This window comes from Sorghum bicolor, chromosome 10 (genome assembly GCF_000003195.3).
Source record: "Sorghum bicolor cultivar BTx623 chromosome 10, Sorghum_bicolor_NCBIv3, whole genome shotgun sequence".
In the NCBI taxonomy this organism is placed as follows: Eukaryota; Viridiplantae; Streptophyta; class Magnoliopsida; order Poales; family Poaceae; genus Sorghum; species Sorghum bicolor.
In genome coordinates this window covers 10980311-11051638 of record NC_012879.2, presented here as the reverse complement: position 1 = coordinate 11051638, position 71328 = coordinate 10980311, and the positions used below count along the sequence as shown (strand labels likewise).

General features: G+C 44.0%; 5 protein-coding genes and 1 long non-coding RNA gene across 11 annotated transcripts in view; 5 read left to right on the top strand and 1 right to left on the bottom strand.

Moving 5' to 3' along the window:
- Positions 1 to 1336, top strand: part of LOC110431334 — a 4621-nt gene extending 3285 nt beyond the window's left edge. For all 4 annotated transcript variants that reach the window (XR_002448828.1, XR_002448830.1, XR_002448829.1 and 1 more), the window contains 2 exons: positions 495 to 558; positions 647 to 1336. Coding sequence is in view for 1 of the 4 variants with exons in the window: in XM_021450366.1 (XP_021306041.1) it covers positions 495 to 558; positions 647 to 829 (247 nt within the window). In the remaining 3 variants the exon portion in view is untranslated. The remainder of the gene's footprint in view (positions 1 to 494; positions 559 to 646) is intronic.
- On the top strand, positions 1433 to 5429 carry LOC8065775. The gene is made up of 7 exons (XM_021449780.1): positions 1433 to 1727; positions 1814 to 1915; positions 2015 to 2083; positions 2163 to 2897; positions 3202 to 4292; positions 4371 to 4543; positions 4832 to 5429. Exons 1-7 carry the CDS (start codon positions 1433 to 1435, stop codon positions 5427 to 5429), a joined length of 3063 nt encoding a protein of 1020 aa, XP_021305455.1.
- Positions 5463 to 6570, top strand: LOC110431085. The gene is made up of 2 exons (XM_021449779.1): positions 5463 to 6138; positions 6308 to 6570. The coding sequence occupies exons 1-2, from the start codon at positions 5463 to 5465 to the stop codon at positions 6568 to 6570; spliced, it is 939 nt and encodes a 312-aa protein (XP_021305454.1).
- Positions 8583 to 11618, bottom strand: LOC8065774. Of its 3 annotated transcripts, XR_002448804.1 has the most exons (5): positions 11478 to 11618; positions 11190 to 11389; positions 10758 to 10882; positions 10439 to 10537; positions 8583 to 9540 (listed from the first exon to the last, which is right to left on the bottom strand). It is a non-coding gene; the product is annotated as an uncharacterized LOC8065774 (long non-coding RNA). The 3 variants fall into 3 exon arrangements; XR_002448803.1 differs by having other exon boundaries at positions 10758 to 11389; XR_002448805.1 differs by having other exon boundaries at positions 8583 to 9181; positions 10758 to 11389.
- LOC8065773 (transcription factor TGAL3) lies at positions 44037 to 47048 on the top strand. Its single transcript, XM_002438163.2, has 9 exons — positions 44037 to 44312; positions 44539 to 44621; positions 44765 to 44841; positions 44957 to 45166; positions 45259 to 45336; positions 45450 to 45509; positions 45809 to 45886; positions 45972 to 46023; positions 46137 to 47048. Exons 1-9 carry the CDS (start codon positions 44281 to 44283, stop codon positions 46817 to 46819), a joined length of 1353 nt encoding a protein of 450 aa, XP_002438208.2. The 5' UTR covers positions 44037 to 44280; the 3' UTR covers positions 46820 to 47048.
- Positions 50021 to 56323, top strand: LOC8065772 (asparagine synthetase [glutamine-hydrolyzing] 2). Its single transcript, XM_002438162.2, has 14 exons — positions 50021 to 50253; positions 51591 to 51729; positions 52051 to 52146; positions 52284 to 52425; positions 53344 to 53439; positions 53528 to 53622; positions 54054 to 54215; positions 54391 to 54471; positions 54555 to 54776; positions 54922 to 55056; positions 55170 to 55250; positions 55348 to 55434; positions 55516 to 55623; positions 55806 to 56323. The coding sequence occupies exons 1-14, from the start codon at positions 50174 to 50176 to the stop codon at positions 56055 to 56057; spliced, it is 1776 nt and encodes a 591-aa protein (XP_002438207.1). The 5' UTR covers positions 50021 to 50173; the 3' UTR covers positions 56058 to 56323.

The following is a 71328-nucleotide window of genomic DNA, read 5'->3' as shown; positions in this document are numbered from 1 at the left end:
AATAGCCATCAAATTGTTTATCCTTTATATTTCTATTTCAAGGTTTTTCTGCTTTAGTTCTTTAATTTGGTTTAGCAAACTGGTATTGCCCACTCCTTAATTAATTTGGTTTATGGCCATCAACATGTTACTGCCTTCATTTGAAGGTTCACACTTAGTATTCAAATAAGAAAATTCGCTGCACATAGCAGTAGATCAGTATTTGGAATCTGAAAGATAAAATGGTTAATATAAGGAGTGCATAGGCTGCTGAGATTATGTTGTGTATCCCTAAAACTCAAAGTCCACAGCAAGAACAGACAACACACTCCACATAGTAAACCAATTCAAAGTAATGACACCAAGGAGATCTTATCGCAATGGAGTTATATAGATAAAAAAATCACAGTGTGGTGCTTCTTGCATGCAATCGCTTGATTCCAATACTGATTTGAAATACATGCTTTAACTTCTTATTGGAATTTATATGAACTATGGGTCTATTTCTATTATAGATTCATACAATGGAAAATAATTGTTCTCGTGTTCCATTGGCAGACAAGACTAACATCGCCAAAGGTAAGTTAATGAAACACCATATCAAATACTATTACATTGTATGTGCTATGTAAATGCCAAACTTATATTATTTCAAAAATAATTGCAGCTGATGCTAAAGAACGTAAGAGGGAAAGGGATAGAGCTCGATGGCATGCAATGTCTCAAGAACAGAAGGATGCAATTAATAAGAGACAACGTGAATCCTATCATCAAAGAAAAAAGATACATGGATTTGGAACTACTAATTGTAATGCATGCTAACATTTTGACATTGCCATGTAGGAATTAATTAGCATATCTTTTGTTATATATATATATGAAAATATTTTTGTAGATGATGACGCTGCATCAAATAAAGAAAATGTGGATCAAGTAGAAACGGAAGATTGGCTCCATAGGAATAATTCCTACCAGATCAACAATATTGTTGATGAGAACAAATCGACTCAGTTACCATGTAATTAAAGTTTCTTAAATATTTTAGGTCTTATGAAATTATAATGTTACAAAACTCGATAAAGCTAATGATTGTATTTATATGATTACATTGATAGATGAACTAGAAATGGAGCCTATAGAGAAGAGCACTGTCGATTTCACCAGTACCCTTACTCCAAATGCTCATAAAACATGTGTGCAAAGTTTGTCAAAAAGTAACTACTACAGTGAGAGGTACAAAAATATGACGCCTGATCAGAGGGATGCAAGGCGTGAACGGCAAAGGTTGTATAATACTAAACCTAAGCGTAAGGAGGCAATGAAATTATCTCTCAAAAAATTCAAAGAGGTGAGAAAGCACACCCTACACCCGCAATCTATTTCCATGGAGAACCCGTTATTTGTTCCTAAGCTTGTGTGGCCCACTGCGGGTGTATCTGGAGGTCATGGATCCATGGCGAAATCCAGTAGTTGGGATATCCCAGAGTCCAGTGCATCACCTCTTTATATTCCTCCACCTCGTGAGGAGACTGATGATGAAGGATGCCATGAGTTATTGTCTGGCCATTTGACACCAAGATCACATGTTTTGTCTGGACAAAGACATGCATTGTTGATGCGTCGTAACACGATGTTTGAGTGTCGCATTGGTTCGAACACAAAGTCATCTAAGAAAGATGGTGACTACATGTCTGAAGACCGAGTAAATACTAACACGCCCTTGCCTCAATCATCCATGAACAACAATGGTAAATATTGCTTCCTCATTGTCCTATTTAGGTGACCTATATACCATATTATATAACATCGATCTAAGATCAGTTGTGATTAACAGAAAAGGTAGGACCATACATTCAGGCTCCATCAACCACACCAATGGCACCACTGTTTGATGATTATGAATGCATGACTAAAGAACACCTAACTGACAACAGTGGTAATTTACACTATCTTCTAACATTCTACAAACTATTTGAACTCCTTTGTTTATTTTTACCCGTAGTTCTACTAACCCACATATCTTTGACGACCATAGATGATGACGAGGGAGGTATATTTGAAGAGGACGAGGAAGAGGATGAGGGATACATGTTTGTCGGGCAAGGTATTTGTGCGAAAGACCGAATAGAAATCAAAACTTCCACTGCTTTGTCTAAACTATTGTGTCTTAAATGTTATTCTAGATGAGGAAGATGATGACAATATCCAAGACAATGACCTTGAGGAAGATATGACTTCTATCCCTGAAGTACCTGACCAATATGATGAGGTGTATAGTAACATGCCTACTGATACCCATATGCTAAAACCTGTCACAAATTGCAACCACTGCGATGCAAAAAGGTTTGAGCATGAATCACCTGGGTTCTGTTGTCGCAGCGGAAAGGTTGAGCTCAATGATCCGAACGTACCTGATGAGCTTATGAGGCTTTGGTCAAGTAACGATGCAGATGCTAGGCACTTTCATAATAGCATTAGATTTTTCAATGGCCATTTCTCTTTCACTTCTCTATATTGTCGCCTCGATAGTGCTACTGCAAGCATGAAAAATAGTGGCATATACACCTTCCGTGCACACGGACAGATCTATCACAACATAAGGTCATTTGGTAGAGAAGATGGTAAGGAGCCAAGACATCTTGAGCTTTACTTCTACGATGATGATCCAAACCTTGAGCATCGCTATCGACGATGTCGTGAAGAGAAGTGCCAAAAAGATAAGGAAGTTATTGAGAGGCTGGTGGCCATCCTTCGTGACAATCCATACTCACAACATCTTAGAAGTGTGGGCCAGGCTGAAGACCTCGAGGACTACCATGTCATGCTAAACCTTGACCAGAGGCTGGACCAGAGAACATACAATGTGCCATCAACTTCAGAGGTGGCTGCTGTTTGGATTGAGGGAAGCGAACTCCTTGGTCAGTTCCAAAATAGTGTTGTCCTACATGGGAAAGATAGAAGTAGACATGGCATCCGCTCATATCATGGATGTTATGATGCTCTTTCATACCCTCTATTCTTTCCTAAGGGTGAGCTTGGCACATGGATATTCCAAAGAAAGGAGTTAGTATGGAAGAAGTCATCAAGTACCGTGCCCTACACAAGGCTTGTAGTGGGTTAGGAGAAGAAACAGGTATGTTATTCTTCTTATTTACATACTTTGCATACATGTACATTAGTGGTTATTCTACAAACTACTTTAATTCATGGCTATTTTTGTAGACTCCCCTGGTAGATTATGTGTGTCTGTGCGTGACTACTACTGCTACAAGTTTCAGATGCGCCCAGGAATATTTAATCCCATACTGTATGGTAGGCGTCTATTCCAGCAGTTTGCAGTTGACACGTACATCAAGATCGAGAGTTCTCGATTAGATTATATACGAAACCATCAAGATGATATTAGAGCAGACCTCTACCAAGGATTGGTTGATAGCCTACATGCTGGTGAAGGTAGAGCAGAAGCTATTGGAAAGCGAACAGTAATGCCTTCATCGTTTATTGGAGGTCCACGTGACATGAGGCGTCGATACATGGATGCCATGGCTCTGGTACGGAGGTTTGGTAAACCAGACATCTTCCTCACTATGACTTGTAACCCGAACTGGGATGAGATCAAGCGTGAACTCTACCCTGGCCAGACACCACAAGATCGTCCAGATCTTGTTGTTCGGGTCTTTAGAGCAAAACTACAAGAGCTAAAGGATAGACTACTAAAAAAGGATATCCTTGGAAAGGTGCGGGCACATGTTTATGTTGTGGAGTTCCAGAAAAGAGGTTTGCCGCATGCACATTTTTTACTAATCATGGATAGGAAGTATAAGATCACGTGCCCGGAGCAGTATGATCGCCTCATCTCAGCTGAGCTCCCAAATAAGAAGAAGTACCCAGTCTTGTATAAGATGGTTACCAAACATATGATGCATGGCCCTTGCGGAGTGCTTAATCACAATTGTCCATGCACAAAGGGGCGTGATTCTTGCAAGAACCGATATCCTAGACCTTTCTGTGATGTCACAGTACAAGGCAAGGACTCATATCCAGTTTATAGACGACGTGAAGATGGCCGAAAAGAAAAAGTTCGTGGACACGAGCTTGACAATAGATGGGTCGTGCCTTACAACCCATATCTCCTTCGTCTGTTCAACTGCCACATCAATGTTGAGGCATGTGGGAGCATCAAGGCAGTCAAGTATCTGTTTAATTACATTTACAAGGGTCATGATCGAGCGTCCGTGGCTATAAAAGAAGCTGACAAGGAGGATAGTGAAGCTAACGTTGATGAGATCAAGCAGTATAGAGATGCTAGATGGGTAACCCCTCCAGAAGCCTTGTGGAGGATATACGGGTTTGATTTGAGTGATAGATACCCTTCTGTTTTGTCCCTACAGCTACATCTTCCAGACATGCACATGGTGTCATTTCACCGACGCCAGGGGATTCGACGAGTGCTTGATCGTCCAGGTGCTGACAAGTCAATGCTTACAGCATACTTTGAGAAGAATAGAACAGATGAAACAGCTCGAGGTGTATTGTATCGGGATTTCCCCGAGTTCTATACATGGCAAGCACAGGGCAAAGTTTGGCAAAATAGGGTACGACGTGATACATTACGACAAATTGGAAGAATCGTGTCTGCCAATCCAGCCGAGGGGGAGCGTTACTATCTTAGAGTTCTCCTGAATCACGTGGCAGGTGCTACCTCCTTTGAGTGTCTAAGGACCATGGATGGTAAAATCCTACCGACCTTCCGTGAAGCTGCAGAAAGAAGGGGCCTAATCGAAGAGGACAACACACTAAATGAGAGTCTCATTGAGGCAACTGGGTGGATGATGCCATATGCGTTGTGAAGGCTCTTTGCAACAATATTGGTATTTTGTGAGCCCAGTGATGTGTTTGGACTATGGGAGAAACATAAGGAGGCAATGTCAGAGGACTATAAGCGCAATAATCAATCCACCTTCATGGTAGAGCAGAAGGTCCTCAAAGATATTCAAAAATCGCTACAATCAATGCAGAAAGATATTAAGATATACCCACTTCCTGATATCGACAACACATATGACGCCTCTTGTGATATTCCCAGAGAGATTTTTGAGGAGGCTAGCATTGAGGCTAACGAGGATGATGTGGCTCTCTCAGACACCCTTAATGAGGAGCAGCGAGCAGCATACAATGAGATTATGTCCTCGGTTGATACTGAGGATGGGGGTCTCTTCTTTGTGGATGGTCCTGGAGGAACCGGAAAGACTTATTTGTACAGAGCACTTCTAGCTACTGTACGCAGTCAGAAAAAGATTGCTGTGGCAACAGCTACATCTGGTGCCGCAGCCTCAATAATGCCTGGTGGTAGAACCGCCCACTCACGCTTCAAGATTCCCCTCACCATTGATAATGGGGCCTTTTGCACCTTCACAAAACAACAAAGTGGTACTGCCAAGCTGCTTTGAGCATCATCTCTCATTATTTGGGATGAGGCTAGCATGACAAAGAGGCTGTCTGTCAAGGCACTAGACAATAGTCTTCGTGATATAATGGATCGAGCAGAGCTACCATTTGGAGGGAAGACCGTGGTGTTCGGTGGAGATTTTAGACAGGTTCTTCCTGTTGTTCGGAGAGGATCAAGGGCTCAAATTGTCGGTGCCTCGCTGCGGATGTCGTACCTTTGGGATTCTATGCGACATCTAAAATTGGTGCGTAACATGAGGGCAAAGAGCGACCGGTGGTTTGCGGAATACTTGTTGCGTGTCGGTGGAGGGTCTGAGGAGGCGTCTATTGATGATAAAATTCGCCTTCCTCATGATATATGCATACCGCACACTGGGGAAGATAGTGATCTTGATACTCTAATTGATTGCATATTCCCTAACCTCAATGCAAATATGTCAAGCAAAGATTATATCACCTCTCGAGCGATCTTATCTACGCGGAACGACTGGGTTGATATGATTAATATGAAGATGATAGGTCGTTTTCATGGAGATGAGATGGTGTACCATAGTTTTGACTGTGCGGTGGATGATCCACATAACTACTATCCTGAAGAATTCCTTAACACTTTGACACCCAATGGTCTACCTCCACATGTGTTGAAGTTGAAGATTGGTTGTCCAGTCATATTGCTTAGGAACATTGACCCTGCGAATGGACTTTGTAATGGTACTAGGCTTATCATACGAGGGTTCCAAAAGAATACCATAGACGCAGAAATTGTGTTGGGACAACATGCTGGAAAGCGGGTTTTTCTGCCTCGCATACCCTTATGCCCGTCGGACGATGAGATGTTCCCTTTTCAATTTAAGCGAAAGCAGTTCCCTATTCGGCTTAGCTTCGATGACCGTTAACAAGGCACAAGGACAGACTATCCCCAACGTCGGGGTATACTTGCCGGAACCAGTGTTCTCGCATGGCCAATTGTATGTGGCGCTATCAAGAGCTACGTCAAGATCGAACATTAGGATCTTAGCCGTGCCGGTTGTTGAGAAGGACATGAACAAGGAAAAGGGGAAAGGGAAGGGGAAGGGGAAGAAGAAACCGACAAAGGATATATTCACAAAGAATATCGTATATAAAGAGGTTCTAACTCCATGAAAGAGGTAATACATCACTTGGTTTATAGTACTTTAACTTTAAAAATTAACAAATAACTTATATACATGATACTTCTAATTACAACTTGAGTCATCTGCATGCTTCAGCTACAAGAAGTCAGACACCGCACCTTGGACTTCAAAATCTTCTGGATTATCTTTTATTGGTGACCAGCTGTAGCTTGGTGTCCATTGAAAGCACGTACTCAACGTCGAACTATTGAGAGATTAGATTATTAATTGTACAACATATTGTAAAACATGTATTGACAAACATATATTGATTGGAACATATCTCGATTGCAATATCTATTTTAGGTAATAGTATAACACACTCGTATATATGTTATTATGGTATTATGTATTCCCGTTGCAACGCACGGGCATTTACCTAGTTACCATAAACAAACAAAAGTGCTACAGTGTCGCGAAATTTTTTCTTTCAGAAACTAAACAAGGCCTGAGCGAGTAAAGAGAGAAAATTTTAGATTAAATCTGGATAGTTCGTTTTAATATTGTTATTTTTCTAGATATACTTTATTGGGTGGGTGGAGAAGGGACTTTTCAGTGGGGTGCGTTTTTGGTGTAGATGTAGGAAAGAAAATGTTGGTGTATTAGTAGGGTAGAATCAAGACATCGCGGGACCACTACGCCAGGGCGGTGCTGGACTAAGCACAAGATTCAAAAACCTAAAAATTTACAAGATTCCACGTCAAATCAAATCTTATGACTAATGTATGGAACATTAAATATAAATAAAAAATAATTAATAATTACACAGCCTATAAATCGTGAACGAAAGTATCAAAATAAAAAAAAAGTTTAGATCTAAACACATCCTAAGCTCCTCGGCTTCGCACTCGACACCGTCACGGTGGCCGGCGGCACCAGGATCGTCGTGGGGGACTTCGAGCCGCCGAACCGATTCCTCTCCGCGCACACGGTCACTTCCTTCGTCGCATGTCGGGCCGCGGCATCCGACCCTAATCCATCTTGTCGCAACCGCGCGCGAACCCCCACACAGTCGCTGCAGGCTGCAGCGCGCCGCGCCTCCATGAACACCATCCATTGTCTCCTCCAAATCGCCTCTATGGTGCTCTGTTGCTGGTGAATCGACGCCGTCGTAGTTGCCAGGTAGCCGCCGTGGCGCTGTGCCGAACGCCGGCCGAGCAGGGTCGTCGTATACCTGATTTTTTTCATGGAAAACAAAAATCAGAAATACACTAGGGATACTACAAGGCAATGCACAGGAGTCGTTCGTCTCTAGATCAGCTACCTGAGATTAAGGCCTTGTTTAGTTCCCAAAAGTTTTGCAAAAAAATTAGATTTTTTGTAACATCGAATCTTGTGACACATGCATAGAGTATTAAATATATATGAAAATAAAAACTAATTACACAGTTTATCTGTAATTTACGAGATGAATCTTTTGAGCCTAGTTAGTTCATAATTGAACAATATTTATCAAATACAAACGAAAGTGCTACGGTACTAAAAATCCCAAAAAATTGAGCAACTGAACAAGGCCTAAACGGCCAATATTCTCCTTTCCATGGTCAGGGGCCGACCCACTATCGGTGAGGCCTCCTCATCCAAAAAGTTTTCACATATCTCATTGAATATTTAGACACATACATAGAATATTAAATATAAATAAAAAAATAAGCTAATTATACAGTTTAGTTGAAAATCATAAGACTAATCTTTTAAGCCTAATTAGTTTATAATTAACCTTAAGTGCTACCGTAACTCACATATGCTAATGATAGATTAATTAGGCTTAATCAATTTGTCTCGCAGTTTCCAAGCGAATTATGTAATTTGTTTTTTTATTAGTACTAGTATACTGCCGTGCTAACGCTACGGTAAAATATAAAACAAGATTTACTATTAAGATTCATGTCTTAAATATTATATAACCAAATATTTTTGTTTCATCCTATATATTCGATGCAGACCTCTGAAACATCATCCAAGAAACTCTACCAGACGTTGAAGGCATCAAACTCCAGAAGTTTTTTTTTTTTAGCATTTTCGCCATGGAAAATAACATAGAAAATCTATACTAATTCTGCATCATTAGCAACTATACCAGCATCTACATGATGTACATCCACCAACACCTACCTTGCAGGAACCAAAAGGCAATAGCATGCTAAAAGAAGCTGAAAAGAAGAATGAATCACAAGAAGTTGATTCCAAACTACTATACATGGCAAAAGCTCTTTTACAGTGTGATTCATGAGTTCATCCTACGCGTGGCATAAGCTGTTTGCAATGTAATTCATGAGTTCATGGAAGTAGTTGGAGCAGAAGAGATATATTATCTGATCAACTTATTGTTCCTTCTAGATTCTCTCAGTGACACGCAGCTTGAGCTCCTTCCTGTCACCACCTACGAAGAACAGGGCCATGTTCCTCTGGATGATGATCCCATCATAGCTATTGCGGACCTTCCAATGACTGTCACTCATGCTCCGGGGCACCCCTTGACCGATCATCTTGCGCCTGGTGCCCCAAACCTCCAGGCTGTAACTATAGTTCTTTAGTTCTATGTCATCTCGCATGAAGCTCAGGAAGGCAATGTAGTACTGGCCAAAGCAGCTGAAAACCTGCACGAGATAATTATAGCAGATCATGAAGTGATTTTATAATAGCAGTGCTTCTTTATTGAACTTAAAACACTGGCAAAAGGTAGAAAATCAAGAATCAATCTGGAATGTAATGCACTCGTGCCTTAAAACAACATGACTTTTTATTGAAAGCGGATGAATAGGGATATGTACATGCAGTATTTGTATAAGGAAAAAAAATCAGCTGAACAAGCAAGAATCTCCCTGAGATGACTTGGCTAGTGAGGGTGTACAATCACCCAGCCAACCAAGATTCGATTATCACCTTCTACCTACTAAAAATGAGGGTGGGCGCCTCCCTCTCCAGCAGTGTTTTAAGTGTGTATCATGATCAGCACCTAATTTGGTCCAACAAGTGTGTACCATGGTCAGCATCTTCATTGTATATGTGCGACAAATAAATGGAAGTCGATAAACACACTATGTCAATATTTGGCAAATATACAGAAGTTTGTGAGACATGAACTTCTATCTTTGCAGAAACAAACTACAGTAAAAACAACAGAAAATTTTAATCAATATACTCCCTTTGTCCTAAAAGCTTCAACTCCTAGAGTTGTCGTAAGTCAAACTTTTAAAACTTTAACCGAAATTCTAGAAAAAAAATGCTAAGATTTATAGTACCAAATTAATATCATTAGATTTATCATAGAATATATTTTCATAAGATACTAATTTTATATCATACATATTGATGCTATTTTCTATAAAGTTGATCAAACTCCAAAAAAAAATTGACTGGCATGGATTCTAAGAGTTGAATAGAGTGAGTATTGATGTTAATGTGAAATCCAAGTGGCATTCTCAACTTCATGAGGGTCTTGTAATTATATGGTCCTGCTAGGAAAAAGGAAGGATATTTTTATTTATCCTATGGAATCACCAGCTTGCCGCATGAGTTTCCATCTTAAATATACAATTCCTTCAGCTTCCTAATCCATTACAAAATAGGAGTTTGTCAAATAAAAATGCAACAAATAGGTTCATCCTTCATGCTTATTAAAACTAAACAGTTCACACTTCAGGAAAAAAATAAGTCTTGATATGCTGCATAGTTTACAACTTAATCCTAATTTAAGTTCCTGAGTTATTCCAAAGGTGTGGTTCCCAACAAACAATTATATTATAGAATCACAAGAATAAATAAAAAAACTAATCCATGTAATGAAAGGATCAACAAACACCATAGAAAAAACCAGCATTAAAGAATGAATCCTTAACATATCCATGACTCACAAAATTGCTTCTTAGAAGAATCAAGTCCCAAACATTCAGTGAAATAGGCTTGGTTAGTACCCTGAACGTGCTGACAAATTGAAAAGCAACAGGATGAATCTGCAAAAGGCAATTAGAATTAGAAAAATGGTTCATAATGCATCTGGTAGTAAAATATTATATTAGCATGCTACCATCTATTATCTCTCAAAGCAGTGTGGACAATGTATCCAATACATGATGACGGGTTTCAGGTAATTATCAAAGTACCAAATAATTTAGGGCATTCTACTTGTACTCTTCATGAAGGTTGCAATGGACAGCAAGCAAGCTGACATACATGTGTTGGTTTCCTTGATTCAGTGAGATGTACACGCCAATGACGCTACGCCTTGATAGTCTTGACAAGCACCTTATGTAATGATTGTCTCCCAGTCACCGTTTTTGTTGTTGCCTTTCGCTGGACTTAAGTTGTCAGGTTGGCCAAAATGGCAAGTCGATGCACGTAGTAGGGAAACAAAACTGGTTAGAGCAAAAACAGGAAAAAGATCGAAATCATAGGAATTATTTTTTTTTCCAGATTTTAGAAAAAGTGACAGGTCAATGGATCAATCGGCTTGTAAGATTTCACTGCACATTTTAAGATCAATGCTGAAACCACTAAAATTTCTAGCTTTAATTCTACTGCACATTTCTAGATCTTAGACAGGTAGAATTGCTCACCTTCAATTACAGAAATCCTAGACGGGGAAGATGACAAGGCACAAATTACCTTGGAGCCATGCCACCGCAGTTAGGCGGAGCCGCGTCGCCTCCTCAACCATGGATGTGGCAGGGGTGGCGGCGGCGATGGAGGAGCGCGTGGATGCAACCCCGCGGCGGCCGGCTGTCTCTCTCCGCGACTGGAGGCCCCATGATGGCTGATTCCCATGGCGGCGGTGCCTCTCTGGAGTCCCCGTATGCATGGTACCCCTGTGCGCCTCCCCAAATCTCATTTTTTTTTTCGAATCCAAATCTCATTTCTGGAAGAGAAGAAAATGTGCAGGGATGAGAATCGAACCTGGGCGGAGGCTTGTGTACATAGTGAATACTCGGAGAAGAAGAAGCCCACCAGCCAGGAACGACGAAGGGAGGCGGGGCGACGATGAGAGGACGATGTTTCTTTTTTTCTCGGAGAAAATAAAAACGACGCGGACTGTTGGGTTCGAAACCTCGCCGCGGAGCGCACGCGGGATAGTTGGAAGCGGCTTCTAACATCTTAATCTCAGACGTTGGATTCCTAGTTGGTGTTTTGTGAGCCGTTGATCTTGAAGGAGGGAGGTGACTTGAAGAAGATTTCAATTATAGTAGAGATTTAAATACTTCTTCCGACAACTTATGAAACATCCGATGAGACAGCTAAAAACTTTGCACTCTCCAACTAAATAAGACTCATGTCAATGACTGCACCAGGTCAAGGCGAATGACTTCAATTAGCAGTCGAGTGAAATTGATTTTTTCTGACTACGTCTAACTAAAAGACGGTATCTTCAGATTGCTTGCAAGCAAAATATTTACTGCAAACCACATCTCCATGAAAACTCAATTAAAAGCATACTTAGAAGTTTTCAAAAAAAAGATTGAAACTATACACACTAATAGTGCATCTATAGATGTGCATCGTCATAAAATTTGAGATTCAAACTTGTTTCATATGAAAGTAAAATTTCATTTGCATATACACTAGAGGACAAAAATCCAATTCTTACATATATTTTAAGTTGGAGATACATGTAGCTCTTCATGTTTTACAAAATGAATACGTACTGAGCCACACGGACTGCCGAGATGTTGTATCTTTCTCAACGTGCTGGGCCATTGAGCTAGAAATCGCGGCTGGCAGCCCAAACTAAAAAACACCAGCTCTGGGCTGCCGACGCAAAGATGGCCCCCATTGTTGTGTTGTACTCCTGGCCTGCCCAAGGTTTCGCGAGCCATTACCTCTGCGGAAAAAGACTATTTTAGATCTCTTAACTTTTGCAAAAGTCTGATTTTCATCTCTGAACTCTAAAACCGGACAAAATACATCCCTCAACTTTTAAAACCGTGCACATTACATCCTTGACCTAATTTTGAAAGCGGTTTACCTTTTTCTTTTTATTTATTTTGGCTGAATTTTTTGAAAAATCACAGTAAATCACATAAAAATCATAAAATAGAAAATTCAATTTTTTTGGACTTCAGATCATTAGATCTACACATGAATATATAATATAGTATGTTCTAGTACAAAATTTTTTGATGCATCTTTAGATCTATGTTTTTTCTGTAATTAATTAGACTAATTATAACTACATTTTCTATGGTCCAATTGTGATGAAATTTATATGGTGAGCTAATTATTCTATGTTTGAGTTATAGTAAAAATTTTATACTCATTGAATCACGTATTACTTAGTTATAGATTTTTTTAGGTTTATGCTTGTTAAATTATAATAAATCTATAACTAAGTTATATATGATCTAATGAGTATGAATTTTTTTACCATAGTTTAAACATATAATAATTAGTCTAACATAAAAAAATTCACCACAAATTGGACCATACAAACAATAGCTATGAATTATTTTAATTAATTATAGAAAAACATAAATCTAAAGCTACAATAAAAATTTTGTACTAAAGTATACTATATTATATATTCACTATGTAGATCTACTTATCTGGAGTCCAACAAAATTAAATTTACTATTTTATGAATTTTATGTGTTTTACTATAATTTTACAAATATTCAGCCAAAATAAATAAAAATGAAAAAGACAAAACTACCTTCAAAACCGCTCATAACCATATCAGGGACGTAATATGTATGGTTTCAAAAATTGAGGGATGTATTTTACCCGGTTTTAAAGTTCAAGAACGAAAAACAGACTTTTACAAAAGTTGAGGGACCTAAAGTGGACTTCTTTCTACCTCTGCATGCGTCTTCATGTTACTTTACTGAAGAACGCCGTGTCATGTACGTGATGTATAAGGAGAAAAATCTCCTCTAACTTACAATTTCGAAGATCAGATAACCATTAACCTTTGCCATGAGGCATTAAACATTTCTTAACAATGTATGGATGTAGAGAATTTGTATGAACCAATTTCAAATTTACTCTTGGTATATATACATAGGTGTGACCACCGTAGTATCCACTCCTAATAAAATTGTCTTGGTTATCGTTTGGGATATAGATCCGTGTCTCTTCCTTAGATTCCTCATAATATTTGCTCTGGAATATTCTTAACGCCATTGATGATATAGTTATAAACTGAACTTATATCCACATTATATAATTACCAATAGATTTCTTACACTTTTTGCATAATTCTGGCCGTCAATAAACTTCGTGTACAAAAAATAAATATTTATTTTTATTGTTACTTAGATTACTAACATACACTTTTACGTATAGAACCCTTCGTGCTTAATTCAGGGGCAAAAATTTTCCCTACCGATTTCAAATTACTTGGCAATAGGGGACATGAGTCTAGAAACTTAATGTAGTCCAACCTTTTTTTAATCCTTCTATGGAAAATAGGGTAATAATAAACATCACATATGGTCCTGATGTGTTCAAATAGACTAGGCTTCTAATAATAAACCGATACAACTTTTGATCAACCGTATCACCACTAGTATCCAAATCCAAATGACCATTTGTGGCCATATGTGTTCTAGTTGGTCTAGCATCTTTCATTCTAAATGTCTCAAGCATGTCTTTAATGTACTTGTCTCGGCTCACAAAGCTTTCATTCCTCATTTGCTTCATTTGAAGGCCAAGGAAGTAACTCAACTCTATAGATGGCCATCGGGCCGTGCCGGCCCGGCGTGCTGGGCCGCGCCGTGCCGTCGTGCCGGCCGGGCCGTGCCACCATCGTGCCTCGTGCCGGGGGTATGACCCAAGGCACGGCCCGCGGGCCGTCGGGCCGGCCCGAAGGCACGGCGGGTCACCGGGCCAAGGTCATGCCAGGCCAGTAGCAGGCCTATATTTTCTTTTTTTTGTTTAGAATTAGCAAGCTACATTTCTTAACAGGCCAATTAGGATGGATGGATGAGCCAACAGACCTATATTTTATTTTTTTTAATTAAAAAGCTATATTTTTTACTGGGATATTAAACATCGGGCCGTCGGGCCGTGCCTGAGCCATGCCACGGGCCACGGTGGCGGCCCAGGCACGGCCTGGTGCCTCGGGCCGTGCCGTGCCCGGGCCGGGCCAAAATGCCGGGCCAACGGGCCACGGGCTGCATGGCCATCTATATCAACTCTCTTATCATAGACATCTCAAACTCTTGATCCATCATTTTTCTAAACTCATCACAAAATGCTTCATTTGTTAAACCAAAGATAATGTCATCAACATATATTTCACACACAAATAAATTTTTTTTGATCATTTTGGTGAAGAGTGTTGTATCAACCTTGCCCATCTTGAATCCTTATGAGGGTAGGAAGTCCCTCAGCCTAAAGATGGCAACGGGTCGGGTTCGGGGCGGGTTGAGCGTCCGCGGACCCGCACCCGAGACCCGAAAGGAAAACCCGAACCCGCCCCGAAACCTGTTACGGGGGTAGGTTCAGCCCCGGCCCCGAACCCGCTGCGTCCCCGAAACCCGAGAACTGCCGCACAGGTGTCCAAAATGATTATAGAAATAGAATGATTAACCTAGGGTAAAAGTTAATTGGCCAGCGGTTTCCTGGGCTTTTTACGTGCCTCCTGCAATTCCGGGTCCCGACAGGCACCCCGCGGGGGAGAATTAAAACCCGCACCCGACCCGACCCGTTTCGGGTCCCCGAACCCGCAAACCCGCGGGGCAAAAACTGCACCCGTCCCTGCCCCCGTCGGGTCGGATACTCGCGGGTTTCGGGTCCAAACCCGACCCGCTGCCATCTTTACCTCAGCCTCTCATATCATGCTCTAGGTGCTTGCTTCAGTCCATACAATACCTTTTGAATTTATACACATGGTTGAATTTCTTGTAATCTTAAAAAAATGAGCGATTTCTCCACATAGACTAGCTCATTGATGACTTCATACAAGAAAGTGCCCTTTAGATCCATTTGACATAGCTTGATTTTGTGAGAGAAAGGACTGCCAATAGTATCATTATAGCTTCTAATCTCGTAATCATCGCATATGTTTCACCAAAGTCAAGACCCTCTACCTGTGTGTAACCTTGAACCACTAGCCTTGCTTTGTTCCTCACCATAATGCATCCTCATTTTGCTTGTTTCTACACAGACATTTGGTTCCAATGACATTGTAGTTCTTCAATCTCTCAAGTGGCTCCTAAACTTGATTTCTACTGAAATGTTGAGCTCTTCATGCATAGCATTTACCCAATCAACATCTTTCAAAGCTTCTTCTACATTGGCCGGCTCATTAAATGACAGACCTTGTTTGCACACCACTTCTCAATCTCCATCTATTTGATCCAAAGGATGATCTCTTGCAATAGCTTGATGCAATATATGCTGGAGGAATGCCAGAACTTATGGTTGGACTTAGACTAGACTTGGAGATGAATTGTGCACTCTGGGGCTAAAGAGGAACACTAGCCCGCGAAAGGGAGTGAATTGAGTGACTTAAAATTTAACATCTACACTCAAACTTGATTACACTAGAAAAGCCATAAACTAACTAGCATCATGTGCACTTTTGTTTTCTCTAGTGTGTTCTAACCTACCTAATAACCCATAAATAAAAAGTTATCGTCAACTAGCCTATACTAATCAAAAAATGGTAAAAGTCACACAAAAACAAACAACACTAATATAATTTAAAGTGAATTGTTTTATTAAGCGAATATTTTTACACCATTTCCGAGTTATAATAACTAGGACAATAAGAAAAAAAAATCACACGTCACCGTCATTTCCTTCATGTTCAATGACTACAAGTAGTATCTTACTGCTCAGACCACAGATCATGACAAAATCGAAAGCCCCACCCCCATGCATTTGATTGAGATTGTGCCTGGAAGATCGCCGATTCGTCATCAGGGAAAGGGGCACGGTCCACACGCATCGCAGGCAAGAAGCGTGCAGTCTCCGCCTTGGCAACACAAACGGGCAGGCAGGCAGGCAGGCGGTACGGTACTACTGGTCACTGGACCATCATGAATTCATCAGCCACCCGCAACCGGCACCGCGCTCGCGGCGGGCCTAGCACGGACGCAGTCACGCAGATGCATACGCAGAGCCATTGATGGTGATGGCGGGCCTGCAACTGCAAGACCTGGACCTGGCTGGCTCGTGGGCGCATCGATCGAGTGCACGGCTGTGCGGCCTGTCGCTACGCTACGGCTACGGGCTACGGAGAGGTCAGCGCAGGCTGGCTGTCTGTCTGTCTGCATCTGCATCCGTGAGTGTGTGGAAGTGGAACGCACGCTGCAGCCAGGACACAGGAGACAGGAATCAGGACCAGGAGGGCGGAAGCGAGCGAGCATTCTCCGTTCAGCGGTCCAGGGCAAGATTGGGCTCAGGGAATCGGAGCGGGCCGGCCACAGTGGGGGTAAGGCCTCGCTAGTCGCTACCGAAAATGCCAAATATTTCCCCAAAAAAAGCTCCTTTTGGACTGACCAAAATCAGTCTTCTGGTCCTCCGTTCTTAAGGTTAAACCGATCCTTTCGTGAACATTGCTCTACCCAAATCCAGAAAGAAAAGTCTTCTATCTGGTCCAGCCCTTGATGCTCTCTCTCCTATAATAACCATGATCATCTTATCACCCCTCTCACCGGATGTGGAACAACAAGAATTCGTTGATGTCATGTAACTCATAAATTTTCCTTTCCTCTTCATGAAAAATAAGTTACGACCTGTTCGTGAAAAAAAAAATTATAGGCCCATTCCAAGTAGTATACATGATCTTTCGGACACTCAAACTCAAAATTTGAATGCTGTTTTAATTACTAATATTTTTTATGTGACACCAAAAAAGTTTGTTGTTCCAAATTTAGCATCTAAAATTGAAATCTTCCTTATCTGTTTATAAAATGACACTGTCGTCAGAATAGCCATCTAACGATGCTAACTGTGACCCGAAAATATGATTTTAAGGTCTTGTTTTGTTCTAAAAGATTTTGCAAAACTTTCTAGATTTCTCGTCACATCAAATCTTGCGGCACATATATAGAGCATTAAATATAGATAAAAAATAATTAATTACACAGTATATTTGTAATTTGCAAGACGAATCTTTTGAACTTAATTAGTCCATGATTAGACAATATTTGTCAAATACAAATGAAAGAACTACCATATCTATTTTACTAAAAATTTTGGAACTAAATAAAGCCTAGTTTAGTCTAGGGTGGCTTCTCTTTCCTACAGAGCTGTTGTTGGCCGGAACGGAGGTGTTTTAGCTAGCAATTTTTGCGATTGCCTAGTTTGATTTTCAACAAATAACTAGTATTTGCTTCCACCCTTTAATTTCTTTCCACCTTGCTCCGCGAGGCGCGTTAGCCCCGGCTCGGCAAGTGGCGCCGCCCCAGTAGCGCGCCCGGCGCCCGCCCCTAACGCGTTGTCTGTGCACGGGGAGCCAGACACGGCTTCAGCCGAAAGGCGGCTGTCTAGCTAGCACTCGAGCGTGCGTTCTACCGGTAGAGTGCACTTGATTTTTCACTGTTCTTCTTCCTCCTCACCCTTGCAGTTGCAGCCGTCCACAGCCCTGCCGTGACCACGCTAAGTTTTCGCTGGAGCTTCGTGTCCTTCTTCCCCTCTCTCTTCCTTCCGCGGTGAGCTTCAGCCATGGGTGCACTCATCTCGACTTGACTCGGCCGCCTCTAGCTGGCCTGTGATTTCTCTTTGTAAGGCCGTTAGAAAAAGAGATAAAGAGGCCTTGCCAGTGTGTTGGCGAGAAGAAAACGAGTGTCTAACACTACGTTGTTGAATAACATTTTCTTAGGGTTTTTTTCCATTTCACGAGCGACCTCGTTTCGATTTTAAGCCTGTTTATTTAACCTTATTTGCTAAATCTATCAATTATTTTATAGTATTTTTTATCATAATAAATTAGAAAACAATAATTTTAGCAAGACGTGTAAAGCTCTTTGTCCCTATACACTCGGTCACTCCGCGTGGCACGGCCACATGTGGACTGCGGTAGGCCTTGTTTAGTTCTCAACAAATTTTACGAAATTTTTTAATTTGTAATATCAAATCTTATGATACATGGAACATTAAAAATATATGAAAATAGTAAATAATCATACTGATTGCATGTAATTTACGAAACAAATTTTTAAACTTAGTTAGTTTATGATTAGATAATATTTATTAAATATAAATGAAAGTACTGCGATGCTCGTTTTGCTAGAAATTTTGAAACTAAACAAGGCCTAAGAGCATCTTCAAGAGATTAGCCAAATTATTTTCTAAAGGTACATTTTGTTATTGCTGAAGGAAAAATATCTCCAACAGACTCTGTAGGCCTTGTTTAGTTCCGAAAAAATTTCGGATTTCGGCACTGTAGCATTTTTGTTTTTATTTGACAAATATTATCCAATCATGGACTAACTAGGCTCAAAAGATTCATCTCGTGATTTACAGGCAAACTGTGCAATTAGTTTTTATTTTCGTCTATATCTAATGTTTCATGCATGTGCTCCAAGATTTGATGTGATATAGAATCTTGAAAAGTTTTTGATTTTCGGGGTGAACTAAACAAGGTCTGACTCTTCAAATTTAGAAACTCTCCATCCCACCTTATTCACTCTCTACTTTTAGATAGCCTACCTCACTAACCATCTTTTATAGAGTCTGTTGGAGTACTTTAATATATTTTTGTCCAATCTATTTTAGAGAGTAGCTAAATTAGTTTTGGCTAATGTGTCGGAGATGCTGTAGGGCTGCTGCGTTGTAATTCTGCTGCTGCCGCTCCCCGGTGCACACAGGCAACGCAGTGCGATGCCACGCAGGCTGTGCGATTGCGATGCGAGGTCTCAGCAGTTCGTTTTTACTACTCTCCACTCGTTATTGAGGCTCTGATCACGCCATCGCCTTGTATGCTTTATTTAGTTCCAAAATATTTTGTAATTTTTTTTATTCTCAGTCACGTTAAATTTTACGGTATATGCATAGAGTATTAAATATAAATAAAAAATAACTAATTGCATAATGTATCTGTAATTTGTGAGACGAATTTTTTGAGCCTAGTTAGTTTATGATAAGATAATATTTGTCAAATACAAACGAAAATGCTATAGTGTCCATTTTGCAATATTTTTTAGAACTAAACAAGGCCGTTCTAAAAAATTTTGCAAAATTTTTCAGATTTCCATCACATCGAATCTTGCGCACATACATAAAACATTAAATGTAGATAAGAAATAACTAATTGTACAGTTTACCTATAATTTGTGTCAAACCCAATTTCAAAGACGAAACTGAATGCATTAACTCATGTGTGCCTAGGGATCAATCACACACATAAATCAAAAATTATATATCGTCATTGCAGTGTTTACAACAAACGTAGTCATAACAACATATAGTCTGGTACAACAACATAATATAATTAAGATAACTCTCTAGGGCCTTCACACATGCAAGGTTGACCGGTGAAGTACAAGCCTAAAAGTCCTCCGAGTAGTCCTTATAGCTACCTTCATATGTTATACATCTAGGATTTTTATCTAAATCCATCCGAGATTTTTATCTAAAAAGAAATATAAACAAGCATAAGTACATCTCGTACTCCACAAGTGTGGGGGTATAAACCCCTATACCCTTACGGCTAGACTTCGGCCAGGAGGCTTGGCCCATTACGAGACGAGTCCAAGGCTTGATCCGACAACCTGGAGTTTCGCGCAAGGAAACAAGATGTGGAGATCAAGCAGGATTCTAGTCGGTTAGAATAGAAATTGATATCGAATTATCCATGACAATTGTAACCGACTAGGATTAGTTTCCGGATCTGTAACCCTGCCCTCCAGACTATATAAGGAGAGGCAAGGGACCCCCCTAGGACATCATATTCTCTCAACACAAATCAATACAACCAGACGCAGGACGTAGGTATTACGCCAACTCGGCGGCCGAACCTGGATAAAAAGCTTGTCCGTGTCTTGCGTCACCATCGAGTTCGTAGTTTGCGCACCGTCTACCGATAAACTACTACCGTGGGTATACCCCAAGGTAGACTGCCGACTAGCTTTCGTCGACAGTGGCGCGCCAGGTAGGGGGTGTGCGTGCAACTTTTCCGGCGAACAAGATGGTCACGATCCCAGCTTCCGCGACCGTGCCCGAAGGCCTCACGTTCACCGTCGGCCAGATCACGTGGACGACGTGCAGCGGCAGCTTCGCGACCACGGTTCCGAAAGAGATCCAGATCCAATCTGAGATCACGCCGTCTCCGACCACACGCATGACGGCACCAAGCGCCCGACCACCGTTCCCACTCTACAAGGGAAAGGAGATCGACTGCTCGGACCTCCTCCAAGCGCTCGATCGCGCTGACTCCAAGCTACTCGAAGTCTCCCAACTAATAGATGGAGTTCTGCGCCGGCCCGACCAAGCTGCTCAAGCGGATTTTTCGAAATCCCGCCGGCCAACTCGTGTCGCCACACACGAACGGCTGGGAACGTCCCTGACGATAACCTCAACCCCCTCAGGACGATCCGTCGAGCTCAAGAAGGAAGACTATCCTTGCGGCCTGAACAACTCGGCCTCTGTTTACTCACAGCATGTCCAATCCGTTTTCAGCAAGGCGGGTTGGTCGCCGACAAGGAACAATCGTCACCATGTCAACATGGTGACAATCCGAGAGCTACGGGACGGCCAGGTTTCCAGCACCAACTCAAGCACCAGCTCCGTCCCCACCGAGGTTATAAACACCGAAGACGAGGGCTACGACCTGGATTTTCCTTCACACCCTCCGGGTTTCGACCGATTCCCGATATTCCCCCCCCCGGCGAGGGGATATTGTGTTCAATGTCAGCGCCGACGAACCGGCCGTTGACGGAGAAACAGATGACCAGAGGCAACTCCGCGAACAGCGTAACGCCGATCGCGCCCGACGACGTGCGGACGAGCAACAACAGATGCCACCAAATAACCTCAACGATGCCTTTGACATGGTCGGGGACCAGCCAGTCTACAAAACGCCAAGCGCCAACGTGGCTGTCGCCATGGCTAACCTGGATCGGCTTCCTGACACCCCCGAATGCCAGGGAGTCCGGACCAGCATCCGAGCACACCTGATCGCCGCAATGGGACAGACAGCCACTCTGCTCAAGAGAGTCCAGGACGTCTCTTATACGGAAGCCGCCTCCGACCAGACCAATCGTAGCCAGGTCTCACCCAGCAGGCGTCACCGCAGCCGCTCCCCCGACAACCGTCGAGGGGACTCGCGGCGCGACGATGGTGGTCGGGACGCCGATGGCCGCCGCAAGCAGAACCGCGTACGCGGCCAAAAAGAAGATCAACACAGGGATCTCCGCCACAACATCCCTTCCAAAGATGCCCGGGACCGCATCAACAGGCGCGCTGCAGAGAGAGCAGTCCACGAAAACCTGCGCCGCATCGAGTACGATGCAACACACGGTCCCCCGGGCCTAAGACAGTTCTCCTCACACCTCCGCCAGGTCGTGTGGCCCCGCAATTTCAAGCTCGAAAAACTTAAAAAATACGACGGCAAGGAAAATCCAGAGAACTGGATCACCCTCTATGAAATCGCCGTCCGATCAGCGGCAGGAGATGAGCACGTCATGGCTAACTACTTCCCCGTAGTCCTCGACCAGGCTGGTCATCAGTGGCTTCTCGGCTTGCCCGAGGACTCCTTCGACTCTTGGGAAGAGCTACGCCAGGCTTTCATCGACAACTTCATCGCCACATGCGAGCAGCCCGGAAACAAGTATGACCTTGAAAGGATAAGGGACAGGAAGAATGAACCTCTGCGCGATTACATCCGACGATTCTCGGATATGCGCCTCAAAATCCCGAAGATTTCTCATGACGAGGCCATCTCAGCCTTCATCAAGGGCTTGCGTTTCCACGAAGCGCTGAGGAACAAGCTGTTGCGTAAGCGCCCATCAACGGTAGCAGAGCTCCTCGCCACGGCCAAAAATTACGCCGATGCCGATGACGCAGAAAAACTAATCCGAGACGATGCGAGAGGCCCCGACCAGCCTCCCCGGCGAGATGACGGTCGTGGTCGCTACGACAACAGAAATCACCGCCGCTCCGACAACCGCGATCACCGAGAGGGTTGGGATCGGCGGCGCGACAGCCGCGACGACTTCAGAGGAAAGCGCCCTCGCGACTACGACCACGAAGTAAATACGGTCAAACGACCCAATGGACGACGGGACTACCAAGAAGACTACAACAAAACGTTGAGGGGACCATGCCAACTACACCCAAAGTCCAATCATACCATGGAAGAGTGCCGCGTCCTCAAAAGTATCTATACACGGCGGGCCGCCCAAGACGACTCCGCCAAGAAAAACAACAAGCGCGACGGGCACGACCACGAAGATGAGGATGAGGACCAAGATAGGGACCCCCGACACCAATACGTCAGCCCCACTGACGTGGTCCACTCCATTTTCGGGGGCAAGGTCTCCACTGAGTCCAAGCGAGAAAGAAAGCTGTTAAAGAGAGCCTGCCTCAACATAGACAGCACGGACGGGCTGATCGCAGACCCGAAATTTCCCACGTGGTCCCACAGGGAGATCTCGTTCAGCAGGAAGGACCAGTGGGCCGCTATCCCAGAGCCGGGTCGTTTCCCCCTGATTCTTGACCCCTGCATCAACAGTATCAGATTCGAGCGCGTGCTCGTGGACGGGGGAAGCTCCATCGACATCCTCTTCCGCAACAGCCTGCCCGCCCTCAAGATATCCCCGGCACAACTAAAACCTTACGACGCCCAATTTTGGGGGGTTTTGCCAGGTCAAAGTTCCGTGCCTCTCGGACAGATAACATTGCCTGTCTAATTCGGCACACCCGACCACTTCCGGACAGAGTTCATCAACTTCGTAGTCGCGGATTTCGACGGGACCTATCACGCCATACTGGGCCGCCCATCGCTGACAAAGTTCATGGCAGTCCCGCACTACTCATACCTAGTCCTTAAGATGCCCACGGAGAAGGGTGTCCTAACCATCAGAGGCAACGTCTACACTGCGTACACCTGCGAAGAAGAAAGCTTCAAGATCACCGAGGCAATTGACCTCTCAATCCGCATGGCGGAAACAGCAAACCAAGCCGCACAGCTGCCTCCCGACCAGCTCCGATTACCCGAACAGGCGACAGCCAGGAAGAACTCAAAATCCAAGGAGTACAAAGAAGTGCAGCTGGTCGAAGGCAACCCCGAGAAGACAGCCCTCATCGGGGCCAACCTGGATCCAAAATAGGAAGACGCGCTCGTCAGGTTTCTAAGGGACAACGTGAGCGTTTTCGCATGGAAACCCGCAGACATGCCCGGCGTCCCACGAAACCGGATCGAGCACTCCTTAAATGTCTCGAAGACCGCAAGACCAATCAAGCAAAAACTGCGACGGTTCGCTCGTGACAAAAAGGAGGCTATTAGGACAGAAATAACACGGCTTCTAGCAGCCGGATTCATAAAAGAAGTGTATCACCCCGATTGGCTCGCCAATCCGGTTCTTGTACGCAAAAAGAATAATGAATGGAGAATGTGCGTTGATTACACTGATCTCAACAAACACTGTCCTAAAGATCCTTTTGGTCTCCCTCGCATCGACGAGGTGGTCGACTCAACGGCCGGATGCGAACTCCTCTCCTTTCTAGACTGCTACTCTGGTTATCACCAGATCTCGCTAAAGGAAGAAGATCAGATCAAAACATCCTTTATCACACCCTTCGGCGCATACTGCTACACGACCATGTCTTTCGGACTCAAAAACGCCGGAGCCACTTATCAAAGGGCCATCCAGCAATGCCTCCACGACGAGATTCGTGATGACCTCGTCGAGGCCTATGTGGACGACGTGGTCGTAAAAACAAGGGACGCGAGCACCCTAATCGACAACTTAGACCGAACCTTCAAGGCACTTAATAGGTACAAGTGGAAGCTCAACCCCAAGAAATGCATTTTCGGCGTTCCTTCTGGTCTACTGCTCGGCAACGTTGTCAGTCGCGACGGCATACGACCAAACCCTTCAAAAGTAAAGGCGGTACTCGACATGCGACCACCGAAGAACGTAAAGGATATCCAAAAGCTAACAGGATGTATGGCCGCCCTCAGTCGCTTCATCTCAAGGCTAGGAGAAAAAGGCCTCCCTTTCTTTAAACTGTTAAAAGCGTCGGAAAAATTTTCTTGGACAGAAGAAGCCGACACCGCATTCAACCAGCTTAAGACCTTCCTCACTTCACCACCTGTCCTTACAGCGCCTCAGCCCAATGAAGACCTACTCCTTTACATTGCTGCAACCGACAGGGTTGTCTCCACGACAATAGTGGTCGAGCGAGGTGAACCAGGTCACGCCTACAAGGTCCAGAGACCAGTTTACTTCATAAGTGAAGTCTTAAACGAGTCCAAGGCCAGGTATCCACAAATACAGAAGCTCATATACGCCATTCTAATAACGTCAAGAAAGCTGAAGCACTACTTTGACGGCCATCGAGTCCTGGTGACAACCAGTTTCCCTCTCGGGGACATCCTGCGCAATAAAGACGCCAATGGCAGAATCGTGAAATGGGCAATGGAACTATGTCCATTTTCCCTGGAGTTCCAGAGTCGCACCACTGTCAAGTCTCAGGCCCTGGTCGATTTCATTGCCGAATGGACGGATCTCAACGAGCCTTCCGTTCCCGATGTCTCAGACCACTGGTCAATGTTTTTTGACGGGTCCTTAAACATCAACGGTGCCGGCGCTGGGATACTGTTCGTATCACCCAACAAGGACAAACTGCGTTACGTCCTTCGGATCCTTTTTCCGGCGTCAAACAACGTCGCCGAATACGAAGCATGCTTGCATGGCATAAGACTAGCCGTCGAGCTGGGAGTCAAGCGCCTCTATGTTTATGGCGACTCCGCTTTGGTCATCAACCAGCTCAACAAGGAGTGGGACGCAACCCACGAGAAGATGGATCTCTACTGCAAAGAAATTCGCAAATGGGAAACCAACTTCTACGGCATAGAGTACATCCACGTGGTCCGGGATAAGAACCAAGCAGCAGATGCGTTGTCGAAGTTAGGCTCATCTCGGGCCCAGATCCCGCGGGGTATTTTCGTCCAGGACATCCACGAGCCGAGCGTAGGCTCCTCCACGGTCGACAAGCAGCCCACCGAGGCAATGCTCATAGACGACGCCACTCCGACAACCGGTGGGCATGACTGGCGTACCCCGTTCATCAAATACATATCGGACGGGATAGGCCTTCAGGACAAAACAGAGAACGAGCGCCTCATTCGACGATCAAAGAACTACATCCTGGTCGATGGCAAACTCATGCGGAAAAACGCAAGCTCCGAAGTACTGCTCAAGTGCATACCCCAAGATGATGGTATCAAGCTCTTAGAGGACATACATGCTGGATCCTGCGGCAATCACGCCGCATCCAGAACGCTGGTCGGAAAGGCTTTCCGAGCAGGTTTTTATTGGCCAACCGCGGTCGGCGACGCAGAAAAACTGGTTCGGCATTGTGAAGGATGCCAGTTTTTCGCTAAGAGGACCCACGTACCTGCCTACGAAATTCAAACCATCCCCTCGTCTTGGCCCTTTGCTTGCTGGGGGCTTGACATGATCGGGCCATTTAAACCAGCCCCGGGCAATTTCAAGTTTGTTTTCGTGCTAATCGACAAGTTCTCCAAGTGGATTGAATACATGCCTCTGGTCAAGGCAACCTCCGAGAAAGCTGTGGAGTTCCTCAATCAAATCATACACAGATTCGGCATCCCGAACAGCATAATCACCGACCTGGGCACTCAGTTTACTGGCACCACTTTTTGGGACTTCTGCGATGACAGAGGCATAGTCATAAAATACGTGTCAGTGGCACATCCACGTGCCAACGGTCAAGTGGAGCGTGCTAACGGAATGATCGTTGACGCCCTAAAGAAAAGGTTGTACACCGAAAACGACAGAGCACCCGGTCGATGGATGAAAGAATTGCCGGCAGTGGTCTGGGGCCTCCGAACTCAGACCAGTCGAAACACAGGGGTGTCTCCCTACTTCATGGTATACGGCGCAGAGGCGGTCCTGCCGTCTGACATACACTTCGGATCTCCCAGAATCGAACACTTCGACCGGGCGACCGCTGACAACGCCAGAGAACTCGAAATCAATTGCATGGAGGAAAAGCGTTTAGATTCGTGTCTCCGAACAGCTAAGTATCTCGCGGCAGTCAGGCGATACCACAACAGGAACGTCAAGGACCGTTCCTTCGTGGTCGGCGATCTGGTACTTCGATGGAAAACAAGCCAGGAGGGAATGCACAAGCTATCCACTCCCTGGGAAGGACCCTTCGTGGTGACCGAGGTCACACGACCTACGTCCTACAGATTGGCATACCCAGACGGAACACGAGTGCCTAACTCTTGGCACATAGACAAACTGCGACGTTTCTATCCATAAAGTTTTAATAACTTTCCTTTGTAAGTATCTCATAATCGTTGATAATGAAATTCTCTATTCTTTGCCTATACCTTGTCAACAGCACTCGGCGACACTCCTGCAATGGATGCTCCTAGCGACTACCGAGACGAATACGGTGACACGTCACTCAGATATTCTTACAGCGCTCAAAACAACAGTCATGACAAAAAGCAAACTTTATTACAAACTTTACACACAAAGTTTACAATAAATACCCTGACGGGCAGACACTAGTCTATTCCTACAGACTACTTTATTGGCCTAGCTGCTCGGGCTGATCACCCGCCTGGCCCTGCTGCCCGGACGAAGGGGTCGGGGCCACCGGCGCCTGGCTGGTCGAGACCGCAGGCGTCGACCGCCCATCTGCCGCAACGGACGCGCCCGACAACTCCCTGGCCGACCTATCTGAACTCGGCTGGTCTGGAGGAGTGGCCGTTCCGCACAGATTGATGTCGCCGATCACCGTCGACGACAAGTCCAGCAGACTGCCCCGAAGTTCGTCCGCTTCCTGAGGGCCGACTTCCTTCGGGTACCCCTTCTCCAGCCTGCTCAAGTCGACCAGGGGGTAGTGGGCGCGCACCATGCTGAGGACGTGCGCGCCGGCAAACTCCCCAGCGTCCTTCACAAACTGCTGGAGCCAGTCCCACGCCCGTTGCGCCTTCTCGACCGGGGTCAACTGCGGCGCGCGGGGCTGGCTTTCCGGGAGCTCGGGACTGATCAGGTCTAGGACCGGGGACACTCCTTTCCAGATCCTGCAACAGTTGACCTTCCAGGAGTCCCGGTCCTTGATCAGATCATCCAGGTGCTTCTTGGCGTTCACCTTGAGCACTGCAAACGAAACAAGGCGTTATTTTCGGCATACTAAACAAACAAAGGGGCGACAAGCAGCAGCCAACAAGGCGGCACCCATTACCAGATAATTCCCGGTCCTTTGGGCCCAATTCCTCTCCTGCTCGCCGCCCGGACTCCAGCGCACCGGCGAGCTGTTGGCTGAGCTGCTCCTTCTCTTGTTGGAGGCGCGCCACCTCCTCCTCCAAGTCTGTGTGAACCATAAACTGGTCAGTAAAGCAAACTACACAAGTACGCAAAGCTGCTCGGAGCGTGTGACTAACCTTCTCGCTGCCGGTACTGGTCGGCCAAGCGACGAGTGAGGTCGAGACGACGCTCCTTCTGGACACTCATCTCGGCCACCTTCTCCCCGACCTCCGAACGTAGCCGGTCTACCTCCGCGGCAAGGGCCTTGTTCTCGGCCATGACGCCTTCTATCTGGTCAAAGCACCGTTTCCGGTACTTTGCCGTTTTCATTGCGCCCTACAAAGCGAGCATATAACGACCATGCAAGACAAGGCATAGAATGTACAGCAGTACAAAAAGTCGCTTACCTTGACTTCGTCGACGAGGCGTTTGGCCGCGCGCTCTACCCTGGCGGCCTCTTCGGTCTCGGCGAGCTCCTCATGCCCGATAAAGTGATCCCCGCGTTGGCGCCACACATACACGTGTTGGCGGCCATCACGGGGACGACCCTCAATCTCTTCCACCTCATCATCGGAGGCCGCCCGGGTTTCCTCCTCCTGTGCTGCGTCACCCCCGGTGGTGGTCCCAGGTATTACTGGTCCTCGGACCAGACCTGGGGAGCCCGCAGCCGAAGAGGCTCCTGCTCGGGGCGGCGTGGGGACTTCACTCCCTCCGACAGGAGGAGCGGTCGGAGATCTTCCCTCCTCTGAGGAGCCAGTTGGGGGAGCCTCTTCAGCCCTGGTCGGGCTGCCTGTCGTGGTCGGTGCCGCGGTCGGGAGCCCCTCGGTGCTCCCAAGCGCGGCTGCAGCTGTAGGCTGCTCTGTGGTCCGGGGGGCCGTATCTTCAGCAGCACGGACAGGCTCGCCCGTCCCCTGGCTGGCAGCCTGGCCGGGGTCGACATCCGACGCCGCACTACAGGAACAAAAGTAAAAAAAAAGCAAAGAGGAGTCCAAAATACGTAAGTTGAACACTTACAGGTCCGATCGACGGTGCGTCGCGGTGAACCTCCTCCTCGCCCGGCCGGTCGGCACTTGCCCCCCCGTCTCGACAACTTGCGGTGCAGGGGGGTCGCCGGCCACTCGATCAGTAGCGGTCGGCGCATTATCCGGGCGGCCCCGAGGCCGTCGGACTAACGATGGTGCAGCCTCCTCGTCGTCGTCATCGTCGTCAACGATCCGCACGAGCCGACGACGCTTCGGCGCTTGGCTACTCTCCGCCGGTAGATCTGCCGGCAACCCTGGTGTCGGCAAGGAATCTGCCGGCAATGGCCTTTTCCCCGCTACCCTCTCTTCGGTGGTCGGGACGGGGCGGGCTTGGTCCTCCTCACTGCTGGTGTAATGAGTACACCGAGCAGCGTCCTCCTCTGGCGGGTCTTCTCCCGCAGGATTTTCCATCCCCGGTGCCAGTGATACATACACTGTGCACCGGTCGACATCGCCGATCTGCAAAAGCAACAGAGATGAGTCAGCTCCAGACGATATACGAATGCTAAAACAAAATAATCTGCTACATACCTTTAATTTGGTGCTGGTCGTCCTAACTTGAAGGCTTGCACCCGATCACTGCCACGGATGAAGCCTCCGTCCGCGAAGTTAAACAGCTCGTTCAACAGCTGTTGTACCTCCGCTTTCTCCAAGATCTCCGGCCGCATCCTGGTCGGGTCCACGCTTCCGGCATACTCGTACGCCGAGTGCACCCTCTTCTGGCAGGGCATCACCCGACGACAAATGAAGTTGCCGACCACGCCAAGCCCGTCCAGGCGCGACCAGTCGATCAGCTTCATGAGATCCGCCACTGGACCGTCGAACTCCGGGCGGTCGGTCCAGCTCATCCTCTTCTCAGGAATGTATCCCACGTCGCAGAACGTGGAGCTGCCCGGTTCCTCCCTGATGTAGAACCACTTCCTGTACCATTCGGTCAAGGAAGTGTTCCATGGACAGTGCAGGTAGCGATTCTTCATTCCATCACGAAGGTTGAGGTATACTCCACCTGCAACCTTGGAGCCTCCAACTGCTCCCTTCTTCCTCAAGCAGAAAAGATACCGAAAAAGATCGAAGTGCGGCTCTATGCCAACATAGGCCTCGCACAGGTGGATAAAAGTGGAAATGAGGAGAATTGAGTTCGGGTGCAGATTGCAAATCCCGATCTCATAATACAAAAGAAGACCTTGAAGAAAAGGATGAACAGGAACACCAAAGCCCCTCTTAATGAAATCTTCAAATACGACGATCTCACCGGCGCGGGGGTCGGGGTAGCTCTCCCCCTCCGGTGCCCTCCAGCCGCCGAGCTCCGGGCTGTGCAGAAGCCCCATATCGACGAGGTCACCAAGAGATTTCGTGGTGCTGCGGGACTTTTTCCACTCCTTGGCCATCAGTTCAGCTCTCTTCCTGGAGTCGCTCTTCGCCATTGGCGGTGCGAAAGTGGGCTTGAGTTGGGAAGATGCAGGTGGTTGAAGGAGGCGAGAGCGGAAGGCTTGAAGGCAATGGCAGGGTAAGCAGTACAGGCGGAATGGTCAGGATCTTATAACCCGCAACTCCACCTCTCCCACTTCCCGTATTCTCGGGAAGTAGGCAGGCCATGCGGCGGATGCGGCGTTTCGGTTTACAATGATTACAGACAATTAATGCGGCGGAGTTTTCGTACCAATTGATGGTTTCCTTTTCTCAAACCATGCAAAGGGCGGCTGTACAGTTGCCAGGCGCAACTTTTCATGCGTCCATCTGACAACCCATCAGGAGGTCTCGTCATGTCAACTTTAACTGAAATGATCATTTCAATAAAAAGAAGACAAATATGCCACAGAGTCAACAATCCGGGGACTGCACCGACCGCCGAGCACTTGACGCTCGGGGACTGGTCGCCCAGTCTATCAGCTCGGACCTTCAAGGACTGCACCGACCGCCGAGCACTTGACGCTCGGGGACTGGTCGCCCAGTCTATCAGCTCGGAAATTCAAGGACTGCACCGACCGCCGAGCACTTGACGCTCGGGGACTGGTCGCCCAGTCTATCAGCTCGGACCTTCAAGGACTGCACCGACCGCCGAGCACTTGACGCTCGGGGACTGGTCGCCCAGTCTATCAGCCCGGAACTTTAAAGGCTGCACCGACCTCCGAGCACCTGATGCTCGGGGACTGGTCGTACAGTATCGCAGCGCGGAATTCTAAGGAGCGCACTTGGTGCTTGGGGACTGGTCGTCATACTATTATACACCCGGGGACTGGTCGATTAGTTTATTCAATTGCAGACGGACTGGTAAATTCAATTTTTTAGACCTTGCTACAAGGCTCATACTTCGCCTTCCAGCAAGCTCGGGGACTACATCGGTACGATGCATCTGGCGATGCATCTCAGTTATAGAATTTCTTCGAGGACTTTTATTTTGACCCTGGCATCACGTGCCTACGTCACCTGCTACCAGGCTCGGGGACTAAGTGGGCACACTTCACCTTGCGGTGAATTTGCTTGCTTTTTTGATGTTCATACGTTTCAAAAAAGTAAAGTGGGCACACTTCACTAGGAAAGAAATCTTTTTTAGAGCACCACGCATTCTTCGAACACCTCGCTTCTTCGATGTCGATGTTGATCAACTGTCTTTCGAGTTGGTCAAAGAACCGTTGCAACTGTTTGGGCGGCTTTCCCACTTATTGAAGACGTCAAGTCTCACTGATCGAAGAAGCTCAGGACGGCGCGTTACATCAGAATACATGGTGCTCGGGGACTAGCTGTGGGGGTATAAACCCCTATACCCTTACGGCTAGACTTCGGCCAGGAGGCTTGGCCCATTACGAGACGAGTCCAAGGCTTGATCCGACAACCTGGAGTTTCGCGCAAGGAAACAAGATGTGGAGATCAAGCAGGATTCTAGTCGGTTAGAATAGAAATTGATATCGAATTATCCATGACAATTGTAACCGACTAGGATTAGTTTCCGGATCTGTAACCCTGCCCTCCAGACTATATAAGGAGAGGCAAGGGACCCCCCTAGGACATCATATTCTCTCAACACAAATCAATACAACCAGACGCAGGACGTAGGTATTACGCCAACTCGGCGGCCGAACCTGGATAAAAAGCTTGTCCGTGTCTTGCGTCACCATCGAGTTCGTAGTTTGCGCACCGTCTACCGATAAACTACTACCGTGGGTATACCCCAAGGTAGACTGCCGACTAGCTTTCGTCGACAACAAGCATGAGGATTCATGAAGCTCAAAAAGGCTAGACTAAATTTACTACGTTAATATTTTAGTAGGTCAGTATTTTAATATTAATCAATATTAAGTTATGCTTAAGCTCACCCATATGATTAGTAGTCAGAACCATAGCAAATCATTAAGTCATATTATAACATAATTATAAATCATCAGGTACAACATCATTTTAAGTAACCAATTATTCTGTGAGTTTTTCGAGCTGCCTGTGACTATGACACTACAAGAAACTTGCTAATCCATGACGAAAATTTTCCGTCACGGATCATCAAAAAATTGTCACTATGCAACATTTGTGACAGTTTTATAGAACGTCGCCTATTGAGCGTCAAGGATTAACCTCCATGACGATTTCCACAAAACCGTCACAAATTAACAGAATTCGTGACGAACTCAAACTGTCACAATTGAGCCCAAGGCCTAGTTAGCCCAGCCCAAACCCATTACCTGTGACGGTTCTAAACCGTCATAGATGAATTTTACACATCATCTAGACTGCTTATGTGGATCATGACATAGATGCTTATAGCACCATCTAGCCCATCTATTTTTGTTGTAAGAAATCCTAGACATTTATTGAATGACAAATATGGTGATAATTCTTTATTGCATTTCCAGTTATAGATTTACAACCATTTGGTCAAATATGTTTATATATATAAATATTTACACATTGATGATGAAGCAATTTAAAAACAAGACTAATTCATACAGCCAACAATTGTCTTTCCATGCTGCAAATAAGTAAATAAGCAATGCAGCTTCCTTAGTGGAATGATGCTCCTTCGTCAAGCATTTCTCTAATATTGTTTATCCACTGATTTCCTTCATGAAAACTATAAAAAGAAATGTTTAATCAAATAGTGATTTAGATAACTTAGTAGATAGCTGCTACCTAAGCTAAAACATGTTAGGTACAACTATCAATTTAAACATATCCAGTTGAAATGGTTACACTCACAATGTATATCTCTACTTTTATTGATGGTAAACTAATGTCATACTTAGAGTTATAAAAACAAGTTGCTCCTGCCGGCTAACAGATGCAAAGCCAACATCATTGACCTTTAAATATGAACTACGTGCACTTCAGTTCAGTATGGCTAGATTGTAAAATTTATATCACTAGTGGCACAAAGTGGCAGTAGCATCACCAAGTCAATTAGCTGGACACTGCAATTGCTAAACTAAAATTCTAAATGATTGTTCAGGTATGGCTTATAATTAATTTAAAGCAAGTAGCAAAATTCAATATACATAGCACAATCAAATAGCAGCATTGCCATTTTTTTCTATGTACTATACTGAACCAAAGCAAGCAAACAACTTCGTGCATGGGTGTGTGGATGCTAAATAGCAGAGCCTACTCAAGGTCATATAGATTGTAGATGACATTATTCTTCAAATAAAAAAGAAATCAACAAATTACTACTTGGAACTCCTAAGAAGCCCTACATATAATTGTTACCTAATCTTTTAGGTGCCAGATTAGATGGAGGAAAGTGCTTGTGCCCAATAGCAATATATCCACACCATTGCCATGAGCGCACCTAACATCCAACACCAAGGCCTTTTCGATTCCCTCTCCTATGGTGCACCTGCAACAAATTGAATCATGCCCTAAGCACCACCGCTCAAATTTGATCCAAAAATTGATTGCAAGAGAAGGAAAGTGCTGCTCACCTGGGAGCTTATGGCCAAGAGGAAGACGCAGGGGCTAGCCAAGGCAAAATTAGATCAGAGCCACCACTGTCACTAGAAACCCCATGGTCGTCCCACTCAGATCCAGCTACGTGTGTTGTTGCTGCAATTCCATTGGCTCTCGCCTAGGGTTTCGACGTAGCGACCTCGTGCATGGGTGTGTGGATGCGCAGGCGCACAACAGTAGGCCTCCACTGCTCCGAGGCTAGGGTGGGGCGCCGCCCTCGGCCTCCTCCATGCTGGGATGGTGGCTGTGCCTGGGTAAGAGAAGGGAGGCTTCCTAGATGGAGAGGGTTGGGAGCAGTGGCTGGTGAGAGGAGGCAGTTGTTTTTAGGTTAGGCCTCTGTATATGCAAACGGGTTTTGAAGATGGGCTGGATATCAAAGGTTGCAAATTCTATTAGTGATATTTTCTCAATCCGTCATGATGAATCTGTCACGGATTAAAGGATTTCTTGTAGAGCACGACTGTTATAACAGTTTTACACTCTACAGAGGTGGTGCACTTTTACCGTGAGTCGTGTTGCCCATATGTCCGAGGTCCGTCGACCCCCAAACACTACCAAGGTGAGCGGGTAGGGTACACTATGAAGCCTTCCATAGGGCTATTCTAACTAGTTAGGGTCGTGAGGTTTCCTTAGCAGGCAGATGTAGAAAACTGAGATTAGAGAAAGGGGAGAGAGAGGGGAGAAGAGGGGTGTGGGCCGCTGGTGTTGGAAGGGATGGCGGCGGTGCCATGAACGGCGGTGTCGAGCTCGCTGAAGCAAGCGGTTCGAGGGCTCCTAGCCACAGTTTTCCACACCGTGAGCACTGGGAGAGAGAGAGAGAGAGAGAAGGTTGACGAGTCCACCTCGGGGTAAATCGCGACCAGAGGAGGCGATCATCGCGGCGGTTCACAGTGGCTCTATGGCCGTCCTCACCGGTGCTCGTGGCTAGGGTGCTAGGAGGCACCAAAACGCGTGGGAATCGATCGACAAGAAAGCGGGGAAGGAGGTGAGCTCACCAGCACGAAGAATGGAAGCGGAGAAGGCTCGATTCGGCATGCTGGATGGCGGATCGTTGGTTCCGACAAGCTTTTTGTGTCATGGTTGCTGCATGTTCAAGGGTGAGGGCAGAGGCGGAGAGAGCAAAATGGGGAGAGGAAGGGGGCTCGGGCTCGTGCGCGTTCAAAAAGGGCGAGGCGCGAGGGAGAAAGTGGAGGAACGTGGGAGTGGACGACGCCGGTGGTTGCGGCTTCCTGAGCGAGAGGGAGGCAGTTGGAGGAAGGAGATGGAGCTGATGGGTGGGCCCTGCCTGACAAAGAGAAGGAGAGAGGGCACTGGCTGGGCCGGCCTAGGAAGAGAGAAGGGAAGGCGCGTAGGAATGGGCCGGGAGGAGCTGGGCCGAAATTGAAGTAGGACAAAGAATTTTTTTAAATGATTTTCCAAACTCAATTTTCAAATTGAATTTTTGAATCAAATTCTCTTTTGCTTAAATCCACACATCACAAAAATAAAATGTTGCTGCATGTATGCATCAAAATATGTTTCTAATCTTATAATAAATTTTAACTTCCAAAAAAATATTATTTTTCCTATATTTTAGTGCTCACAAAATTACTTTCTTAAATCAAATTCCATTATTTTGAAAGAAGGGATTTTTACTTTGTTACAATTCTACCCCCTTAAGATGAATCTCATCCTCGAGATTCGGAAGACGGTGAGCAAAGAGATAAGGATACTCTGTCTTGGGTCTTGTTCACTTTCTCGAGTAGTTTCATCCTCTTATAGAGATTTTTTGCTTTTACTTTGCACCCTCTAGTAATCTTTCTCTAAGTGACTTGCTCAGCTGAGCTCAACTGATTCCAAGATTTTGACAGGTACTCCAAACAATTCTTTGGTAACTCCAATCACTAGTCCATATTTTTCTTTCCATAGTACTGAACCTCTATCTTCATATGTTCACCTTCTAACGGAGCCTTCTTACTTTCTTAGTCCACCATTAAAGACGACATCTCCTAGATGAGAATTTCCATCAACTAAGACTTACTTGTCATGTCTGGTGTGACATTCAGATACTCTAAGTCTTCATAGATTTAGATGTAGATGTACAACATATCCTTCCTATGTCATCAAATACCCACTTGTCTTGGGTGCGTTGAAGATTGAACTCCCAACTAATGATAGCTCGAACTGAAGATCAAGCCTAATAAATACAAGAGCTCCTTGTAGACGATCCAACAAGTTACAATCATGAGAGAATGGTACTTGCTCCTGGTAATACCTGCTCAACCATGGTGTTAATCGATACTTTCATGTCACCTCTAGATTGTATAAGACCTCCATCTTGCATCTTCTTTAACATGGCTACCTGAAAGCCCAAGTTTGGTTTTGGTAATTAATGACACCAAGTTGCTAATGCCTTGTGTTTAAGTGATTTGAGTTAGGCATAGCAACACATGTGATGAAGGTGCATGGTGGCATGGAAAGGTGGCCACATGATTACAAAGAGATGAAGCATGATGTGGAGATCATGATGATAGACAAGGGAGAAAGTGAACAAGGCAAAGGTATAAACATAAGATTTTGCTTTTGCCGGTCTAAGATGAGTAGAGAAGTGTTTGACCGGGTTTAGGATAGATAGCCGACTATCAAGAGGGGAAATCACGGTCATCTCTCGAATCAAGTGCTACTAGGTCCATATCATGAGCATATGCATTAGGATCTAGTAAAGTGCTAACTTGAATCCTTGATAAAAATATTTGTGAAAATGCTAACATACTTGCACAAGTGTTGTGACACTTTGGTGTTGGCACATGGAAGCAAGGGAAGAAGTTGGAGATCGTTTCGTGCAGCGTGTATAGGCCGGACGCATCCGGTATGAGGTCGGACGTGTCCGAGTTGAGGCATCGGACTCGGAAACAGTTTTCACCTAGAGTCCGGTGTGTTTCGTCCGGAGAGGACGCTTTCTCGGAGAAGCTCTCTGAGTTTGCTTCCGGTGCACACCGGACGCGTCCGAGTTAGCGTCCGGTGCAAACTCATCTGGTAGAGCTCTCTGAGTTTAGGTCCGGTGCACACCGGACGTGTCCAGTGTGACACCGGACACGTCCGGTGCTTGAGTCCGGTGTGGCATCCGTTGCTGTGATGTTTTGCACTGCTCTCTGAGTTTTCGTCCGGTCCCACTGGAGACCGTCCGGTGCAATAAAAAGCGAGAGTCCGTTGCCGTGACATTGTTGAACCTAACGGCTAGTTTTGTACGGTCAAGGGCACCGGACGCTGTCCAGGTCCATACCGGACGCGTCCGGTGTGGTCGACTGCAGCACATTAATAGTGACCAACAACTAGTTCTTTGAGGAGGCTTATAAATAGTTGGTGGCCGGCTTTGGGGGGTTCCCCCTTGCACATTTGAATACTTGAGGTATACTTTGAGCTAGAGAACACTCCCTCCACTCATCTCCTTGATTGATTGCTAATCCTAGTGAGATTGAGTGAGATTCAAGTGCATTGCTTTAAGAGTTGCATTTAGCACTTGATTCTTGAGTTTGCTGCGGATTTCTACTCTTGGGTGTTTCCCGATGCCCTAGATGGCTTGGAGCAGCGGTGGTGTTGAGCTCGTGATTGGAGATTGTTTCGAGCCTCACCAAGTGACTTGTGAGGGGTTCTTGAGCCTTCCCCGCGGGAGATCGTAATTGGCTACTCTAGTGGATTGCTCGTGGATTGGAGGATCCCCATCTTGTGAGTGGATGTGCAGCACCCGCTGAGGGTTTGGCTTTGGATTGCCAAATAGCTCGTGATCCATCAAGTGGGTGTATCGCCACAACGAGGAGTAGCTTGCTAGGAAGCAAGTGAACCTCGGTAAAAAATCTTGTGTCATCTCTTGCCGAGGTCTCTCTTGTAATTGTGTACGTGATTGATTGGATATATCTCATCTCTACAACGTCGGTATAACAATCACTCTCCTCACTTTACATACTTGCCTACCTTGTTAGTTTAGCTTGTGTAGCAAGGTTCTTGCGAGTATAGAGTTGTTGTGTAGCCTTCTCTAGTTGTTGTGTTTTAGTGTTTAGCCTTCTTGCTAGACTTGCATAGGTGGCTTGCATAGCTTAGTTGTGCTAGTGCTAGAATAGCTTCGCCTTTTGTTTTACTAATCAACTTGTCTAGTTGTAGTTTGTAGAAAATTTAAATAGGCTATTCACACCCCTCCTCTAGCCATTTGGACCTTTCACTACCCCCTTAAGAAGAGTAAACTAGGGAACACCAAAGGATAGCTTGCACCTTTTTCCAGACAAGTTAACTAGCAGTGACTCTATCTGACATCCCAAAGAACTTATGTGAAAGAGAAGAAACAAGTATCCTGAAATTTCCTCGTAATATGAAAAACACTAGTGCAGTAAATCAGGTATTGCTCTTGCCTATTAATCCAATAGAGTTGTAGCTTATACTATTAAATAGCTTACCAAATTGGCTACAACTTTGCTATAGAACACTTTCCCAACTTCTGCAATTAAGTTTATCTAAAACAATGCACAACCCAAATTGGTCTAGGTTCCTAACAGCACAGTCGTATCATCTTGTGATTTTCGTAACTCCCAAACCGTAACAGCTATGAGGATGATTCTAGCGGTCAGAGAAAGATCTTGAAGCTTACTATTATCTAGAATTTTCTCATGATCTTTGGTCATCCAAGAATAGAGACACAAACCGATAAACACAGGATACTTTGGAAAGACATGAATAAGATAACAAGAGAAAACCAAAACCCATATATTTATTTCATTAATCCTTATACCTTAGCCCTAATAACTAAATGAAATTATGGAGAAACCCCATAAAATCATGACACTCATTAAAAAGATCCAAATCAAGCATAATCACAATGACAAACCAACTAAGCATTAAAGGTGCACAATTCAATCATTCACTCAACTTATGATATTATCGTTCTCTTCATACTAAGGGGTAAAGATCCTTAAGCTCCTCTTTCGATGATGTAAGAAGGTGATGAGGGAAGGTTCTAAGAGCATATCAAAACAAGGAGTGTGGGTGAGAACAAGACTTTAAAACTAGTAACAAAGTGGAGAGGAATAGCAAGAAAAAGGGTATAGTGTAGAAAAAAAATATCAAGGTCTATAGAACAAGGATTTTAAGACAATTCTGAAACCTTAAGATAGCCAATTTCTAACTAGGCTTACATCCTATAGTCAATATTGCTTTGATACCAATTTGTCAAACCCAATTTCAAGGACGAATTGAATGCATTAACTCATGTGTTCCCAGAGATCAATCACACACATAAGTCACAAATTACATATTGTCATTGTAGTGTTTACAACAGACATAGTCATAACAACATATAGTCTGGTACAACAGTAGAATATAATTAAGATAACTCTCTCGGGCCTTCACAGAGGGAAGGTTGACTGGTGAAGCACATGCCTAAAAGTCCTCCGGGTAGTCCTCATAGCTACCTTCATTTGTTACCTATCCGAGATTTTTATCCAAAAAGAAATATAAACAAGCATGAGTACATCTCGTACTCCAGAAGCATAGCATGAGGATTCATGAAGCTCAAAAAGGCTAGACTAGGTTTACTGCGAAGCATAGCATGAGGATTCATGAAGCTCAAAAAGGCTAGACTAGGTTTACTGCATCAGTATTTTAGTAGGTTAGTATTTTAACATTAATCAATATTAAATTATGCTTAAGCTCCCAAATAACCCATATGATGAGTAGTCAGAACCATAGCGAATCATTAAGTCACATTATAACATAATTATGAATCATCAAGTACAATATCATTTTAAGTAACCAATTATTCTGTGAGTTTTCCGGGTCGCTCGTGACCGTGAGCACGATTGTCATAACAGTTTTATACTCTGTAGAGGTGATGCGCTTTCACCGTGAGTCATGTTGCCCATATGCTCGAGGTCCGTCGACCCCTAAACACTACCAAGGTCAGCGGGCAGGGTACACTATGAAGCCTTCCATATGCCTATTCTAACCAGTTAGGGCCACGAGGTGAGCAGGCAGGGTACACTATGAAGCCTTCCATAGGCCTAAATACGATGATGCATTCATGCTGTAGCATTTATTTCTGTGAAGTGTGATCTTATGCAAAAGAAAAATTATTCAAATTCAATTTGAAAATAAGTTTGAAAATTGGTTTGGAAAAATAAAAAGGAAATCATTTCCCCTCCCTATTTTGGCCTGCTAGCCCATCCTTCCCCGTGGCCCACTCCCTCTCCCCTCCCTCCTCTTGGGCCGGCCCAACTCAGGTGAACAGCAGGTCATGCTCTTCCCCCTCCCTCCTTGCTCGATGACAGGCAGGGCCCGCCTATCATCCCCCTCTTGCCACAACTGCTCCCTCCCCCTTCGCAGCGCGAACGCCGAAATCGCCCGCGCCGCCGCTCCCACTCCTTTTCCCCATGTTCCCCCGCGCCTTGGCCTCATTTGAGGAGCGCCCACACCCGAGCTGCCTCTCACGTTCACATTTCACTCTCTCCCACGCTCCTACTCACGCTCAAAGCGTTCGGAGAACCGCCGCCGAAGCACCACGAACCACCGTGTTCAACTTGACGAACCGAGCCATCTCCACCTCCTTTCTTCGCGCTAGTGAGCTTGTTGTCTCTTTCTCTCCCTCCTCGTCTGTGTTTCCACGTGTTTTGGGGAGCTCTACTGCGCTGGCCACGAGCTCCGATGAGCTCCATGGCCACCAGCCACGACACATGCCACGAGGGCCCTTCCCCAGCCACGCATAGGGTCCAGACGAGTTCACCTTGCTCCCTGCACCCTCCCCGACCTATTTCCTCATAATTTGATGCACTCTAGCGCCCTAGCCATGCTCACGGACAGGCTCTATGGCCGCCAGGCATGGCGCGGGCCTCACGGGCTCACCCCTGGCCGCGCGAGAGCCATGGATGGACTTGCCATCTCCTCCTCTTTCTCTCGGTGCTCTCAGTTTGGAAAACTATGCTCCATAGCGCCCGCGCGCCCAACTCTGGTGAGCTTCTCGCCACCGACCATGGTTGTGCCGTTGTGTTCCCTCCCAACGCCGGCGACCGTGCCCTTCTCTCTCTCCCCCCATTTCTAATCTAGACCACCCATCATCGATCCAACGGCCACAATCGGACGAAACCCCTTCGTGGGTAGTTTTTGTAAAGAGACCTTGAATTCCTTTCATTTTACGCGCACAGTCCTCGGCCAGGGAGAATTCCAGAATTTTCCAATTTATTTAATTTCGTTTATTCTTTGCAGTATTTATAGTTTTGTCAGTACACAGTTTTGCTTATAAAATCGTCGTTTTAGCTCTGATTTGATCGGTTCCACTTGTGTTGGTTTTGTAATTTCATAAGCTTTGCGTTGGTAGCACCTTTGTGTAGGTTTTATACTCTTAGATTTCCTAGAAAATTACAAGTCCATAGATAGCCTTTGATGTCTCATTTAATGCGTAGTTTTTGCGTCGTAACTTCGTTTTCTGCGAATTTTGCATTGACGTGATCGTACTGGTCATGCTATAAACCTCTAACGAGCATTGACGAAGAGCAGTAGGACCAGTAGGATTTCATACTACATGTGTCTAATTTTGTCAACTATAAGGACATCCTAGTTGTTGATGATATAATACCTTGATACCTAAGGGTTTTATTGCATATGGGTAGAAATGCTAGTGCTCTAACCTTACATATATGATCAATACTTCAGTTAAGGAACCATGGATTAACTGATATAACATGATTATAATTAATGGAACTAGGGCTATGGTACAAATGACTATTGGTCATGTTGTCTCAGACCCTCTGTAAGGACTTATCTGTTAGCAAAAGCTTGGACTTACAGTGCAACCAAGAGAGTCATATGGCTCTAGCTTTAGCTTAGTGATAGGATCTTTTCTAACTTGTTAGAGGTTACCCGAAAGGGTGCAAGAGGGGCTTGCCACTTTTGGTATACTGTTGCCACTTTGGGCTTGCCCCTGCTTGCCATAGGTACGTATGCATGCTATTTAGCTTTCTTTAGGCTGTCTCTAATAGGAGACCAATTTGGGAACCTAAACCCAAAATGGGTCTTCAACATAATACAGATAGCCTCCAACAGAGTACTCATACAGAAGACCCATTTTGGATATCAGGAGAGGCATAACCCAAATTTGGACATCCTCTCTCCTCTCAAGACCCATTTGCAGAGAGTGTTGTCTTTTAGATCTTATTATTAGAGAAGACTAAAAATAAGTATGGAAACTTTTACATGTGGGCTACGTAAAAGATAAATAAGTCTTGTATTTTGGATGACAATTGTTGGAGATAGTCTTACTTGCTAATTAATGCACCATAGACTCCCTAGACTTTTAGTCTGTAGTTCAAGTGCTAGTTGCATGTCCTGTAATGCCACTCGTACATGTAGTCTCACAATGATGTCATGATCTCCCATTTAATTCATGTATTCTATCTCGATTTGGAAAAACAGGGTTTGTAGCTACCCATGCAAACATCAAGTAGAGATTAATCCAGCTTGATGGCCAGTGCAAAACAATCTACAAGATGTGTTTCATACCTCACAAAGGATACCGAATTGATCTACTCCGCTTGTCAAGGACAGTTATCAGTAGATACATACCGTGTAGGGTGTTTCAGTATTTGTCGTAGATTTCCCTGCATTACAATGATGGTACATGTCGACGTAGTGATAGTTCTGTCAAGGTCTGAGAGTTTAGAGTTTTGGTAAGAGCCCATATACAAATAGACTAAGATTAGAATTTTTTTTCTCCTTTCCTTCTAGAATTAAGGCCTTGTTTAAGCCGTGTTTAGTTCATGAAGGAAAAAATTCATGACACTGTAGCACTTTTATTTTTTTAGTAATTATTGTCCAACCATAGACTAACTAGGCTTAAAAGAGTCGTCTCGTAAATTCTGACTAAATTGTGCAACTAGTTTTTATTTTTGTCTATATTTAGTACTCTATGCATGTGTCTAAAGATTCGATGTGACGGAAAATCTTGAAAAATTTTGGGTTTTGGGTGGAAGTAAACAAGGCCTTAGATCCAAAAAGTTTTTGGATTTTGATACCGTAACACTTTCGTTTTTAATTGACAAACATTGTCCAATCATGGAGTAACTAGGCTTAAGAGTTTTGTCTCACGATTTACGGGCAAACTATGCAATTAGTTTTTATTTTCATCTATATTTAATGTTCCATATCTGTGTTGCAAGATTCGATGTGACGAAAAATGTTGACAAGTTTTTTATTTTTAGGGTGAACTAAGGCCTTGTTTAGTTCGTGAAGGGAAAAATTTCGCGACACTGTAGCACTTTTGTTTGTTTGTGGTAATTATTGTCCAACTATGGATTAACTAGACTCAAAACATTCGTCTCGTCAATTTCGACCAAACTGTGTAATTAGTTTTTATTTTCGTCTACATTTAATACTCTATGCATACGTCTAAAGATTCGATGTGACGGAGAATCTTGAAAAATTTTAGGTTTTTGGGTCGAAGTAAACAAGGCCTAAACAAAACTTAATTAAGGCCTTGTTTAGTTCCAAAAACCACCCAAAAATTTTTAAGATTCCCCGTCACATCAAATCTTGCATCACATGCAGAAAACATTAGATATAGATAAAAATAAAAACTAATTGCATAGTTCAACTGTAAATCATGAGATGAAATAAAAACGAAAATGCTACAGAACCAAAAAAACTAAAAGTTTTTATAAACTTAAGTCCGAATATTTTATAGCACAGACATTAGATGTGAGTTTTTTAGCGCCGACCTGGGCCGTTAACAAGGCCTCAATCCCACAGTCAAAGCGCGCGGCGGTATCCTGGCTGGCGGTCTGGCACACACCATCACATCGAGCCATTACACTATTACAGTGTGCTCTCGCAGTCACCAGGCCCACCCCTCTTCGGCCCACCCCTCTGCCTCCTGGACCTCGACCTCGAGCGAAGCAATGCTATGCCAGCACGCACCCGGGACTCGGCGCACACGCAACCACGCGCGTCGTCAGTCTCTGATCAGATGGAGTACAAAAAGCCCGCTGCTCTGTGCTCTCTGTCGCTGCCTGCCACCCTGCGTTTCTCCGTCGCAAAGGACTGATTGACGCCTGATCTCTGATGGACTGAATGATGGATTGGAAGTGCGGATTGATGGATGATGAAACGCCGCTGTTGACGCGTCCTGCATCGATCTCTCCACCTTGCTAGGAGATCCATCCCCTGCTTCCTTTTTAACCCCGGCCGGCAGCAGACGCGCTGCAAATGCACTCGTCTCGCCTCGTCTCCGGTGGGTAGCCAAGCTTAGCTGCACATCCGTCCATCCACCGTGCCCGGCCGCAGCATCCCGTCCTCCTCCTCGTCGCCGGTTTTGATCCCTGCCCGTGCCCGATGCATCCTCACCAGCCATCTCACGCCTTCAGGTAAGCAGGGCACAAGGCAACACGTGTTGCCACGCGCCCAGCACCAGCACTGTGCCTCCCTCTCTCCCTCCCTCCTTGTGTCGCTTGCGGCGCGAGCGCTTTGTCTCCCTCTCTCCCTTTGGCCCGGCGCGTGCGGCTCGCTAACGTGTTGTTGCCTCGCGCGGCCGGCCCTGCCTCGTGCCGTGCGGCGCGGTGGTGGCGCCTGCATGCATTTGCACATTTGCAGCTACTGGGTGGAGCAGGGCGCGGGAGGCGGGTACCGCCACGTCGGGGACGGCGCCACCATCCTCCTCCCCGAGCTCCAGCGCAGTAACGCCCCTGCTCTGCTCCTCCTGCCTTGTTTATTCGCCTCCGCATTTTTTTGTTTCCTTCCTTCTTCTTGGATGGATGCGCGCGCGTTGTTGTTGTTCTCATGGAAGAATGCTGGGATTAATTAATGTGAACTTGTGAAGGCCCCAACCCCAGCTCCAAGTCCTCCAGCAGCCTCAGCGCCGCCGCCACCTTCGCGCCGCCGCTCGCCGCCGCCGCGGTGAGTTCACTGAGCTTTTCTTGCTGTTGCCCAAGACGATTCGTTCTCGCGGCTTCATGAGTGTGAATGAATAATGGAGGCTCTCTCTCTCTCTCTCTTTGTCTGTCTTATGCAGCATGGAGGAGTAGCGGCGGTGCCGTTTGGCATGGTGCCGCCGGGGGTGGCGACGGCGGATGACGCCCGGTTCTGCATGCCGTGGGCGACTCCGGCGCACTTCGAGAACTGGGGCGACTCCGGCATCGTCGTCACGAGCCCGCTCGCCGAGACGGCCTCCACCGACGTCGACGACGTCAGCGGCGGCAACCACCACCACGACGCGCACATGGTCTGCTCTGCTCGTCTCTAGTTCGATCTTGGTTTGCACAATGAACTCCACCTTATATAATGTGATTGTGCCGCCGCCGAACGTCGTCGTAGGGTGTTGCCATCACGCGGAGCGTCGACGGACACGAGAACTCATTGCCGGTGTGCAAGGTAGAATCGAGGGATCACAAGGTGCGCCGCCATGTCATGTCTTGTGAACACATTGTGGAAAAAAAAAACTAGAAGCAATATAGAATAGGAGTAGCAAATGTGATTGTGGTTTGTGTTGTGTTGTGTCATGGCAGGCGCAGAGGAGGCTTGCGCAAAACCGAGAGGCCGCCAGGAAAAGCCGGATGAGGAAGAAGGTGATCATCCCTTACGGAAGCTTCTGCACATTTTTTTTTTATTTTTGTTATATGCATGCCATTCGATCTTGTGTTCTTGCTAACTAAACAGGGGTAACCACTGACCAACCAAGTAACATTTTGCCTTTATTTCCCCTGATGCATCTCAGAGAATTGAACCTGAACAATGCATGTTCTAATCTACAATGGAGGCATGATGCTGCCTTGGCTTACTGAGTTTTGTCTCTAGTTTACTGTATCATGTTATGTCTGTTGACACTTGCAAGATTGTTCAAGCACTGTGCAATTTTGTTCTTTAGGCATACATTGTGGAGCTGGAGAACAGCCGGTCCAAGCTGGCTCAGCTTGAGCAGGAGCTTCAAAGGGCAAGGCAGCAGGTGAACTCCTTATCTGTTTCTTTTTAAAGAAAGTTGTATGTTTTGTCGCTGATTGCATATGGGCTTTGATGTCACTATGGTACAGGGGATGTTCATTGCAAGTGGACGGTCCGGTGATCATGGAGGCTCCACTGGAGGCAAATGATCTTTTACATAGCTCAGCTCTCGTTTCCATACATATATAGCATTTCTGAGATCATGTGTAAAGTCAGTCTAATCTGTGTCGCCATCCTGTTGCATTGCATGCCAGGCGCGCTGGCGTTCGATCTGGAGTACGCCCGGTGGCTGGACGAGCACCAGCACCACATGAACGACCTCCGTGTGGCCCTGAGCGCGCAGATCGGCGACGACGACCTGGGCGTGCTGGTGGACGGCGTGATGCTGCACTACGACGAGATGTTCCGGCTCAAGGGCGTGGCCACCCGGACGGACGTGTTCCACGTGCTGTCGGGCATGTGGATGAGCCCCGCGGAGCGGTTCTTCATGTGGCTGGGCGGGTTCCGGTCGTCGGAGCTGCTCAAGGTGGTGGCGCGGCAGGTGGAGCCGCAGCTGACGGAGCAGCAGCTGGTGGGCATCTGCAGCCTGCAGCAGTCGCTGCAGCAGGCGGAGGACGCGCTGTCGCAGGGGATGGAGGCCCTGCAGCAGGGCCTCGGGGACACGCTCGCCGCCGCCGCCCCGGCGGCGCCCGGACCGTCCGCGTCCGCCGCCGACAGCGTCACCAACTACATGGGCCAGATGGCCGTCGCCATGAGCAAGCTCGCCACCGTGGAGAACTTCCTCCGGCAGGCGGACCTGCTGCGGCAGCAGACGCTGAAGCAGGTGCACCGGATCCTGACCACCCGCCAGGCCGCGCGCGCGCTGCTCGTCGTCAGCGACTACTTCTCGCGGCTCCGAGCGCTCAGCTCCCTGTGGCTGACGCGCCCCACGGATTGATTCGGAACTAGCCAGCAGGTGTGGCCGTGCCAGTGTCGTCATATGAACCGCTAGATTGCGCTGACACACTAATTGCGTCCGTCGTGAGATGTAACCATGCGGATTCATCTGAAACCAATCAGAAACGGCGAAGTAAGCTTTAGTACATGGTAATAGTCACTTTGGCGGTGATTTTTTACAGCAGCTTCTCGGCTAGTGTTGAAGGAAAACCTGTGCAGCCTTTCTTCCATCTCGTTTCTGAGTTCAGTGTTGCCTAGGCGCGATTTCGATCGCGAACGAGCTCCATGTACATGGCTGCGACGCTTTGCCCATTACTCGTTCAAGAGCCAGCGGTCCGCAGGTGCCCTCGTCATTGCCGGCGATGGGCGCCGGGTCCCGCCGGCCGTTCGCGCGCGGCGGGAGCAGGGATAGGAACGGCAATGAACAAGGCAGGCCGCGTGGAGGCAGGCGGCGGGCGTACCGGCGCTGGATGTGGGCAGAGGCGCAGAGGCCACGCCCGGCTCGCCACGAGATGACGGAAACAGGCGCGTGACGACGTGGGTACACGGCCTGGGTCCGCGGCAATCATGCGCCTCGCGCGCCCAGCGTGCCGACTGCCGTGCCGTGCCGTGGGGGACTGATCGTGTGGCTACTGACGAGTAATCGATCACTGGCTCACTGCCACTGGATACCGTGGGCGTCACGAGCGTGATTGGTGTCTGATGTGCGCACTCGTGGGCCGTGGTACCAAATTAGTGGCCCACGAAAAAAAGAATCGAGTTAAAGAGTTAATACTTTGTTAAGTCTCCGAGTGCTGAGGAAGCTTTGAAGCGGTTGTTGCTCAGCTTTTTTTTTGTGGTGCTCTCGATAAATGTTGTCAAACGTTTCTGTTGGGGTTTAACCCCCAGTAGCTTTTTGTACTTTTCTATGTTCTTGTCTTTTCTGAATTGTTGTTAAACTCATCGGTGTATTTCCATTATTAGTAATGGAAATGGGATAACCCCTAGTTGGAAAAAAATTGTACATGAAGATGCTCAATCATGATCTTTGATCTGAACGAATTCAAGCCTTAGAATCTTTGAAACCAAGGCAATTATAGTAAGTAATTTCCTCTGTCGACTATTTATGTTTAGTAAATTATAGTAAGTAATTCCCTCTAAATGTTCTCTACAAGACCTTGTTATATATAGTTGTAGTTACCAAGTTGTTTTGAATACAAAACCAATGGTAACAAACTAACAATTCTATGGCATACTAGTTCATCAACCTTTGCTCATGCTCGAGTGACAAATTTATGTGATACACATTAAAGGTTCATGAAGGAATTTGATGTGGGCTAATCAAAATTGCTTTTCTTTTTATATATATATATCTCTGTTTCCCACACCATAATCGCATGCTCACACCGAAGCCTCATGCAGCCGCTCTTAATCATGCTCCTTTAATCTCCTCTAACCTTGGTGTTGTCGGCAAATGAATCGACCACTAAACCCACCTCACTCTCAAACACGTCGATCATTTCCTCTCCTCCTACATTGCCCAAGTGCTCATCACCACGGACGAGCTTGTTCTCAAGAGGACCAATTTGGCCAATGACGTAGTTGTCCTCTTCGTCACAAGAATCCAAATCGAGCCTAGTTCATTCCACATAAGACGACTCTCCCTAAACGGGGGAAAGTGGAGCGACTGCAGGAACACACGGTGGAGTGACTCGACGTCATCACGGTGCGGTGAGACTAAGTGTAGCTGATTGAGCAGCTTTTGTTCATGGACTTGAGCAGTGGGTTGGATGTATAGACGGTGCGACGATGGAGCCAGAATAAACGCAAACAAAGAAGGCAATGTCGTAATTAGTTGCGGTCCATCCAAGGCGCTGCGCTCACGTGAGATAGATCCAATATATGAAGGAGCACCTCAGGCAACGGAGATTATTGGATTTTTTTTCTTAAACGATGGAGACTTTTTGGACAAAGGAAGTATGTCGCAATTATTTTGTATCAAAGTAAACACAAGGCAAAGCCTCTTTGGATCCCTACAAAACTAGTTAGGTGCAAAAAAATAGTTGAAAATTCTATTTGAATCCTTGACTAATAGGCTGAGCTATTGTGTTACCTACCATCCAACTATCGGTTACTCGTAGCTATTAATGAATTTTTCTATGTAACACAGGTAATAGTTAGCTAACAATTACGAAGTAACTATTAATAAATTTATCTAATGCAGCTAACATGGCCGGTGGATCCAAGCTGCCTTAGCTGTATTGACGAATCGCAATCAAGTCGATACAAAGATTTTTTTTCTCGCTAATTGCTCGCTCCAAAGGCTTTTTTTTTTCTGTGACTCCTCGCTCCAAAGGCTGTGCACACATCCCAGGTCTTGTTTATTTTCATCCTAAAACCTAAATTTTTTAAGATTTTTTGTCACATCAAATCTTTAGATGCATGTATAGAGGCTCTGTTTGGTTCCACCAACTAAATTTTAGCTAGCTAAACTTTAGTCACTTTAGTAGCTAAAGGTCCAAACACATTGACTAAAATGAACTAAAATAGTTTAGTACCATTAGTCACCCAAAAGTAACTAAAATAATTTTAGCTAGCTAAAATTTAGCAAGAGGAACCAAACAGACCCAGAGTATTAAATATAGATAAAAAATAAAAATTAATTACACAGTTTGGTCGAAATTTACGAGACGAATCTTTTAAATCTAAGTAGTCTGTGGTTAGATAATAATTACTATAAATAAATAAAAGTGCCACGATATGTCACAAAATTTTTTACTTCAGAAACTAACCAAGCCTCCAATAGCCCTTTTGCCAACAAAAAGAACACGTTGCGAAATCGTGCAGCGGCCAGCTCAAAACCCACTAGCGGCAGGCCGGCAGCGGCGCACGCACGTCCGGGTCCGGCGGAATCCACCTCATCACGTGGACTTGGCAGAATCTCCGTGCGCGGCGCGGTCCAAGATTCTGACCACCCCGCTCCCAAACCCACATAGAGTATACCCACATCAACCCAATGGCGAAAGGCCCCCACATACTCGCTGCCCCACACGTCAGTCGCCCCTGGACAGCTGCACGGCTCGACCCACACCGTACGAGCCAAAATCACCAGCCGCCTCGTGGTGGGGGCGCCACTAGAGCCACCAACTAACACAGATCCGACGGCCGAGATGCCGTGATTAGCCTGCAAAGCCCTAATTAGATTCCCCTTCCCTGCCTAAACCTCCCCCATTTCGCCGTCCGTGACGCGAGAGACCTCTTCGCACCCCGAGGCGGCGCTTTTGGGGTCGGAAGCGACACGGGCGGGTGGTGGTGCTAGCAGGCAGCAGCAGGCGACGACGACGCTAGGCGAGAGCCCCAGCCGGAGCAGGCCACCATGTGCGGCATCCTCGCCGTCCTCGGCGTCGCCGAGGTCTCCCTCGCCAAGCGCTCCCGCATCATTGAGCTCTCGCGCAGGTATGGCGCGGCACCCCGCCGTCTCGCCGTCCCATCTCCATCTGTGCCTTTTGTGTGGCTTAACGCAGCCCCGGGCGGGTTATTGCGGCCGTTTGAGGAGATGGCGGAGGAAATTTGGTGGCGGGTTGGGATAGTAGAGCACCTTTTTCTGACCCTCTATAGTCCACTTGTCGTTTCAATTTATTTATATTAACAGCTGAAAAGGGCCAGCGATATGTGGTTAACTTTTGCAAAACGTAGTATTTGTCTCCGAGAATTTGGGAGTGAGCTGTGGTGAATGATAGATGTTTGATTTTTTTTTGGAGGGCCCCTGTAGCGCGACAGGGCGTGTCTATGTCGTGAGAGAAATTGGGAGGACCAGATTTTCAAAATGCAAACTGCTATCTGCCTGCATATATAGATGGATTTTTGTGAGGTTACAGTCCTTTAAGTGTTTGCTTCGAAGTTCGAAATGAATACTTGTTTATTCAAGAATAGTAATGACTGTATACATGTACATTTCATCTGCAGAAAATGCACGTTGATGGCTTTAAATGTAAATTATTTGAATTTGAATAAAATGTAGCATGTGTATAGATATACTTGGGGCTCGTTTGGATGACGACCTGGCCTGGGGGCTCCCGCCCAGGCAAGTCGATCCAGCCCCAGGCGCTGGAAATCGACGGCCTGGGTGAGGTGCCTGGGCCAGGCAAACATTCCAGTCTTCAAATCAAACAGCCCCTTGATGTCCAGCAACAGGCTTCTGGGGTTTATCTGCTAGTGCTTGTGGTGGCAAGCATGGAGGTTTTGGTTCACGGTTCCTCTTGTGGAGATTATGATTTCAAACACAAAACTTGCTCTTTCCAGTTGCAAATTAAAATATTGTAAACTTGCGTACATAAATTAGAAATTTAGATGATATGACTGGGTTACCTAAAATTATCTTTGTCAATGATTTAATACGACTCAGTTAGCAAGTCAGAAGAGGAGTAAAAGAGAAAAAAAAGTTGCCTAGAAGTGCCACAGCAGCCTATGATTAGAAAAAAACTGAGTAAGCAGCAGTTTATAGAATCAATTACTGTTCATCTTTGGTCCAGCTTCCAGAAGCGCACAATTGTGGAGTTACTCCTCGTTGAATTTGACTTAATCTTCTAATAGAGTAAATAGGTGTTGTTTGCAGAACACAAATTAGTGTCATCTTATTGAAATCTGAGATGAGAGCTAGATGTCTCTTGACTTCAATGAGTATAATTTCTTTGTGCCTTTTTTTTTGTGGCAGCGTTCTTAAGAATTACAGGGTGCTTGTTATATAATGTTATAGACATGCACCCCACTGAAATGAAGTTCATATTTTGTAGGTTACGGCACCGAGGGCCTGATTGGAGCGGTTTGCACTGTCATCAGGATTGCTACCTTGCACACCAGCGGTTGGCTATTATTGATCCTACATCTGGAGACCAGCCATTGTACAATGAGGACAAAACAGTTGTTGTAACGGTCTGTATCTGGATTAGAAATGCAATCACTGTATCCACTCATTTCTTTATGGTTACTGCAGAGTTCACAACAAAATTGTTTAATTGTTGTGCCTTTGGTAACTGCCATTTGTTTTCAAAAGTCCATCATGCCCATAAGTAGTGATCAAAGGATTCGATCCCAGGATCCCAATACCGTGAAAGGGAAACTTCCCAGGTCTAGGGAGGCTTAGCAAATGCCCTCATTGAGCTGAGTGCGACTTAATGTGGCATGATATTAGGAAATATGCTTCTATTTGTGTATAGTTACTTCACCATTTTATCTTCTGGTTGTCATTTCCAGGTGAATGGAGAAATATATAACCATGAAGAACTGAAAGCTAAGTTGAAAACTCATGAATTTCAAACTGGCAGTGACTGTGAAGTTATAGCTCATCTTGTAAGTTGCATATCTATACCCTTTTAACAGTGGCATAGCTTTTGCCAACAATTTCATTATATCCATCGAAGCATCATCCTGGGTTATAAAGTTATTTAATCTTGGCACTAAGACATTTTAATATTTCCTTTACACAGTACGAAGAATATGGGGAAGAATTTGTGGATATGTTGGATGGAATGTTCTCCTTCGTTCTTCTTGATACACGTGATAAAAGCTTCATGGCAGCTCGTGATGCTATTGGCATCTGCCCTTTATACATGGGATGGGGTCTTGATGGTATGTAAAGCAAATCAGCTGATTGTTTTGTCCTTCTAAAGAAAATCAGGCATGAATTATGTCTTTGATTTATTTCACAAAATAAAACTTCTAGGGCAGTTTCATAAAACTACTACTTGAGGCATCCATTTCAAAACTTACAACAATTTGCATGGGCCTACTATTTCTGTGGCTGGCAGGTGGGTCCATGAAGGTTTGTGAAACTGAGGACACAAGTAGTTGTACCATGAAACTGATCTTAAAAGTTGTAGTTCTTTGATAGTTTGATGCAATTAGTTGTAATTTTGTGAAATGAATCCTATGCTTTTCCTTCACAAACATAATGTTCTGGAATTCGTCAGTGGCTTGCTTTGTTAACTACTGTTGCAGTGGTCTGTCGTGCTTGAAGTTATGGTCCACATTCCTAGCCAGAACTGGCCAATTACTTCCAAGAACCTCCTGGGGTGTTCTCTAGTTCCTTTTAGGGAGAAACCACACAGAACACTCAATTTAAATTTGAATGCTGATCTCTTAGTAAACCACATAGAAACACCATTAGCAAGTTGTTAGGCAACGATGAATTATATGCACATTGTTGTTCATGCTGGTATGAGCCTACTTTCTTGATGTAATGAAGATGTCAGACTGGCTCTTTTGGAAGTTCTGGTTTTGATTACCAGTCTGGCAGCAGGATTCTCCTGAATCTGATATAGAATTCATTCTGTCGTCCAAAAGCAAAAACGGAAAATTACTACGTCATTTAGTGGGCTATGTATTATCTGGATAAGTGTTCATTCCTCTGATACTATTTCTTCCTTTTCTTCATCTTGGAAAATATGCAGTGTGGTGTTGCCACCAACTCAATTTGTAACTATTTGTCTTTTCTGGATTCAGATTAGCTGCTACTTGAGATTAATTCATAGTGTGCTATGTTATCAGGATCAGTCTGGTTTGCTTCAGAGATGAAGGCATTGAGCGATGATTGTGAACGCTTCATAACCTTCCCCCCTGGGCATCTCTACTCCAGCAAAACAGGTTGACTTGTCTAGCAGACTGTCTCATCCTGACGATAAACCAGATCCTGAAGCAAAAGTGCAATCTAAGCTTTTTGTACCCTTCCTAGGTGGTCTAAGGAGATGGTACAACCCACCATGGTTTTCAGAGACGATCCCTTCAACCCCTTACAATGCTCTCTTCCTCCGGGAGATGTTTGAGAAGGCACGTGTATTTCCTGATACCATACTTTCATACCCGTTGATACATAAAGCATACTTGATATCTATCTGTCCACTCGTCTTTTTCTCTTTGTTTTGTTTTACATCTTTTGACACATATAGTAATAATGCATTTGATATATTTATGTATGCCATATTTGTTGTCAGGATAACTATTTGAATTTTGTTTCGTCACTTCATGCTTATATTCTATGTTAATGCCTCTGATTAGGTAATGCCTAATTGCTTATCCATGTATTAGTTGATTTTGTTGTGCAATGGGAATTCCAGTTGCTGTGTTGTGCTGTAGTCACAATGATGATTCGATGTGTTCACTTCAGCAGTAACAGTACAATTTTATATAGCTGATATGTTCAATGTCTGTTTGTTTTTCTAAATTATTTTGATTACTGGTATTATCTTTCACTTCTGCAGGCTGTTATTAAGAGGCTGATGACTGATGTGCCATTTGGTGTGCTTTTATCTGGTGGACTTGACTCTTCTTTGGTTGCATCTGTTGCTTCACGGCACTTAAACGAAACAAAGGTTGCCAGGCAGTGGGGAAATAAATTGCATACATTCTGTATAGGCTTGAAGGTAAGTTTCTTGTTTACCCTCATCACAGAGCATCGTGTTCACTTCAGCCATTATTCCAGTTCTAACTTGTTTTCTTGGTGCTATGAGTATTTTGACAAGATAAGGAATATCTACTGGAAGTGATATAAGCAGTAGGGACAATGTGATGAAATTCTTCTGTTTTTGTCGTTTGTAGGGTTCTCCTGATCTTAAAGCTGCTAAGGAAGTTGCTGATTACCTCGGCACTGTACATCATGAGTTCCACTTCACAGTGCAGGTTTTCAATTTGATTTTCTGTACATTACAGGGAAAAAACCTTTTGAATTGTATATTTATTGTTTTTTTTTTTAAAAAAACCAGGAGGGGATAGATGCCTTGGAGGAAGTCATCTATCATGTTGAGACATATGATGTTACAACAATCAGAGCGAGTACCCCAATGTTTTTGATGTCACGCAAAATCAAATCTTTGGGGGTGAAGATGGTTATTTCTGGAGAAGGTTCAGATGAAATTTTTGGCGGTTACCTTTATTTTCACAAGGCACCAAACAAGAAAGAATTCCATGAGGAAACATGTCGGAAGGTAAAGATATTTTTTACTGGTGATGTTATGTCCAATGTTTTTGGCCAATCATTTAAAGCAGAGTAGCACAGGCATGTTGTCTCTTTTGGGTCAGCTGCTTAGTCATTCAATCTTGCTCACAAGATGTCTTTTGAATGCTCTTTAGATAAAAGCACTACATCTGTATGATTGCTTGAGAGCTAACAAATCAACTTCTGCCTGGGGTGTTGAGGCTCGTGTTCCATTCCTTGACAAAAGTTTCATCAATGTAGCAATGGACATTGATCCGGAATGGAAGATGGTATGTTGCCATGTGTTACAATAATATCAAGACATCTAATTCCACTGTAATTCATTTCTTTGATTCTAACCAGCATGATTGCTTTCTTGTGACTATTGCCTTGTAAATTTTAGATAAAACGTGATCTCGGTCGAATTGAGAAATGGGTTATCCGTAATGCATTTGATGACGAGGAGCGGCCCTATTTACCTAAGGTTGGAGAAGTTGCTCTTGTTATTTTTGCAATGTTACTTGAATACTTTCTAAATCCCATATGCTGTAACTTATATAGGTTCTATTTTCTGTAAATAGCACATTCTTTACAGGCAAAAGGAACAGTTCAGTGATGGTGTCGGCTATAGTTGGATCGATGGATTGAAAGACCATGCCAACCAACATGTATGCCAAATTTTCTTTGCTGAACCTCTCAGGAAGTTGGCCCTTGTTGAACGTGCAGTTGATGTTTATTATTGCTTTCAGGTCACGGATTCCATGATGATGAATGCTAGCTTTGTTTACCCAGAGAACACACCCACAACAAAAGAAGGGTATTACTACAGAACAATATTCGAGAAATTCTTCCCCAAGGTTTGTAAGCTACATTGCACTTGTAAAGCTATTTTGGTCTGCGTTAAAAAAAAAAACCTTTTGCCTGGAATAATCCATGCCTTGCCAAAAAAAGAAAATACACCTTGCTATTTAGGTCTGGAATAATCTTTACCACGAAACAATGCATGTGCCCACCTACATAATTCTTTTGATTATTACAGCCTGCAGCAAGGTCTACTGTTCCTGGAGGTCCTAGCGTGGCATGCAGCACCGCCAAAGCTGTTGAATGGGACGCATCCTGGTCCAAGAACCTTGATCCATCTGGTCGTGCTGCTCTGGGTGTTCACGATGCTGCGTATGAAGATACTCCAGGGGAAGCTCCTGCCTCTGCTGATCCGGTCTCAGACAAGGGCCTTCGTCCAGCTATTGGCGAAAGTTTAGTGACACCAGTTGCTTCAGCCACAGCTGTCTAACCTTCTGTTTATCACACAGCAATGCTCGACCAGCAAAGTTTGTGCATTTCTTGTGTCAGTTTCCTTCAGATCATGTTTGTTCCATCAGCAAGCAATGAAGACATGCTTGTGCTTCATGCTTGATAGCATCATGTTTGGGTTTTCACTGAGCAATAATACTGTTTGTTTTTTATGGACTGAAAAGACTCGACAGCTTTGTAAATATTTGTCACTGGCCAATTTCCTTTGGTTGTTTATGTGATTTGCAGATTGCAGTGGTTAGTGTATCTTCACGATCTGTACTCCCAACACTTGGGATTGTTTGTGACGTGTGCGCAGATTTATCTTTTCTTTTCTTCAATCAAGGTTTTTAATTTCCTAATCTGTAGCGGTGATAGGAAACTGCCCAAGAACAGAACATAGGTAGAATATGAATATTCTGTAGATAGACGTATCAATACTACTAGGAGGCTGTTTAGTTTTTCTATTTTGCCAAAACATTTGGTGTTTTGGCTTCATTTTTTTTTTACAAAATGGATCTCAGCATCATTGTCAAAGAATACAAAAACTTGCTCTTGTAAAGTTTTGGCATTTAGGACTCTTTGAGGCCTAAAACTATACAAAATTGTCTTGGGCCGCGAGCCGGAATGTCTCTACTTTGATATGGTGCTAAAGAATACCAAAACTTTTGGTGCATCTAAATACTTCATCTAAAATTCACAATGTCAAAACTTTTGGTGCAAAATATCTGGTGCCAAATCTTTTGGTATGACTTGGGGTGGGGGGCTAAGGCTAGGCTGTCTCCAACAGGAGACTCATTTGGGAATCTAAACCTAAAATGGGTCTCCAACACAATATCTATAGCCTTCAATATAGTACTCATACAGAAGACTCATTTTGGGTATCAGGAGAGGCATAACCCAAATTTGGTATCCTCTCTCCTCGAGACTCCGCTTTAGCTCTACAATTCTGCATCGATGTGTGTTGTATTTTTGCTACTTTGTCTCTGCATCTCTGCAACTAGGGCTGGACGCGACTCGGTTTTGGCTCTGCTCGACTTGTTTACATGAGCCACCATTTTAGTTTGTATAGTTATTCAGCCCGTAAGAGTAACTCCAACAGCTTTGCTATTCTGGTTATGGAGGCCTTTTAGAACTTCTATAGAAGAAAAATAGGCTCCAACAGATGTGCTATTCGGTTTTGTAAAATAGAAAGTTTGCTATCCCTTGATTTTCGCTGGTCATATATAGCCAACCACTGGCACTAGCTATCTGATAGCAAGGCTGTTGTGAACTTCTTCTTTTTTAAGAAGTTATCTATTTTACAAAATGGCTAAACATTAGAATTTGACTACTAAGTTTAGCCAAACTCTTGGAGATGCTCTAAGTAGAGCCAAAGCTATTAGTTTTAAACTTATATTAGTTTTGTATTGTTTTATGTCTTACACTTTATAATTAGTTGATGACTGGTCTAGATCCTATAAACTTAAGATTATTATGAATTTATCATTTTTATTATTTTTAATAGATGTATGGAATGCCCATGGATGCATTATGTATGGTATAGAGTATGAACCATGGATGTATGGTGTAATACTATAGTATTTATTACTATTCTTAAGCTTTACATAAATACAAATATTATATTTTGTGTTTATTTATGTCTGAGTCGAGCCGAGTTGGCTTTTTGCTCGTTAAATTAATGAGCTAGCCAAGACAAAACGAGCCGAGTTGTGCTGAACCAAGTTGGCTCGATACCTATCTATAATGAATGCAGGTAATTTGTAGATAGATGCCATTACTACCTAAAGAACCAAGTTGGCTCGATACCTATCTATAATGAATGCAGGTAATTTGTAGATAGATGCCATTTACTACCTAAAGGATAAATACTGTACCATGTATTCAAAAGAATCTTTCGCAGAAAAATATACCAATATAACCATACTCCCTCCGTCCTAAAATAAGTATCATTTTCCGAGAAATAACTTTAACTAAATATATAATAAAAAATATTAATATTTATAGTACATAATTAGTATCATTGGAAAGATCTTTAAGTCTAGTTTTTTAACAAATTTATTTAAAGATATAAATATTGTATATATTTTCTACAAATCGAGTCAAACTTGTGGCACAAAAACCTAAAACGACACTCTTTCTGGGATGGAGGGAGTAGATATCATGCACTAGAATAATAGATGATGAAGGTACAATGTGTGGGCATCCTCTGTTCGTTTTGCTAATAAGCCAGACTAAAAAGTTCTGTTCGCTGATTTGTTATGAGAGAAAAACACTATACCAGACTGTTAAGTTCAATGTCTTGTGTAATTATAAAAAAAGATAGATCAGTGTGGCTGTAGGATAAAGTCATTGTTGTATAAAGACAGTATTTTTTGGGTTATTAACGGGTGTACTGCTGTTAGCAGGAAAACAGTTGCCTGATGCAAACAGCCACAACAAACAAACGCGAGAATTTATGCGTAGCAAACCTTTGCACAGACAACAACAAAAATGGGGAAACGCTTGTAATCATCTGCTCGAGTAACCTAAGGACAAATACAAAATTATGCTTTAGCTGTGATTTATTCATCTCTCCCCTTGGCTGAGCTCCTTTGATGCCATCACTTGTGGAACTGAAGATTAATATCTAGAGACGGTCAGCTAACCTTTAATATGAATGCCTACAATAGAATCATTATGTCAGAATTTGGACTAAAGAAAAAATGTCCTAGAGCAGGCATGAGATAAATCATGATGTAGAATAGTGATATGCAATAAGGCAGGTATATTATACGTGGTCTACTGGGACTAATTTATTTACAACAATCAGATGCCCATTTTGCAATCATGCTTTCAATATTTTCTAAGCAAGTGCACATTTATATAGATATAAGCTGGCCAGAACAAATCATTTTGCAAATAAAAAGATCATTCAGACTGAAAAGCATCAAGATCTATGCAAGGCTACACACCAAAGATTAGAGAAATGAGCAACAAACTTTACAGCGAAACATTTTTCACTAAGGCTATATTGTTTTCTTGAACAATTGTTCCCTGTAAACACTAACATGGAGCCGATTCTACAAACATAGGCAACATTAACAACCACCTAAGGCCTTGTTTGGATGTTGTCGGATTCACTTCAGTTCATGTGTATTGATGTGGGTTGGGGTGGAATTTAGTTCAAATTCCACTCCAATCCACCTCAACACATGTGGATTGATGTGAATCCGACTACATCCAAACAAAGCCTAACATGGGCCACACCCACGGCCTCATCGTCTTGGGTGAGGGTGCCTCAGTCTCGCCAGCATGTGGCCACACATGCAGCCACGTCGACCATGGCACAAGGCCACGCTCGCTTCCTCGTAGACCTGGGCAAGTGTGCCTCCCCCTCACCAAAGCAAGTGCGGCCTCATTGACCTAGCTAGGCGAGCATGTCTCCCCCTCACCGACGCGTGGGTCATACCCATCTCGCTGACCCATGCGCTCGGATAAGTGCTCCTCCATGCTGGCACGCGAACCTCTCCAGCATGGTAGCATCTTCAGTTCGAGGCTGCGCTAGCCTTTGCTAGTGGGGGACAAGAGGAGGTGGGGCGACGGAAGAGAAGAAGGGAAGGGGGACCACCAATGGAGAAAGAAAAGTGAGGGTGCCAAATCTCAACAAAGAAAAGGAGCAAAGGCATTGGATCCCACCATTAGAGAAGAGGAGGGGGCTCCACCAATGGTGGAGGTGGAGCCGAGCACCACCTTGGGGGTGGGGATGGCCGCTGGTGGTGGGGATGAAGACGGGTACCAGGAAGGACGAGTAGAGGAGATGAGAGAGAACGAGTGGATAAGACGGAGGAGGTGAGACCCATCACTAGGAGGCTAAAACAACACTCTTTTTAGGACAAAAATTCATTTTAGAACATCATTTTTTTGGATGGAGGGAGTATTTTTCTATGATTAGGTTTTTTACAGGTAGCTAAATAAAAATAGTATATACTCCATTGGTACCTGGATAAATAGATTACTAGTTCAATAATTTATCTATAAATAAATCAATCTCTACAATGTTAAATGGTCCGCATCTCATTTTTTTTCTTGAAGTCATCTTGCATTTACTGCACTCCCCCATCTTTCAATGCAGTGTTGAGTTTTTGCATTTGGATGTGTGTAGTGAATGCTATAATTAGTGTGACATTAGAACAATAGGATAGTATGATCTTTTCTTTGTCAGGCACTCACAATGTAAGACTTTATCATAGAGTCCAAGACAATTAATTATATATTATTTATGACATTTTGCTGATGTGGCAGCATATTTATTGAAAAAAAAGTAGAAAAAATAAGACTCTAAGTCTTATTTAGACTCTAAGTCCACATCGTTCGAGGTAACAAATAACTTTAGACTCTATGATAGAGTCTGCATTGTGAGTGTCCTCATACTAATCTACATCCTAAACTTGATACGAATCTGTTTATTCAAGGACAGAGAGAGTATTTTGGATGATATATTTTGATAAGCTGTATTTACGTAGTCAGATGATAGAATCATAGTTGCTTACTTAGGACAAATTATTTTATTTGTTTTATTTTTTCTATGTATATGCTTAGGTGAAATCTAAAGTTTGTAAACATGAGACTTGCTCAAATTAAGTTTCAATTTGAAAGTAAATTTAAAATCATTTAACTTGTTTTGAATTATTTTAGATTTATTTTTGAATTTAAACATAATTTTTTAGCATGTGCTTTGCTAGCAAACTTGGATTTCACCTAACCATATATATAGAAATAAATACATGACAAAATATAACTTTTAAAATCATGAATTTATATCTTTTTTTAGAGATTATTTTAGGGCTAAATAACTTACTCAGAAACTTAAATATAGAATTGCATAAGCAATTTTAATTAAAAACAACTAGCAAATATTTCTTAAGTCCCAAAATAATATTATTCTCAATTATTGAGAAGTTAAATATTTAAATTTGATCAAATATATATAAAAGTATTAAAGTTTATGGTGTATTTATTTTTTTTCATTTTTCCTATTGTTGGTAGTTGTATAAAAAATTAATTCATAACTTTTTTATATAAAGTCAGATGGAGACTAGCTTTATCTTAAAATTGTAGCTATCAACACAATTTACGATTTTGTGGTTGATAATGTTTTTATTTGAAATTATTTAGAGTCTTTAATATTATTTTAACATACCAATTTTAAAATTTAAATTTTAAAACAATCTCGGATGTTAGACATGGTCTATACCAAAGGTCTAGCTATCAATATAGTCTACAATTTTGTCGTTGAAAAGTTGTTTAGAGTTCCAAATATGTGTTTTAAGAACTTATATTTTCAATTTCAAAATTTAGAATTTTCAAACTATCTAGAATCTTCATGTGGTTAATATCAAAGTTGTAGAGGCCAACCTAATTTATGAGTTAGTTGTTGATAGGTTTTTTATTTGAAGTTATTTAGATTGTCAAATATTTGTTTTATATTCACATATTTTGATATTAAAGATTTTTGAGATTCAACTTTTTGATATTTCCAAACAATCTTAAATTGAGACAAATCCTATACCAAAGTTGTATTGCTGACACTGTTCGCCGTTTAAACAACGTGTAAACGCTACATGGTGGTACACTATTTCCGTTTAATCATATGTTTATTCCGTTTAGTCGACCGTTTAGCTCGTTCAATGGACTGTTTAGCCTAAATAATGGCTAAACGGAAGGTGACCGGCTGTTTACCGTTTAGCGTATAAGAAAACATTGATTGCTAATTTAATACCTTTAATTATAGTTGAAACATTTTTATTTGAGTTTATTTAGTAGTCAATGCATCATATATATATGTATATATATACTCAAAAGTGAGTTTGTTGAAAGGTCCTTGTTTGGTTTTGGTAATTGAGTGACAACTTAGGTGGACTAATAGTGTTTATGTGAGATACACAGGACATTAGTCCACATATGATTATGTGATGATGGAGGAGCTTATTGTATATGAGACATGACATGGAGTCATGTGACCAAGGTGGAGAAGATCAAGATGAGGCTTGGCTCGATGGACTGATTGCAAGAGTGAAGGGCAAGTCGGAGGCTTTGAAGCGAGGGACCGCATGTGACGGTGAAGCTTGAGCAAGACTTGGCGCCGATGGACCGAGGCAACGGTGAAGAGCAAGTGAGGTCAAGATCCATGAACCAATACGGTCACGTGATGATATGAAGTGGATCATATCATTTGGTGATTGGTTGGTGCATGTGTTGCATCAACATTGGAGGAGATGGAATGGAAAGCGCAAGGCAAAGGTATAACCTAGGGCATTTCCATTTCACCGATCATAGGTGTGTAGAGAAGTTTATGACCGGATTTAGGATAGATGGCCGTACTATCAAGAGGGGCAAACTTGTTTGCATATCGGTCATCTAGTGCCACTTGAGCGATCTAACTTTGCATACGTGTTAGGATCGAGTGGCGTGGCAAGTTTGAGAGGCTAACTCCTTCGAAGAAAATGTTTGTGAAAATGCTAACACACTTGCACTTGTTGGTACACTTGGTGGTGTTGGCACACCTTAAGAATGAGGTAAAAAGTTTCCCTTGTGCCGGTGAAAAGTTTCTTGTGCACTAGTGGAAAGTTTCCTATATGCCGGTGGAAAGTTTCTTGTTTATCTGTGGAAAATTTCCTGTGCGCTAGTAGAAAGTTTTTTGTATACCGGTAGAAAGTTTCTTGTTTGGCAGTGGAAAGTTTCCTGTGCACCAGTAGAAAGTTTCTGACTGAAAACTCACACCCGACGCTCTGTCCTGAGGCACCGGACGCTGCCTTGGAGAGTCCGGTGCGCACTCGGTTGCTGGCTTAGGTGAGGGCTGTGCACCGGACGATCAGCATCGGACGCTGACCGAACGCTGTTGGTGCGTCCGGTGTCCCTGAGCTTTGGTGTTCTCTGAGTAAGCGTCTGGTGCCGACCTGGTGCGTCCGGTGGTCACGTCCGGTGATCCTGCGTTTTTGACAAACTCTCTGCGTATGCGTCCGGTGCGCACAGGATGCGTCCGGTGTGACGCAGTAGAGCGTCCGGTGGTGCTGTACAAGCGCGCGTGCGTAGTAGCCGTTAGCGGCAACGGTCGAGTTCAAACGGCTAGTGACACGTGGCTGTTTCTGGAGCACCGGACGCACTGTTCCAGCGTCCGGTGGCTCCTGCAGTGAGTCCGGTGCCCCCGGTTTTTGTCCAGTGAAGGGGCAACGGCTAGTTTAGCCCTTGGGGCTATAAATAGAAGTGGTGGCCGGCCTTGGCCAGTGCTTAGCACCCTTGAGACTTAGTGTCCATGCTTGGGGAGTGCTAGAAAAGCCTCTAACTCACTTGTGCTTGCAAGAGTGCGAATCAATAGCGAGTGAGTGATTCTAGTGCGTTGCATTGAGAGATTGCATAGAGTGGCACTAGGTGTTTGTGTTGCAAGCCGGTGGTGCTTGTTACTCTTGGAGGTTGCCACCTCCTAGACGGCTTGGTGGCTTGTGACTCCGTTGAAGCACGCAAGGAGATTGTGCGGTGCTCCGGAGAAGAGATTGTGAGGGGTACGGTGCTCACCCCGCGGGGATCGCGAAGAGCAACTCTAGTTGAGCGAGACGTGAAGAGCGACAAGTGGTCCGGCCGGATCAAGTGCTAGAGCTTGTGGTAAGCACTCCACGTGGGAGAGCGTGACTTGCGGGTCACCACTAGCAAGAGGACCGGCGGCAACCTTGGAGCTTGTCTCAACGGGGACGTAGCTTGGTGGCAACCAAGTGAACCTCGGGAGAAAATCATCGTGTCAACATTGTTCTTCCCGTTGTTTTGCAAATCCCTAACACAAGCTTGTTCTTACATTCATATATTTGTGCTTGTGTAGTTGCTCTTGTAATTAGTTAGCTTGTGTAGCTTGCTAGTTACCTTCTTGCTTGTGTAGCTAGAAGTAGTTCCCTTGCGTGACTAATTTGGTTTGTGTAACCTTGTTAGTCACTTTGCTTAGTTTGTGTAGCTAAGTAAGTTGCGCTCTCTAATTTGGCATTAGTTGTCTTGTTATTGAGCTTGCTAGTGAGCTTAGGCTCTGTGCGCTTTGCCTCACTAGTTTTTGTAGGAGCTCCCCCGGTTTGCAAAGTACTAGTTGCATAGGTTTGTGTGACCTTGCTCCTAGAATTGTTTAGGTGAGCTCTTGCTAAGGTAGCACCTTGTTTGCTTGTTTAGGATCTTTTACAAGGTGCTAGAGAACTTAGATAGAGGGGTGTAGTCTTGGCTAGACCGATAGTTTTAATTCCGCATTTGTTTCGGTTAGCCGGTGTAATAATTTTTAGAAAGGACTATTCACCCCCCTCTAGTCCGCCATCTCGACCCTTCAAGTGGTATCAAAGCTAGGTCTCTCATTTGTGGTCTTCGTCGACCCGAGTGGATGGCGGCTTATGGGCTAGAAGTTGAGTGTCCACACATTTTTGATGGCACACACTTTGCACGGTGGAGAAATTGGATGCAATGCAATTTTAAGTTTATTTCTCCTCAAATGTGGTGGATTGTAGATGTGGGCTTTTCTTGTGCAATTGATAAAAAGGTTGCAACTCAAGCGCAAAAGAAATGCCTACATCTCGATTGCCAAGCTACTAACATCTTCTACTCATCTATGAAAGATAATATATTTGGTGAGATCATGGATATGAAGTCTGCCCACGAGATTTGGGTATTTCTCAATGACAAATATGGGGCAATATCCAAAGGAGATGATGTGCCAAAGGTGGACGCAAATGAGGATGTTGAGCATGACCACAACATGGTGGTTGTGGAGGATTGCTCCACCTCATGCTCAAGTGAAGAAGATGATGATCATTCTACAAGATCACTTGACAAGGATGATGACGATGCCACAAGTGATGCAAATGATGATGCTACCTCATGCACACTTGATGATGAAGATGATGGCTATTGTTGACGGTCCTTAAGTATCAAATTTAATTATCAAATAAACAAAGAAAAGGATCCAAATGAAATCAACATCTAGACTTAGGGTTTTATCTGACAGAATTCCACGAGTTTGGGTGTTTGTCTATTTCTGCAGGGGGTTATCAGGAAATAAGGAAGAAAGGCCCACATGTCGGGATTACATAGAGATATCAACGCACCGCACAATTTTCTACCATCTAGAAGACTCCAGAAGCCACGAGACCGAAGCGGAGGCGAAACGGGGCCAGGCCCAGGGCGCCCGCCCCCCTGTTGGAGCCAAATCAGGACTCTTTCGCTCGGGACATTCCACCGACCTATTGGATCAAGGAAAACATAGTACCACCTCGCCTATCGACCCAAAAACGCATAGAAGGGGAGGACTATATAAGCAAGGCCCCCCTGGCCCTGGAGAAGACATGAAGAAATTATCATAGAGATTGAGGGGTGCCCTCGAAGGAAAACCTCTTCTCTAATTAATATTTCTTTTTAGGCTTAGCAATCAATGTAAGGTAGAAATAGATCTTCTAGTTTCTACTAGATTGAGAGAGATAGAGTGGAGGTGTAGAGTGGAGAAAGCCCGGCCTGTCGGTGTCTACTCCAAGCTTGTAACTGCGGGATCAAGTTCTCCTAACCCGAAGCTTGCTCCTAGGATTCTTCAGTAATTCGACTTCTAAATTCTAGTAAGTTCTTGTTTTATTGTTCTTATGGTTTATGAGTTTACTTTAATCTCTTCGCGTAGAGTTTAGAGTAATCATTGCTGGCGTAAACGTGGTGTTTAGGCTGGGGTACTCATAGATATTCCCTGACTAGCTGGACCGTGGTAGTAGTGAGGAACGTGACATTTCCGAGCTACCTTTGTAGATCACATCTCGTTAGCAGGAAGGATAGGGTTTATAGGTGCGGGTTGAACATCCTTTGTGGTGTCTAGATTCCGTTAGCCTCCCCATTAGAACAGTAGATCATCCTTACCAAGGTTAGAAGGAGACTACGGTTGCAGTCTTCTCTATTTATCACTCACATCGAAAGACATTCTTTGTGCCTAAAGGGATAGTAGCAATAGATTTGGTTAGTCAGATGCACCCTTTCTCCCAGTGGTAAAAATATAAATACGATAACTCTGGATAACCTCCCGGGTGAAATGCTCACCGATATCCGTGCGCTTGCGGATCATTTCCTTATTGCGTTACCAAATATCAACAAGCATTTCTGGCGCCGTTGCCGGGGAGAAAGACGGTTTGCTGAGATAACTTTGAGTCTTGCTATTATCTTGTATTATACTTTTATACTTTTATTCTTTTATCTTTTTATTTTTATGGATAACTCAAATTCCATACCTATTATTAAATTCTTTGCACCTTCAGAGACCAGCCATAGACCATGGGAGTCAACACGTCCTGCCCCTAATTATGATCTGTGTCCGGAGTTGATTGCAATAGGTCAAAACCAACCCTTTTCTATAGCTGAGGTCCTATCTTTTAATCAAAAAGATAATGCACTTTTAGCTACACCTAGGGAATCTTTTAATTTTTCTATAAATTCTGGTTTAGACCTAGCCCTACAAGACCATGTTTTTCCTAGATATCTTCACATTGGTCTTAATCATATAACTTGTGGTAGAGTCTTTCTTTCTTTATCTATTAGTAAAGGAAGGTATGTCTTCATTCGTAGACATCCTTCTTGCACTAGTCTTCATAGAAAAATCTTAGAGATAGAGAAGGAATCATCTCCCATACAAGGAGAGGAAGTTTCAATAGCCGATTTCCAAACATTTCAATCCCATAATTCGGCTATCCAACCCATCCTTGAGCTTAATAATTTCTACTATGCTTTTTCTCTTGAACCTCCCGATAATCCTATGAATCTCTCTAGACATCCCATGCATAAGAAGGAGGATCGAGAAGAGCAACATCAATGGCTAGATGGCATTAAAAATCCATGTGCTATCACCATTGAATGGATAGATAAAACAAACTTGAGAGACAATCCTAGAGGAATTTTAAGCATTCATGAAGAATCATCCTTGGAGTTTAAGAATGAGAGAAATAACAGTGAGCATGGAAGTTATTTCATAAATACCTCACCCAGTCCTTGCTCATATAAAACATCTATCCAATCAATTTGTCTCTCCATCCTTACCACATTTGAGATCTGCAACCCCCTCTTCCTCTTCATTTATAAAAACTTTAAAAGGGTGGTTGTCGATGCATATGTCTATAATAAATATTATAGATCTCGTTGAGTTGATCTTGATATAGGTAGGTGTTGGAGGGGAAACCACTTCACCAACATAACTTGATGGTTTCCCAAGGACAAGCTTAGTGTCCTAAAACAAGCACTTATCAGATGATAACATGAACTTCTAATTATTTGCAACATTGCCTTGTGTATTGAGCATATTAAGATAATTGTAGAAATATTCCTTCGGGTATTCTTGCCACTAACCTTTCTAGGATTAGAGCAAGAAGATCGGATGAATGACAAGCACAGGGTATGTCCAACCAACCATCACACAACATTGAATTAAATTCATCCAAACTTGAATTTTGTAAAATTCAAGCTTGGGGGAGTACTTTACATAAAAACATCTTTTGCCATGTCGCTACGTTGGTTGTCCTTACCTTTGAGACATGCTCAATTTGTTAAATACTAATTACACTACTTCATCTCCACTTAAGTAGATCTCTATAAATGCTCTCATGCTACCTTTATTTGCTTTAGTATATGTCTAGGTTTGGAATAGTTTCATTTATCTCTTAAATAAGCATGGTACTTAGTTTAGGAATGATGATCTTACTTCCAAGGGATTTTAAATTAAGCATGGTGCTTAGGTTAAAATGCCCTCCTAAATCAAATTAGACAAGGTGTCTAGGTTGATTTTTGAGCTGATAGTATGCTATAGTAGATATTGGATATTCTGTTGGACTAACCCCTGCAGGAAAACTTTCAATATCAACCTGGGAAGTCCTGAGATAAACTCGCACTGGAGATGAAGAAAGTGACACATGAAGTTTAACAATTTGCACAAGAAAGACGTGGCTCATAAGAGATGATTCATGGAGGGTGCCACAAACACGATGCACAACCGCTAAGAAAGGAAAGCTTCCACAAGGTGATACTATACCATCACTCTTCAATAACATCTTAAAGTACTAGATTATCACTTTTATAAGTTCTCCTTGGTTCTAGCATTCACATAAATAAAGAGACAAACATGTATGATTTATAACTCCAGATAACCAACTCAATTAATTCAACATGTTTAGTCCTTTAATCTTTGTTCTTAGTACTACCTTCGTGATCCCACGCTCCTAAACATATAAGCTAATATGTTACACATTCAATATTTGGAAGATATAAACAAAACATAAATATAGATAGATTATCTTTCCATTAGGTTGAGCCATCTGATCTGACAAATGTTTCAAATACTACACTCATGATCTTATTATCCATCAATTTTGTCTTGCTCACTATGCTTAAGGTTAGAGAAGAACAAATACACTTTTGGTTCTGTTGGTGTTTTCCACCAACAGAGCCCATGCACTTGATCTCTGCCTTGTCTCTATGAACAGCTACACTTCAAGCAAAACATGGAGGAGTTTTACAACTCTCAGACTCCACCAAGTGAAGGACCTGGATCTATGAGCACAAACACACTGAGCAGGATATCGCCAACACCATACTTCGAACTGCTGGGCAAAGAAGAACATGGGTGACACCGTATCAAGAGGTGCAGACGTCAAGGTCCACACCTAATCAAATGATGCACCTAAAGGATGAAGATGGTGGAAAGTCTTGTCCACAAGACTTAAAACATTGGATCCTTGTCGGAAGAGGTCAACATCGTCGACTCAAGTCACCTTTCTTGATCAAGAAGGACGACCCTGGTGTTCCAAGCAGCGAGTGCGCAATCAATGGATACTCTTTTCAGAAGACACTCTACGACACCGGATCTGACGACAACAAACTGGCCGCAGTCACTTATCAGCTCCAACCATGCCCCTACAACCAATATATTCAGCTCCAGATGATTTTCAGGTCATTGACATGGGAGAAGACGAATATGATCCACCCACCATCCTTGGAAGACCGTTCCTCAACACTATCAAAGCAATCATCTACATTGGAACCGGAGAAGTCCACATGTACTTCCCCTCTGAGAAGGTACGCAACTATTTTACTGACCATAACTATATAGTTGAAGACTCTAAGGAGGTCAGGACAAGAAGACGACGCGACCGCAACCAGAGGAGGCAAATCATCAAGAACGGATGGGTAGACAAAGGAGAAGTGATAAGGACTGAAGACATACAGCTTGAACAGAACTGTCCTGAGGAGACCGTAGCACCGAGTCAGGTGTGGAGGGAGAAGACAGTTATACACGAAGAGAGACGCCGCCGGAATCACCGACTACGCCACCTAGCGAATCCCAGGACGACTGAGAAAACAGAGAGTCCCGTTCGGAGGACATAAAAATACCGAACGCCTTGCCAAGAGGTAAACTTGGTAGTTACCCTTTCCTTTCAATTTTTCAATTATAATTTGCTTAGTTAATCAGGTTCATGCTATCTTGAAAAGAAAATAAAAAATGTTAAATAGTAAGCCCCATGTGAGTATGCTCATGGCATAAAACCCATAAGTACATTCACTGTGGTGGCATAAAAATAAAATAAATAAGTTTTCATCTTACAATAAAAATATAAAATAATAATAATAATAATAAGTGTATGATCCTGCTACATAAATAACATTTATTAAGGAAGCTCAACATGATGAAGGCTAGATATTTATGCTAACACTTAATTAGTTCCACAAGCTTTGTTGTCTATTTGAGCTCCACAGAATTTAAGAATCAAGAAGACTAGCAGACGGAGGACATTCTAATCGCTGTCAGAATGCTGCTGACTTTCAAATACACCTCTGCCACCTGCTAGCTACATCAAAAGAAACTACGTCAAAATTCAGCTTGGGGGAAAGCACCCCCATTATTCTCGCTAAGTATTTCTACCTATCTTTATACTTATATTATGTTAGAATATTAAAATACATAAACTATGAAAAACCAAATAAAGATTTTGTGCTTATATATATCTTTTGCTTAGTATGTTTAATAAATAAATAAAGTAGCTATGCTAATCTGAATCTTAATAATAAAACTCTAGCATGGATATGATGAATAGTTGCTCTGCCTAATTTGCAATTTTCAAGTTCCCTCTCAAATTTAGACATAACTGTTATAATTTAAAGCTTGCTCTAGATCTAAACTTGTGGGATGAAAACTTGATCTGAAATCTAAGTTGTTAACGGATATGATATGGGAAGGTTGAGCTGCTGTTTATCTGTTCCTAGAGATGCTAGAATTCTGGAGAATTTTATCTTTGAAAATCTTTAAAATGTTGCATGATGAGTTCCTGTATGATGAGAGTTTAAATTTCTACCACAGCCATATATACATGCTTGCTAGACTTTGAGCCACACATTTACTATTTACTGCTTATGAGCATTGAGTGTGGTCAAGGTGTGTAGACCCTTAGGAGCTTGTCATGTGGTTAAATCAAGATTCACTTGCACGTTCACTCATATATGCTACTTCTACTCCGGAAGTACCATCCACATATATCCATCCATTTCCATTTTCAGAATCACCCAAAAATATTCTACTCCTAATCCGGGAAAGAATAGTCAAAAATATTTTTCTATCCCTGTTATTCCCTGTGAAATAAATGCTCCAAATATTTTGGTTACTACCACTTGCTATATTATCTCAAGAGATGAGTGCTCTGAAAAAAAAGAGAGAAAAGAGAAAAAAAATAAATAATATATAAACGAGGAAATAAAAAGGGGCAAGTGCCCGGAACCTCGAAAGAAAGAAAAAGTGAGACGAGAGGTAAAAATGGACAAGTGTCCGACAGTAGAATTAGGGGTACAAGATACCCACCTGAGAGTAAAGAAAAAAAAAGAGCATCTCATTCTCCTCATAAAGTTTCAAAAAGCAAGGAAGGTATGTATCCCCTCAAAAGAGCAAAAGTAGAATTAGACTTGCACCACCATTGTTTCCATCATTGTTTTCACCATTGTTATCACCATTCATTCGCCACACATGCACATCTTGATTTGACTTATTGACTTGTTTCTCTGGATCCATGGTTTGACTATGCAATAAATGTCTTGTAAGTATGTATTAGCTGTCTCCCACCTATGAGCTCCAGATATCAAGCCTTAATAGAGTAGGGTGAGAGAGAAGGCAATGCCTTATACCACAAATACCACATATCTTGAGAGAAGGCATATACCATCAATGCCTTGGTAAGGATCCAGAAATACCACAAAAGAGAGATATG

Coding starts and splice junctions, on each gene's coding strand:
- LOC110431085 (XM_021449779.1), top strand. CDS start 5,463: ATGACAAAGAGGCTGTCTGTCAAGGCACTAGACAATAGTCTTCGTGAT. Junction 6,139..6,307: donor TGCGAATGGACTTTGTAATG/GTACTAGGCTTA, acceptor TATTCGGCTTAG/CTTCGATGACCGTTAACAAG.
- LOC8065772 (XM_002438162.2), top strand. CDS start 50,174: ATGTGCGGCATCCTCGCCGTCCTCGGCGTCGCCGAGGTCTCCCTCGCC. Junction 55,251..55,347: donor AGCGGCCCTATTTACCTAAG/GTTGGAGAAGTT, acceptor TTCTGTAAATAG/CACATTCTTTACAGGCAAAA. Junction 55,435..55,515: donor AAGACCATGCCAACCAACAT/GTATGCCAAATT, acceptor TATTGCTTTCAG/GTCACGGATTCCATGATGAT.
- LOC8065775 (XM_021449780.1), top strand. CDS start 1,433: ATGGCGAAATCCAGTAGTTGGGATATCCCAGAGTCCAGTGCATCACCT. Junction 2,898..3,201: donor TGAGGGAAGCGAACTCCTTG/GTCAGTTCCAAA, acceptor CTATTTTTGTAG/ACTCCCCTGGTAGATTATGT. Junction 4,293..4,370: donor AGTATAGAGATGCTAGATGG/GTAACCCCTCCA, acceptor TTGTCCCTACAG/CTACATCTTCCAGACATGCA.
- LOC8065773 (XM_002438163.2), top strand. CDS start 44,281: ATGCATCCTCACCAGCCATCTCACGCCTTCAG. Junction 44,622..44,764: donor CCTCCCCGAGCTCCAGCGCA/GTAACGCCCCTG, acceptor GAACTTGTGAAG/GCCCCAACCCCAGCTCCAAG. Junction 45,887..45,971: donor TTCAAAGGGCAAGGCAGCAG/GTGAACTCCTTA, acceptor ACTATGGTACAG/GGGATGTTCATTGCAAGTGG.